Source organism: Pteronotus mesoamericanus, unplaced genomic scaffold (assembly GCF_021234165.1).
Source record: "Pteronotus mesoamericanus isolate MK-2021 breed Mesoamerican mustached bat unplaced genomic scaffold, CSHL_Meso_final contig_1205, whole genome shotgun sequence".
NCBI classification, from domain to species: Eukaryota; Metazoa; Chordata; class Mammalia; order Chiroptera; family Mormoopidae; genus Pteronotus; species Pteronotus mesoamericanus.
The window spans coordinates 176,537-247,472 of record NW_026555044.1 but is presented as its reverse complement, the minus strand read 5'-3'; the positions used below and the strand labels follow the sequence as shown (position 1 = coordinate 247,472).

The following is a 70,936-nucleotide window of genomic DNA, read 5'->3' as shown; positions in this document are numbered from 1 at the left end:
ATAAAAAAGAACAAGAGCCACTGATAAAGCTGGATCTGTGGGTGAGAAATACAGGTACCCTCCCCTGGGTAGGCATCAGCGCTGCAGGGGCCGCAACAGGTCCCCCTGGTCCTGAAGAAGCAGCCAAGCTCATTAATGCCTCTTGAAAGGAAGATGTTCAAGGCAGATTTTGACTTTCAGAAGAATTCCCCACTAAATCTGGTGTGAAATGGGATTTGGCCTCAAAGGCCCCAAGAGATGGGACCTGGCAGGGCTGTTCCTACCACCCAGGCTGCTCTCCAGCTATTTAAGGGTTGGGCTCTTTATCACTTTGTTTGCTTTTAATCTGCTCTTTTCTATGACGATCCGAAGAGACCTTCCACCTAACTGCCTGCTGTTATTAGGAGCAGTTTGCCAGGGCAGGGCTCAGTTTCAGCTCAGTTCCCAAGTAATCTTTCCCTCTTAATCTGTTTTTCAGTAGCAACCGTTACTTAACCCTCTCCTGTGCTAACTTCCCAGAAGCTCTTCCAAGAAAAGAGTGGAGGGGATGAAAGATGCCTCCCTAGAGGACAGGGAAAGAAAGGAAGCTAAAAGAATAAGTCTGTTCACAGCCCTTGACTTTCAGCCCCGATGTTTCTTTCTAAATTATGTCTATTTAAATCACCGAGAAAAAGCAAACTCTGGAGCTGTCCAAAACTCAAATAAATATCCGGTCCTGGCAGACAAGGGCATCAGATCCTGTTCTCACTGGCTCATCACCGGCACAACTGACAGGCTAGGTGCCTTACAGAGATGGCTTGGCCTTGCAGGACAAAAGGACGTCCCTGGTATTTCCTTCTGAAGGAAAAGCAGGGTGGCTGCTTTGAAACACCACACCTGACTCCCTCAACCTCAAAGGTCTGACAACTGGTGCCCTTTCCAGATCTTTCTGGCCCCCGTCTCGCTGAAAAAATGCCCCAATGACATCGTTCCCAAGGCTTTTTCATTCTCTCTCTCTCACAGCCAGCGTTGCTTCGCTGTCCTGGGGGCTGCAGTGCTAACGCGACGTGCAGCATTTGTAGAAATTAGAAGAGCGCGATCCGGAGAGTTAGAAATAAGAATGGTGAGGGCCCCTTCTCTGAGGGGCTCTCCCTACCTGATCTGCCCCAGGCTGGACGTCCAAACCCTTCAGTCCAGGTAGGTGACTGGAAAAATCTGGTGCAACTCCTGAGTTCTGGCCTTCAAGAAGACAACTGAAGAATCCATTGAAAACAATGAACCCACCCTGCAGAATGAAAAATGATATACCGCTTATTTTATAGTAAGTTTAAGCTACGGTGCATAGAACAGACTGTAAATAACACACAATGAGACTCTAATATGAACTTCTAATTTCTTCTCACTACAAAACTAGTGCACCCCTGTCCTTAGTGTCACTAGAAGCTTGCCTGCCATCTGATTCAGCCGGGTGTTGTGAAATTTCTTTGACTGTCTAGTTCGGCTACTTTATTTCCACGGAGTCTGCAACTCTATTTTTGTTCCGCTTCAGTCTGTGCTGGCTTCTGTGTACGAAGCCCCTACTCACTGCTATTTGTAGAAAACACTCAATCTCTGCTTATGCATTTGTTCAAAGTTCACTTTAAGTACAGAGTATTTATCAACTGTATTGCTCTGCAAAGCCCCTGTCGCCGGTTACTCATTACGGGGAATGGCTTTGCTTCCTATTCTGCATGGCCCTGTAGCTCTCTGTCGGGGTCTCTCCCATGTGAGCACTCTTTTTCCTTTGGCCAGTGCCTCTGTTCTCACCCCGCAACCTGATGATTGGTGGCATATTTCAAACTCCTCTGTTTGAGGGTACACAAGTACCTACCAGTGTGGGACCAAGACTGAAAGAACTCTCCTACTGCATGACAACATGTTTGCTGTGTTCAAGTCCTCTTTGTAGAAGCAGCCCCCTAGTGACAGGGTTCAACCAAAGCTTTGGGGATGGAGGTTAGAGATGGGGATCTCAGGGAGGTGTGGCTTCTGCCAGAGTGGGCTTCTCAGCCTCAAGTCCAAAGGACCAGCAATAGCACCGGAAGCCAGACTGCAAAGCCAAGAGTTCAAAGTGGGGCAGGAATGGAGCCCAGTGTTTAAAAAAAAAAAAAAAAAAAAAAAAGCCAACCAGTCAAGAGCCACAAGAATCCAGAGTGACCTCTGCAAGAGCCCACAGCTCAGCCTTGAGGGCCAAGGGGTCTGAGCCCCAGCCGGTCAGCTCGGCTTCACGTCTGATGCTGGGCCCATAGGGGCCTTGGCTTCCTGCTTAAGGCGTTTAGGCAGCATTCTGTCCGTGGCAGCTACGGGGTGAACCATTTCAGACCATTGCTGGACAAATTATGATGGCAAATACAATGGTCTAAAACCACAGAGTGTTCATGCTGGAGGGAATCATGCAGTCCAACCTCCTTAGTTACACCAGCTCAGAGCAGAGCCAGTTTCTCCTCCCCCAACCTCCGCTATACAGACTTAAAAGACTAAAGTCAGACGTTCTCAAAGGCAAGCAGGAATGGTTTAAAATTTTAGTAAGAATGTTTCAACTATCATCAACTGGGGTGGGGAAATAAGAGAGAATTCCGAAATTAGCCTTTCCAAAACTTCAGAGTGCTTGAAAAGTGTCCAAGGGGAAAGGGGGTGTTAAAAAAATGCAAAGTCCTGGGCCCCCTGCAGAGAGTCTGATTCAGTAGCTCAGGGTAGGGCCCAGATCGCTGCACTTTCAATACACGCGATGTCCAAGGGTTTCTGATGTGGGTTGTTCCAGAGCCAAATTTTAATAAATATCAGTTCAAGCAGTGATATCATCACCTGACTCCAGGGCAGAAAAGCAATTTCAAATTGGCAGTTTTCAACTCCGGCTGCATGTTAGAGTCACCTGGGCAGCATTTTAATAAATACTAATGCCAGGGCCTCAGCCCCAAGCCGCAGAATCGGAGTCTCTTAGGGCTGCAGCCCCGATTAGTTAGATTACTCTGCTGTAATGATGCTGGGCAGCAAACACGTGAAAACTCAGTGGCGTCAAACAACGAGCTTTCATTTCCCACTCACAGGCCTGCGGGCTGCAGCCCGGCGGGTGGAAGCTGGCACGGCGGGGCCGACGCCCCCGACGGCAGGCGGTGCTGGGTTCAGCTTCACGGACGTCTCCTTCTTCTTAGACCGCTGGCCACCCAAGGTGTGTTTTTCTTGCGATGGATCACTGGAGTACAAAAGACAAGCCATCCTAAGCACATTTAAAGCTATGGCTGGGGTCATGTGCACTGGCCACAGCAAGGCCCACACCCAAGCCCAGCATCAACAGGATGGGAAGAGATGCTCTGCTCACTGTCCCAAACTACCACAGGCTCCATCCCAGGCCACTTCAATGGAAACGTCTTGGGTGGGTCTTGCACAATGGCAGAGCCCCCTACAATGCTCAGCTTGGGTGGGGACTGTCCCTTGTAAAGGATGACTCATATCCCAAGCCAACGCTAGGTAGGCTGGGGCAGTTCACCCTGTGTGCAGGCGTTACTGTGCTGCCTCTTCGTAATAAAATAGGAGAAACAGCACCCGAGGCGCTAAGATTATTAATAAGAGAAAATAATAAAAATTAAGCAAAGTACATTATTTGTTCACGCCAGCCCTTCCTGTATTTGAACTCACTCATGCTCTGCACCACTGACCCCAGGCTCCTCTGAGCTTCACGCTGTCTGTTCCATGGGTCACTGTCCACAAGCCTTGCTTCCAGTTCCCCTCACCCTCTGGCCTCAGTCCTCTCTGACTGTAGTCTCTACATCTTGTGTCTCCCCCTCATAAATCTGGCCTATCCCCCAGTGCTCCGGCTGCGGTCTTGCCCTGAGGGGAATAAATCAGACAGCCTCTCCCCTCTTGTCCTTCAACCAGATTCCTGCAAGCTCAGTCCAAGTGAAACCACCAGGTAGGGTAAGTGCCCGCCCAGGGAGGTTAGGGCGGCCTCCCTGGCTCAGTGTCAAGAACCATCTCTCGGCCAGCTGCCTCCTTTGGGGGTCCACTCCCAGCCCTGCCCCTGCCTCCCTAAATTTCTTTGGACAAGCCACTCCCTCCTCGCTGGGTCCCAGTTTCCCCCCCTGGAGAAGGCAGCGTGCGGAGACAGCCGCGCCTGGCCTGCTCTGACCCAGACGTACGGCATTACGCAGGCCTGAGAGCAGCCCTCAGAGAAGCCCCCGTGCGGTCCGGGGGCCTGAAGGAAGCCCAGACACTCAGCTGAGGTTATTTCCCAACAGCACGCTTGTGGAAAGCTTGGGCAAAGGCTTGTGCAGCTCCAGAAAAATTAATTGTCTTGTTGCTGCTAATGGAACAACCAACCGCACTCTCCCCCGCGTGCACTGACCGGGCTCAGCCAGGGAGGCCGCGAAGGAGGAGCTTTAACACAGCCAGGCCCCGGAGTCCAGGCTGTGGCTGATGTGGCTCTGCGCCCCCCTGTTGCAGCACCGGGGAGCTCACAGGCCTTGCGTCCTTCCGCAGCAGAGCCCCGCCCGGCAGGACTGCTCCCGCCCCTCCCCATCTCTCTGCACCGGAACACCTGGAGGCCACCACCCAACGGCCCTCTCCCCAAGCACCGAGGGCTGCACGGCCTGGCCCTGCCTCCCCCCCAGCACACCTCCTCCCTGCCCCTGCTCTACCACAGGCCCGTCGCCAGGGCCTCCCGGACGTCCCCAAACGCTCCTGGCGCTGTCCCTCATGCCAGCCTTTGCACCTGCTCTTTCCTGTGCCTGCGACTCTCTTCCTGGGGTGACCAGCCACCCCAGTGTGCCTGAAACTGCCCTGAAAGTCCACTTCCCAGGAAACCCCTCAGACGTGGGCACACAGAAGTGGTGGCCCCCTACTGTCCTAAATCTTCGCTCGGCTGGCTCTTTCCTTACATCCGGCTCTGCTCAGAGAGGGGCCTTCCCAGGCACCTTTATACAATGGCTCGCCCCGACTTCTCGTCACTTTCATCGCTTGGTACATGCCAAACGTGGCTGAAATTTTTATTGACTGTCTCTTCCCTCTATAAAGATGTCTCATTCCTCATTTAGAGAAAGCTGGTCAGAAGAAAGCATTCTGTAAGCATCTTCTGCTGGGCTGAGTGTCGGTGAACTGAACTGGTGTCCTTGGCTCTCCAGCCACAGATCAGAGTCCAGAGGCACTGGTGCCAACAGCACGCTCTCCTGGCACGTTTTAGGAGGCCAACTGGTCCTTGATTCCCAAGGGCTGGATCTTTGCTCACACCATCACTTGTTTAACAAGAGCCCAAGCTGCTCAGAAATGCAATGGCCAAGGCAGCAAACAGAATTCCATTAGCTCTTGAAACCTGCAGCCGAGTCTCCTGGAGAAACACGGGGCCTGCTGGACGCCAGTGTAAAGGCGGGAGTTCGCACGCACCCGAGAACCGGAGGGGAGCTCAGGGTCCCGCATCCGCTCTTGCACCAGAACGAAAACGGCAGCTGAGTATGGCGTGCCAATGCCTGATGTACTTTTCCTCATTTAAACCTCATGCCTCTGTAAGGAGTACATGATATCACTTCATTTTAGAAATGAGAAAACGGAGGTACAGAGAGAACATGTAAATGGCATCAGTGGTAAGTGGCAGCAGATACTCGAAGACAAGCCTGTTGGCTCGAAAGCCTCTAGTCTTCTCTCCATAACGCGCTGCCTCCACATTTCACTAACTGTGCAGTAAGTGTAAGATAGGGTGTTATGCAGCCACAATAACTTGGAAAATTCCATGTTGTCATGTTTCGTGGAAAACCAGGATACAAACATGTATGCATACTTTCTTAGTATTTCTATTTTAAATTTTTACATAGGAAAGAGTACTAAGCTTAACCAAAATGATATATAGTGGCTGTGTTGGTGGTAGATTTTTAAGTACATTTTAAAATAATTTCCAAGTATGTATTAATTTTATACTTTTTAAGAAATCAGCACATCTATTCAAAGGATAGCTACTATTAAGCACCATCAATACTGTAAGTCTGCCATATGAGAAGGTGCTGGCCCATTCTCAAGAAAGCACACATGACCGGGTTCTTTTTCCCAACAGCAATGTGGGTTTCAGTCTGCGATGCCCCGGAGCCCAGCAGAGACCCCATGTACGTGAACCATACTAGATGTAGAGACAGGGAGCACTGGGCCCTGTTCAGAGCTGACAGGCTGTGGCCTTCACTCGGAACACTTCGCTGGCTCAAGAAAATATTTTGGGGGCTCAAATCAAACTTGGGCTCTGAGTTTTTAAGCCGTGATTTATACTAGAGAGACAGCTGGTGAAAAGTTGTTATTGCTGCTGAATACGGAAGAAAGCACTCCCCAAGCAAAGCCACCTGCCTCATACAGGTAACCTGAACGGAGGAAGCCTTTACCACAGAAAGAAGTCAGATGAAATGGGCCGGCAGAAACTCCACCGTGAAAAAAGTACACAAAAATTAATAAACTTTCTCTTCTGGAAAGCAAAGCCCGATGTGTAAAAAGCACAAATGAACGAACAAATGATGACAGCTTCTGGGTAGTGTTCACCTCCTTCCTGCTGCAGGAGCCGAGCTCTCTCGCTTTCGGAACCTGGGAGTAATGATAGATGCATTTATAAATACACCCACACTCACCATGAATCTCGGGCGCTTCAATGCCACATTCCTGGAGGACTGACTATAGGAATCCATTAAGTTAATGAGGGGCTGGATGCAGCTATAGCTGTGCGACATGCTCCACGCATCACCCCATAACTGAATCGGGATCTTCTGCAAAGCTCTTGCCTTCTGTTTCTTCAGTGTCGGAGTGTTGGGCCCCATCCTGGGCGCACGGGGGAAGATATTTGATATCTTACAAGAGCTGTGAGGACACAAATGCGGTACTAATGTCACCCTCATCCTCTCTGCCCAAGGAAGTGGACTTGCTATTTTATGTTCCGCCTTTGGGAGAGGGGGAGGACTGTTAACAGAAAGATTCATTCTTGGTCTCTACTACATGTCAGGATAACTGAGGACACTTCACATGTTTTAACTTGTCCATTTAAACAGCTGGAAACCTACTGTGTGCCCAGATCAGACAGTGCAAGGTGTCTATTACTGATTTTCACGAATAGTGCAAGCAGTCAATCTGTTACTGATCCCCATTATTAATTACCTGGAGATCCGCTCAAATTTAATTTCTTCACTGAGACTAGGAGGGGCATTAAGAAAAGGACCCTCTTCAGAGGTGACTTGGATTTTCCAACTAGGTATTGGTGACCCATGACCATCTGTCCTCGATTTGTTTGCCTTACATACTCATTTCCAGAGATACTGTGCCTACTTTCCACCTCAGCTCCAGTTATGTGGTGACTGAAACCGGATTCTGTGAATCTGCGCAGGCCAGCAAGCAAAATGCAAGAGTCCATCCTCTGGGCAGTGGTGTCGTCTCGGTGTTCTCCTTCTATCCGCTTCTGTTTGACCCTCCCAGACCCAGTACTTATCTGGCACTGGCTTAGCCCAGCAATTCCACTTCGTTTTCAGTCCTCTCTCTGGCACATTGCCGCCTGGTGGCTCCCCTCTGCTATTGCAGCAGGACAACAAAAGCATGGAGGAGCCTACATCCAAATCAGTGAAAACGAAAACATCTAGGACTGACCACATAAAAGAAATCAAATGACTCAGAGAGAGAAAAAAAATTTTCTCCTTTTGTGGAATGGCCCATAAATTCACAAGCTGTATGAAAGTAGAGTAAAAACTGTATTTCTATCCACGTCTTCTCTGAAAATACCTCTTCTATTGTATTTTGTCAGTGAACGAGGATGACTTTTGAGTGGTTAACCACTCCCTGCTGGCTTCTGAAAGCAAAACTGTATAATGGTTTGCTATTAGCTAACAAATTGTGATGAGCCATCAATAGTATTGATACTTAAGAGTTTATCTTTACAAATGGCTGGAGCGACCCCTGAATGGTAACTGTTGTTTCATACAAAGTGTCTGGCTCTCACAGCGGCGCGGCGCGCTGTGCACTGTAGCCCTGACTGCTGGCTGGTGTTTTTCCAGGTGAGGATGAAAAAATGAAAGAACAAAGTGGTGAGTATCAGTGTTAGCTGTTATCTGTATTTGAGCTGAAAATGTTGAAAATGACAAAAAAAAAAAAAAAAGTTTGTTGGATGTGATTTTTTGAAAATGGGGGCTGCTTAGCGATTTCCTCCCCGTCACTACTTGTGGTCAATTCCTTTCTGGAAATGGAGAAAAGGAAGTTTTTTCCTGCCAGCTTCATCTTTTGCACTGACTGCACTGCCCAGTGCATGCCCCTAACGGAGCCTAAAATGAAAGCAGCTTTGCCTTGGTTTTCGTCCTCTGTTGGCACTTCCCCGCCAGAGGCCAGCTGTGGCCTGAGCCCGGGACTCGCCCTGTGGGAAGGGCATCTCTCTCTCCCAGGGGCTGCCAAACACAAGGTAAGGAAGGGGAGGGGCGATGCGGTCCCTTTGGAACCATAAGAGAATATAGTCTTTTGAAACGAGCTGCCCTCCGGAAAATAAGTTTATAGAATACACAAGAGCCAGGAGGTTAGAGATCCAGGTGGAAAAGTCAAACAACAATGCTGGGCATGTGGGAGGTCCCTGCAAAGGTGAACTGAAGTCCCTTATACCTTAAACACGGCAAAATAAGTATTACAAAACTCGTCCCAAATGGTCCAAATGGGGATGACCGACAGAGAGCAAGGGGAAAGGCAGGCCACGGTGAAGAAGGCCTCCCGAGTCCTCCAGCCGTCCCTGGGTCTCCCTTCCTTCACAACCTTTCCCCCCAACTCAGGAACCGCAATCCACGCTCACAACTGAGACCATGGACTCGGGCCACTGGGTCCCTCCGGAAAGATACAGGGTTTGGCTGAGGATCTTATGGGCACTGACAGGCCTATAATAACCCACTATAGGGCCTTTCCAGATCTGAGGCTTTGGCTTTTTCCATTTGAAAGAAAACTGAAAAACCAAACTGGCCTCCCTGACCTCTCTGGGACCCGTGTGCAGTTAAACTGGGAAGATCGTGGGGCGTTTCTCTGACTCAGTCTGGGAGTGACTTCAGTGCTCACAGGTGCTGCCATCCCGTGCCCATCTGCCTCCCAGTGATGTCAGATGCCTGCAAGCCAACGCCGCTCCCAGCGCCGCTCAGGGGAGTCCGCTGAACTGCTTCCAGACCCAAGGAATGACCCAGCACTCATATGTCATCTCAGTGAATTTCCAGAAACCACAAAATGGACTATGTTTATTCCACTGGATCAAGGCAATAACTGGGGGCTCTGTTACTAGCCAAGGACTTGCAAGTTAACAAACCATAGCTATTACCAGTAATATGTTGACATAAAGTCAGGTACACAGCTACAAATCTCTATAATCATTTAGAATTATCTTCCTGTTGGTAAACATTTACTTGAAACTTCAGTTATACATGGGGTTTTAATGCACCATAGAGAATATTTGTAACACAAAAACATGCAATACTACTAGGGCATTAACACAGTCATTCCAAAAAATGCTAAGTCTAATGAATATTAAGTAGTAGGAATGCCCTCTTAGAGTTTGGAAGAGACTGAGACAATGTGAATTTTGTACATCTCTGTTTAAAAAACAAAACAAAACCCATCTGGGAAAACATTTATCTCAATAAATTTCCCCTTACAAAAGGAAGGAAGGAAGGGAGGACACGGACAGAGTTAAAGTCTGTAGTGGTCACATACCTGCATCCATGGGGAGGATTCGCCTTCCTCAAGAGAGCTGTGAACAGTGGGAGGCCTGGGAGGCCTGCCCGAGGCCCTCGCCTGCGAAGACCTGAAGAGAAAGGATGCCTTGATTACGACCCTCGGCTCTTTGCTCCTCGCTCCTCGCTCCTCCTCGCTTCAGTGTTGCCCTGCCCCCCCCCCTTCAGCTGCCCTGCCTCCTTGGGTCCTCAGGGGCGCTGCCGGTGCAGATCCACGCCCTGCCAGGTTTGAGCAACCGCGGGGCAGAGAGGGGAAGTGGCGGGTTTGGGCACCAGGTGAGTGGGAAACCACCACCTCCTCTCCCTGGACCTCTGATCTGCCCCTTTGCTCCAGAAACTGGGGCCTGGGTTGACCCTGAGCAATCGGGGGACCGGGTCAGGTGATGACCGGGCGACATCAGGCGAGAAGACCAGGGGAGGGAAGCATCTCCAAGGCTTCCAACTCCAGTGGGACAAGGTGGCGTTGACTGTTTTTCTTCATCAGAAATTGCAATATGAATATTAGGTAGATACTTATCAAAAGGAAGATAGGAAATTGCTTGCAAAACCAATTTTCTTTACTAAATATGTGTGTTTATATTGGGTTATTGAGAAAGAATATTAAACTATGGCAAAAAAAAAATTCAGTGCAGAGAAAATAGGCATAACAAATTTTAATGACTGTTTTCCCCTGATTACAGAGTAATTTATGATCATTGCAGAAAATTTATAAAATGAAGAAAAGTATGGAGGAAAATAAAGAACCACCCAATTTTACCATCCAAAGATAATAGCTGTTTGCATTTCATTTATACCTTTTCTACTTTTGCATATCCTAAATAATAAATAAAAGTCAATATGTAATGATCACTTACTTCATGCTCACATTCTACTAAGTACTGGAGATACAGTCATCCATTCTCACTGAAATTCGTGAGTTAAGTATGATTCTATTCGCCATTTAATATTAAGAAGACCTCGCTGAAGATCACGCAAGCTAGGTTCTGAACAGGGATCTCCACATCAGCTCTAAGTCAGAACCACTCAAGTGTGGCCCACGGTCCAGCGCCGGTGGGCAGACTGCGTGCTGCCGGCCCACGCGGAGGGAAGCACAGCCCTGAAGACAAGCACTGAGAAACTGGTGCTTTGCACCGTCCGTGTGTGTGACCAGTGACTCCTCTTGCTGAAAGGGTTTGGGGGTGCCTAACACAGGAGCGGCACGTGGGGTGGCCTGCAGTAAGCCGTGCAGTAACACATACTGGGCGGCGATCGGCAAAACATTCAAAAACAAACAAAAACCCTGGTCCGGCTCCACAAGGAGTTGGAGAAGCACTTTTCTAAACCATGTTTTTAAATACAGGCGTTACTAATATTCCAGTACGGTGAAGCTAATGGATCAGGAGCCAACTGCCATTGAAAGGACAGTTTGTTACTCCCAGTTCCCAAGAGCAGCAGGCGCCCCAGGCCCGCAGGGCCACAAGGGGAGGCGTCGGGGCTGTCAGGAGCAGAGGGAGCGGGAAGGAAGCCTGGGAAAGGGACTGTACTGTGGGTCCGTGGGAAGGAACAGCTGAGGCAGGGCGGGCAGCCTTAGGACTGGCCGGCGTGCGTAATTTCAGCGGCGCTGGGGCACCATGGCTGCCCCTAGCTGGCCGGGAGCTGGCAGTAGGGCGATTAGGGCCGGCGATCAGCGTCCTGAGGGTGAGAGCTCCTACAGGGAGGGTTGCGGGTGTGGGCTCTGAGTCGGTTGGTTTGTATATAAAAGACACATTCCCAGGCAGATCCTTTACTGTCTCTAGCCCTGAGAGGGGTGCTTCCCAGGACTGGCACAGCCCAGAGGTCAAAGCATCAGAGTAAGATCTGCTTAATACAAACTACTACACTGCCTTCCTAGGGTGATAACAACGAAATAAACACAGTAAAGGAGAATGCTAAGAAACATAAAGACTTAATAATCTGAAACTCAGCTCCAGAAACAGCTGTGTTGCCCATGAACTCAGAACCCTTATTAAAAATCAAAGTATATAAACTTACAATTAAATAGATTATACTAAAAGCAAAGGCAGTACACACTCATCACTCCCTAATTTTATTTTCTGCCTTTTGCTATTATCTATGCTCCTGGGGTTATCGCATGGATTGTGCATGTGCGGTGTAACACTCCGTCTTGGTGTGCCAGTGCGCACATCTCCCCAAGACTGCCTTCGGGGCGCGATGCCGGGGGCTCCACGCTGGCCATGGTGGGGACAGGTGCGGATTGGGTGTCTACCGGGGCCAGGAACAGGAAACCCCTTGGGAGTTTACAGTCCCGTTGAAATGTCATGAAAAGGTGTATGTGCAGGAGAACCGGACCTGAACTCAACTAGGAGACCTGAGCTGGACACTGTTAGCTCTGAAATTCCTGTGGGCCGGCCACTTGGTCCCCGGGGTCCCCATCTGTGAAATCTCACAGGAATCCACGCTCCCCGAGGACAGGGAGGGTGCCTGTGGCTCACGTGCCCTCAGTCCTCCAGCACAGTCCCAGACATGTGGGGGGCGGGGCAGCGCTTGCCACAAGAGGTGCAGACAGGCACGCACTCTCTCCACCCTTCCCTTCCAACTCCGAGAACGCGGAGACCCACAATCCAGAGAGTGAGAGTCAGAGACAACTGGCGTGGCCCAGCCTCCTCCGGCATCTCACGGCAGGGCAGGGCGTGTCACGCTGGACACTGGGCAGGGCTGGGCAAGCTGACTCAGAGAGATCTGATTCAGAGATCACAGTGACGAGTCCACTGCGGGGAATCGTGAAAGGACAGGCCTTTTTCTTTACCTCTCCCATTTGGTACCTGACTTTGTGCTTGGGTTCAAAACCACCTTTAATCCTGACCGAAGAGTCTGGAAAAATCCCAGCAACAAAAACTGAATCATCTGCCCTCTAGGCGGTCACTTCCAACTCCCGGGGGAGCTCACGGCCACCTCCCCATCCAAGCCCTCTTGCTGCTAATCCCAGAAACATTTACGGCGTTCATCTGGGTCCATGTCTTTTCTTCCTTTAGCTAATGTAAAATTTTGTTATTTACAAAGGCCACAAATGGAACGCAAATGCGCCCATTTACTTTTCTGTGTTGTTACTGCTAGGGTTCTGATTCTGAAGGGGAGAACCTTACAGTTGTGAGAACATTCAAATTTAGGATGACTTTCAAAAAAGAACACAGGTTCTCTCAGTTATTGGAGGTGCTGAAACTCAGCAGCTTATAACTCTATTCCAACTATGATATTCTATTTCTTAACAGCCCCCACACCCCTTGTAGCTATGCCCAGCTCCCCCTCCACAGAAAAAGCAAGGTCATTACTCTATCGTAGTTAACAGTCTAAACTGCTTTCTGAGTCAGTTCAAGAGTGTTAGGTACTAGGTCAGAATTTTAGATAAGAGAAGCATTATTTAAATATTGAACTTTTTTTTTTTCATTTTTAAGTTGGATTGACTGAAAAGACTAGTCTCCCCCATGTGGAAAGATAAAAATTGAGACTGATGATTCGGGTCTCACCAACACAGGAGGTGCAGCGAGAGGAGGTGCATTCACTTCCTGAACCCTGACTTACCGGAACTAAGGGGACACACATAGAACCAAAGGCAGTGCCGGGTCACAAACGGTTCACAAACGCGTTGAGAACGGCCCGAGGTGCTGGAGGGCACGGAGGCCACCCTGTGCTGCAGACGGTGCTGAGGCCCGGGGAGGACAACTGGTTTAAAGTTCCCTCTCTGCCAACTGTGTCCCCCGGGGCAACCCGGCCTCTTTTGAGCCTGTTTCCTCAGGTTTACGAACCAAGACAACAGGCCTCTGTGAAAGGAGGGGCAGGAGTTCCCTCATCACTCCCAGGAGCAGTTCAGGTGAAAACCCCACATATGTGGGGGGGCGGGGTTAGAGGTGCAGATACAGTTTTGGAGTTTCCAGGAGTTTCCAGGAGTTTCAGCTCTGGGAGCGGTCCTTCCCCAGGGTTGGCAGCTGGATGAAGGGGAAACGCAGCCTTAGCCAGTGTCAGAGCTAAGAAGGGCTGTCAGGCAGCTGGGCATGACCCCATGAAGCCCCTTCTGCCCTCTGTGGAGTTTCCTGCTCCTGTATCCCCCCTTTGTATGCACTTCCCACGGCCTTATTAGTTGCCTGAATAGCTAATATACTCTATTAAGTGAGTTGAAATGTTAATGGATGATAATGACTATTAATTGGCTGCCACTCCCATATAACTCCTCCATCTCAACCCAAATATTCAATGACTGAGCCTACAGAAGTGATTTCTGTGGGAAATTCCAGTTTCCTGGAAAAACCAAGGCCGAAAAAGGGGCGTGCTTAGACAGAGGGGTCAGAAGCAGGGGAGGGGCCAGGGCAGCTGAGCCAAGCGTGTCCACGTGGCCGTCTACCCAGCATCATCAGACATGACACTCACTGCCAATCTGATCGTGCTACCTCTTTCCAGACACCAGGTACAAACCGAGTTATCTGTAAAAGCAGCTAGTTCACGTGGATTCAGACCTTCAGTGCTTATAGAGAGTCTTTCGTGGTCAACTATCACAAGGATCCCCGAACACTCCCTGAGCAAAATCCCATGGGTTGCCTAACACAAAATGGAAATAGACTCCGTTGTAACAAGGCTTGTAGCAATGAGGTTTACCTGACCTGGGATGAATTTAGGATCACCACAATCTCCCCATGATATTCACCACAGTAGCTGGTAGAGAAACAGAGAGCAGAGAATGAGGCCAGCCAGCTTCTTCTTGCTCTCTTGGGAGATCTTATTAATCAATTATAAGCTACTCAGGAAACCAAAGCTGGATTGTAGCTCCCGTCCCGTACCATAATTACGTACTTACACATCTATCTTCCCCCTGAACTGGGAGCCACCAGAGAGCAGAAAATGTGTTTCTTTCTCTCCCTCTCCCTCTCCCTCGTCCTGAGCACAGAGCCTAACACAGGGTAGGTGCTCAATTAACGGTGCTGAGTGATGGAATGAATGAATGACTGGCTGGAATACTGAGCAGTACCTTCACCCTCTTCCTACCTTTCCATGTTCAGATATCCAAACTGGTCATCTCAGAAAAATAAGACAAAATGATAAATACAGACCCAGGATTCCTAAACTACCCATCAAGCAAGACAGAGGGAGAACTCCAGGTGCTCAGAAAACTCAGTCATGATGGTTAGAGCACGTGGCGTGGGGTGCTGCTGGGAAACCCTCTTTTGATGTTTGTTACCACCTGTAAGGGACAGGAAGAGTGATATCCAGCATGTGCTCAATGTCAGAGTCTCCCCCCAAGAAAAATAAATGGTAATTTAGAGGAGCTCACTGTCATAGTGCTTGAGTTTTGCAAGGGGCTGGGAAAGAAATGAAATGAGAACAAGGGAGCGGGTACACCCCTCCTCTAGAGAAAAGGCACCCGCTCCCCCGCTCGAAGCTCTCCCATTTCTCCGCTGCTCCCTCCTGCAGCTCAGGTGACCCACGCCTCCTACAGCTATGGAGCAGCCCCCTTGCTGGGAAGCCTCGCTCTGGCCTGTCCTTCCCACACGCGAAGAGGCAAAGGGACTCGGCACAGGCTTGGGTAGGAAAGGCTTCTGTGCCCCTCGCACCTTCCCAGGGTCCCCCTGAAGGGACAGCCACTGCCAGCCCCTCTGAGGCCTGGCTGCCTGTGGGCCCTGGGGTCACAGGCAATCTGCCCCTCCCATTCATTCGGGAGTCCCTCCTGCGCAGTCAGGGCTTTCAATACAGCTTCTCAAACCCGGGGGATCCTTTCATAGGAAACAGGATGATCATTCCCAAGGAGTTACATTTCCTGATTTCAGGATTGTTATAGTTCGTGCAAGAAACAAGTAATTATTAACTCCAGTAAAACTTAATGAGGTCCTTCCCACCCCAGGCTAAGGGTTGGTACAAAATGTAATTTGAGTTCAACTAAGGCTGGGGAAGCATAAAATACTCGGCACTGGGTTGGCGGTGATACGGCTTGCGGGAGCCCTATTTTCTAGGAGGCCTTCAGATCAAGATAGGACTGGGGTGGGAGGGGAGAAGCACCGATTTTGGAGAACAGGGCAAGAGGTGAAGAGATGAAGCCCAGGCAGAGTCAGAACCACAAGGGCTAATGAGGGGCAGCTGCTTGGTGGACCACTGTGAGCAGAGCAGCCACTCCACCAGCGTATGCCTTGGGTTCCAGCCCCGACCGTGCGCCCTCAGGAAAGTTAGGGCGCCTCTCAGAACCCAGTCTCGGTCTACCAGTGCAGACCGAGAGGGCAGACGAGCTGCAAGGGAGGGTCGGTGGTCCGTGCCCGATGCTCGGGGCCAGGCACCTCACCCATAAAGTGCAGTCAACACCTCCACCAAAGCTGGGCTGTCTTGGATATTTCTTCTTCCCTCCCCGCTCCCCACCTCCCCTTCTAATTCATCCACTGCTGAAACCTCCGGCTGGCTGAAGCCGCCTCCTTGCCGCGCGCTCGGAGCTGTCCCCAGGTATAGGTCTTTGTGTCGGGAAAACTTTCCGAGAAAGCGAAGGCGCCGGACAAAGAACGGGAGAGGGAGGGCGTTTGCCAGCGGGGTGGTGTGCGCTCTTCCCTGCGCTCGGCTCCGCACGGGCCGCACGCGGTGCCCTGAGCTCAGTCCCCCAAGCGGGAGTGGCAGGCTCTGGCCCGTCCCAGCGCCCTCGCGGACTGAAAGAAGGCCCACGGGAGAGGCAGAGGCGGGCGTCTGGACACCGGAGTGGACTGGGGTGGAGGAGGCGAAGAGAAGCACGGAGCAAAGCTGTCAAACTGCGCGCGGAGCCCCACGCAGGGCGGGGAAACGGAGGGGAGGGGGGGAGGGGGGAGGGAGGGAGGGGGGGAGGGAGGGGAGGGGAGGGAGGGAGGGGAGGGGAGGGAGGGAGGGGAGGGGCGGGCGCCGAGAGAGCGAGCGAGCGGGCTCGCCGCGCTGAGCAGCCCCCGTCTGCTGCTGTCGCCGCCGCCGGCCGGGACTCGCAGGGAGCGCAGGGTGTCTGCCCCGCCGCGCGCCGCGCACCGCGCGCGGAGGCTCCGGCGCTCGCCGCTGCGCCCTCCCGCCCGCTCCCCGCTCCAGCCGGCACGGTCCCGGTGGGCGCGAAGCCACCATGCAGCTGCAGTTCCGGAGCTGGATGCTGGCCGCGCTTACGCTGCTCGTGGTCTTCCTCATCTTCGCAGACATCTCGGAGATCGAAGAAGAAATCGGGTAAATAGCTGCGCCCGGCCCCTGCCCAGCCCGCGGGATCTCTCCCTCCGCGGTACTCTCCGCCCTCCCCACCGGCTTTGTGCTCGCCGCCGCGCCCCCCTGTCGCTCCGCTGGAGGCGGCGGTACGGTTTTGGTCGGTGGTGGCGGTGCCGTGGGCCGGGACTGTTTGATGAGCGGCGGGTGGGGGCGCGGCCGCCGTGGGGTGTCCCCGGGCCGGGAGCACGGGCAGCCTCCGGCTGGCCCGCATCAGGGAGCAGGCTCGCCCACCCTACCACCCTCCCCCCTTCCCCGGGGAGTCCACGCGCGACACCACCTGGGTCGAGGGAGGGCGCGGGGGAGTGTCTGGGGCGGGCGCAGGGGCCGAGAGTGGAGGAGGCAGGAGTTTCTTTGTCTCCGGCTCGGCCGCTTTCTCGCCTTGGCAAAGTGGGCAGCGGACACGCGGGAATCTCTATGCTGGGGGAGGGGATCCCCCGGCCCGAGCAGAGGGCGGGGGCTCTGCACAGGCTCCCGGGAAGGGGAGTGTCCCCAGTACCGACGGACACGCACACACGCACTTCTCCCCGACCGGGGAGCCCAGCGGTGGGGCGCGCTGGGATCGTTAAAGGTGGAGCGCGCGCGGGGCTGGGCTGAGACCTCCCCGCCCTCGCCCGGCTTTGGACCCTCAGCTAACCCCACGGCGCCCCCTGCACCCCCGAGTTCCCGTGCGCTCGCAGCGCGCAGAAGGAGACCTTTCTGGAAAGTCTATATCGCCGCCCGGTGGTCTTCGGAGCCCCCGGGCGCGCGGTCTCGCCCTGGCTTTGCTTGGGATCTCTCCTGAGGGAGGGCGGGGCTGCGAGCCCCGGCGCGGGACTGCCAGGAGCGCGCACTTGCAGCGTGGGGCGCACCCGCGGTGGGTCCCGGAGGCTGATGCTCGCGCCCCGCCAGGCAGCCTCCCGCACACGCACACGGCCCGGCCCCTCTTCGCCTCCGTGCCATACAAAGCCTCCAGCCCACAGTGGGCTGGTGGGGAGACAGCCAGGGTGCGGAGGGGCCAGGACGACGGCGTCCTGGTACTGGACGCCGATAAGGCGGGGCTTCGGAGCGGACAGAACGGCCCTTCCTCCGTGGGGCTAGGGCCACGCCAGGCGCCCCGTGGGAGTCCCGCGCGTTGTGCGCCCCTCCTTTGTCCCATTTGTTATTTCATTATTTCAGCGCGAGTTGGGAGCCCCTATGCTGACAGTTTCTTCGAAAGGGAAAGGGCCAGTCGCAGGCCCAGGTGCCCGGGCCCTAAGGACTCAAACCTGGGACCGGCGCCGCTCTCTGCTTTTCTCCTTTACATCTGTGCAACCCCAGAGTCCCTTCTGTGACCTCTACCGCACTTGTAGAATCCTTTTCTCTGCTTCTTTCTCCTCATAACCCTCGGTTTCCCCCAAGGACTCCCAAAACTTTCACAAATACTATTTAGTTAATACACAACGACGTGCCACCAGCTCCCACGCGGAGACAGAAAACAGCTTTCTGTAGCTGTTCAACTGAAAAACGTGGGTAGGACTGGAAAGGGGCTAGCCAAGTTTCCAATGATGGAGGTCCGGGGGAAGGGCCTTCCTCTAGGTTCCTCCCTTTTCTCCCAGATGCAAGTTCTGCCTGGCCCAGGCCACTTGCTGACTTTGACTTGTGACAGGGAGGGACCAGCAGCTGCCTGTTGTTCTGCTATAAAATCTTAAGGGCTGCGAGCTCATACAGTCACCCCTTGCTCCTCCGTTCCCTGAACTTCTACCAAATACCTTCTACGTGCCAAGGACGTCTCATTTTTAGAAGGCAGTCAGGAAATCACTTTGTACTCAATGCTGCGCTTTCCTGCCGAACGCACGGTGAAGCTCCCACTCCCCCACATTAGGTTGTCCCAGCAGGGTCTCTAGGTGCAAGCTCCAAGACCTTAGCTAAGAAGGGCACTTACATATTTAAAACCCAGGGCTCTTACACTATGGGTGTGCCCCTGGGGACTGACTTCATTGGGGGTCCCTGCCTGGGCTGAGCCTGGGAGAAACTGTCAAGCTAGTCAAATGTGCTCCCGGCTATGGCCTTGTCCTGAGGCTGACCCCTGGCTTGACCAGTCCTGACCTGAGACACCCACCTCCCCTAGGACCCCCAAGTCTGCCCCGCATGCGTTTAACTCAGAGGAATGGAGGCACACCCGGGAGTTGCCATGTCTAAGGGAGGAAGGACACAGGACAGAGGATGGGAACTCCAACAGCCCTGTATCTACTTATAAGCCAGATTTCAAGCTCAGCCACTTGTTTAAATCTTGTAACCACCCCAACTCCGACCAGCTGGAGGGGGCTCTGAGTGGTAAGTGTCCCGGCACAGTGACAGCAGGGGAGCCACCGTATGCCTTCCCAGGAAACCGTAGATCACACTGAAGACCACGGGCCATTGTGCCAGCCCTGCCCACCCTTCCCCAACTTGCTCTCAGCCCGTGCTGTGGAGGATTACAAATCACCTGCCTCCCTCCGTTCCTGCGAGACGGCGATGAGCCTATAAAAGGACAGCTGTTTCTGGAAGACAATGAGCAGTGGGACCCTGCGCTCGCTCGGTTAGAAAAGAAGGAAGGAACCTCTTTCTGGAGTAAATTTTTCAAGGATTAAGGCATGAGCAATGAAAGAGGAAAGAAGAATTACACCTGTATTGTCTGGAGGGACAAAGCTGAGATACACTTTCCTTAAGCTCGCGGTTCCCTTTCTTAGAAAATGAGGCTTGTGCTGTGGGGTCTCGGAGGTCCCATGCTGCCTTGCGAGGCATTGTGAGGGTCAGGGCTTTCTTCCAGAGGATTTTTCTGAGACACGCATCTCTTATCCTAAGTGATGGTTTTCAAGTTTCCATCTCTGCACAGACAACAGTGTGGTGATGACCAGAGGGAAAGCGGGGGGCGGGGAGGGGGGTGGAAGAGGGTAAAGGGGGATCAATGGTGAGGGAGGGAGACCTGACCTGGAGCAGTGACCACACAATACAAGAGACAGATGATGTGTGATAGAACTGGACCTCTGAGATCTACATACTTTTATTAACCACTGTCACCCCAATATATTTTTTTAAAAAAGAAATTTAAAATGTTACATTTCTAATTCACTTGCTTATGGAAATACCTCCCCGGGGCTGAATGCGAATGAGGAAATTTAGAAAGATGAGTTCTCTGCAAAGCACCCAAACAAATCAGGGGTTGGGTGCAGCTTTGGAAAAACAACCCCTGATTAACTAATGTGCAGCACTCCCAATTTTAGAGTCGATGGGGCCACGTTAGAAGCTAACAGCTTTTTCTGATTGTCCCTTGGGCTTTGGCTTTGAGAGTAACCACAAAGAGGGGGTGTGGGCATGACTGTCTTGCCCACCAGGGTGTCCCCAGAACCTGGCAGTCAGAAGGCACTCAGTAAACATCTGCTGGAGGAACACATTCCCCAGGTCTTGCCCAGTGATGGGCGCACACTATCCGTGGGCAAGGCTGAGACTCCCAGAGCCTAAGGATGGGAAAGGAAGACCGGGCTCCCTCTAAAAAAATCTCCTCTCCCCACAATTAGGGCATATTTGGCCCTGAGAAGCAATGCCTTCTGGTTAAGGACAGGACAGGCCTGCACAGGTCTCCTCTGTAACCCAACGTCCCAGTCCCCAGATGAGTTCCTCTAACCATATGAGAGTTACAGAACTCTGGTTAAAGAGGAGGTATCTAGTAATAGTAAAGTAACTGAGAAAATGGTGAAGATGAAGATGAAGATGGTTGTTATCAATTATTGCTATGACCCAAGAGCTATTTCAAATGCCTTATGGACATTAGCACATGTCAACCTCCTGGCCTCTTAATGGTCACCTACCCATGACGCTGAAAGCTACTCTTTTTTTGAGCTCTGTATGCCAGGCACTGTGCTAACTGCCTGAGTCTAGTTCACTCAGTCCTCACCCACCTCTCTAAGTGAAGTACTATAGTTATGTTAGGGTTACCCGTGAGGAAACTGAGGCTCAAAGAGGTTGTGCAAACTACTAGTGATAAAGCAAGTAACCTTCGTTGTACAAGAAGCCAAAGCCCCACTCTTGACCACCATGCTAGACTGTCCTGCCTCTGAACTCTTTCCCCCTGCAGTAATGTCACCAAGTAGATCTCAGAATTAGCCTTCCTCTCCCTCCAGGGCTCTCCCAAAGGCCCAGGGTTTCCTAAGAGCTTGCTCTGCCTCTGTAGCTTTTCCCACAGGAAGACGGAAGGTGAATAGAGGGGGCTGGCGAAGGACTCAGGCTCACTTCCCAAGGGTCCCTCTGGTCTAGTCAAGGCCGGTGTGGCAACACAGCACAAAACGGCACTATCTCCTGGCTTTCCAGACAACCTCGCCTGCCATGGGTATGAGCATCTAAGACTCACAGGTGTGCCCCTAGGCTGCGTGGGGAACGGGAAACCCCCATTCCGCTGCAAACCCGATGTCAACAGGAGGTGCCTCCCCACGGCAACACGCCATTTGACTAGGCACCTGGACCAAGGGTGGCAGTTAAGATATTTGACAACTGGTCCCTCTTGTGCATTGACCTGTTGAATGGAAATCAAACTGATCAGAACCCATGCTGCACAGGATACCGAGGCCAGGAGCCCTGGTGCCCCCAGCCAGACATCAAGCCCTACCTGGGAAGGTAATGAGGGGCTAGCTGTGATCATTGTCTGAGACTAGATCCCTGAGCCGGCAGCAACCACTGCCATCAGCCGAGAGCGAGGCGAGGTGCGCCTTTCAGCGGATGAGTCCAGGTGCATGTGAAAGAAAATGACCTTTTCTTTGAGCAGTTGCAGCCAGGCCCTCCCTAAGGAGCATACGTATTTGCTCGAGACGATGCAACTTTTTATTTTCTAAAGTCCATTCTTCTCTTCAGTCCTGAGTACTTCACTCGAGTATCAACATGATTGGAGAATAAAATAGGAAGGAAAAAGACTCTGGTTTTTACCTCACTTGTTCCAAGTCCTCGTTGCCAACGGTTCCTAGCATCAAATTTAAATTGTAAATAGATACTCATCTTAGAAGTCAATTCACCACTCAGGGTCTCTTTCCTGTTATAAAGCAGGGTTGCTAGGTTTTAAAATTGTTAGGGTTTTACAAACTAGGGCTATTGTAAATTGCAAATTATAAATACGTCTCAGAGAGAGTGGAATTTTTATAAAGGCTCCAATAGCTTTCAGCACGGCGAACAAGGTACTGTGTAACCTGCCCCAGCCTCCCTCTTCAACCTCCCTGGGCTTCAGCCATTCTGCGCTGCTCACAGCTCCCAGAGAAAACCGTGCCTTCAAGCCTCGGTGCCTTTGCACGTGCCTTCCTCCTTTCTGGAACAATCTCCTTGCACACGCCACTGTTCCTGACTCCCACTGCTCTCTGCCCTTCCCTCTGCGGACTCCTCCTGTCAGGCTAAGGACCGGTGTCACCCTCTTTGCCAAGCGTTCTCCAACCTCAGACCCTCCTCAGACAGCCGGGGGCAGCCACCCTCCCTGTGCATGCCCTTAGCTGCCGTCATGCCAATATCCTCTGGAGACGGACTCAACAGTTATGTTTTAATTTTTCCTTATCCCACGCCCCTGGTGATAAGAATATGGGTTATTAAATGAAGCCCATAAAATATTTTTTGAATGAACTCTAGCTTAGGACGCGACAAAAATAAGCATTCAGCTTCTGTCCCCAAAGGTCGAGACTATTCTAGCAATAATTAAATGCCCTGCGCTTGCTAGGAAAGCCCGCTGCTCTTCCGGCAAGGTGGGCACGGCCCAGTGAAGGGCATTGTTCACTGTCTTAGACTGCCGGGGAGCAGGCCGATGGGAATGGAGGCCCTTTCTGGTCTGGGAAAGAGGCGGCCCAGTGCTGCACGCCCCACTGCCGGCTCAGTCAATAGCAGATGTGGAACCCTGCCTCCAAGCCTCTGTCCGTCCCTTTATCCTCAAGAGCCCCTTCTAGCCCAGCCACCGATCGCAGCCACACCCTCTTTCTGCCTGGAGACAAAGTGCCATCTCTATCCCTCTTTATCGCCTGACTGGCTTCCTTACTGGCGTTAACAGCAGACTTAACCGGGGGCTCACTGTTTCCTTGGAAGGGCTGGGCCCCAGGAAGGATATCGTGTGCTTGAGACGTTGAAGGAAGAAGAAATGCCACAGGTCCATGTGTCATCTCAGAGGCTCTCTTCATTAAGCACGTGTGAGCAGTGCACTGACTTTCAGACACTGCTCAAGCCAGGGGGTGCGATGGGTCAGTCGAGGCCTGCGGCAGCTGCGTGGCCCCCACGTAAGCTGAGGAGCCTCATGCCTCTCAGCTGTCCCAGCACGAGTGAGTTAGACAGACAGATGGAGGACCAGGGAAGACAGCCGAGGGAGGGGCAAGAACAGGATCGGCACAGGGGGTGGCGGTGCATCAGGGGAAAGGCCCATCTCCCCGGCAGACGCCCCGGGCGAGACACTTAGGTGCCATCTGTGCCCAGGGAAGCCATCCCCTGAGTCTGAATGATGGCCGGTCAGGGGCTTGTCCTTAAGTGTTGGGATTAGTCACTCTCCTGGGTGGCAGCTGGGATGGTTTTAAATTCTCCCCAGTCGCCTGCAATTCGTCACTAGGCTAGGAAGCCGCCTAGTGTCCTGACGGGACCTGTTTGTCCCAGTGTTGTCTGGGTGTCAGCTGCCACAGACTTCAAGCAGCGAAAGGAACTGCTCCGGCTGCGGAGCGCGCAGCGGCCACTACCAGACATACATCTGTACTCCGGGTCCGCGGGAGCAGCTCCGCCCTGCGCGTCTGTACAGGGTCTCAGGGCTCCCCCACTGCTCTTAGGAGTTCAGCTCCCACCTTCTTGGGGGGGGTGTGAGTTCCAGGACTGCTCTGGGAGAGTGGAGCTCTTGCTGCCAGAGAGTTTCCCGAGCACTTTTTTTGTTATTATTGGAAGAATACGGAGGCCCTTGGCTCTGCCTCCTGGTCCCCTTTAAAGACTCAGGACCACAATTTCTCATCCTCTGCTAGCCTCTTAGAAATGACCTTTAGGTCAGTGGTTCCCAAGTGCTAATCTGCAGACAGAGGGTGATCCCAAAGGAAAACGAAAGAGAATTAAAAAGCACAATGCAGTCGGTGGCAATTATGTCAGTTTCAAGTTGCCAACTGTCATCTCCTGAGAACTACTCTATATTTTGAGACAATGTTCTTTTTTTCTTCTGGGTATTGATATTCTTTCTCTCTGAAAGAAGGTGAAGACAGATAATATTTGTGACGGTCTTCCTTAGCTGAAGAGGTTGGTTAACCTATGACTTCCCCAACCCCAATTTTCTGGAAATATCACTGACCCCTGATATCTAATTGGCTGGGTCTGCATTTCTCTGGAAGAGGACCTCACACATCTTTTCCTTGCCGAGGCTGATATTGGCAGAGAATTGCAATGGTCTTTTTTTTTCTTTTTCTTTTTCTTTGCATGCCTACCATGTGCCGAGTGATACCGTAAACCCATCATCTTCCCAACAACCCCATGGGGTCTGAATTATTATCTCCATTTTACAGATGACAAAGCGACGACCCAGAGCAGTTAAGTAACTCAGCCAAAGTTACACAGCTAGTAGTTGCAGAGCTGGCGTTTGAACCCAGGCTCCAGAGGACAAGAAGAACTATTCAAAAATGATGTCCTAAATGACAACCAGTGGGAAAAATATGCATGCTCCGATTTCCAAAGGATGAAGCTTAGAAGCATGAAGGTCTAGGGGAGAGAGAAACCTGGAGGCAGCAACAGTGAAAGTCGAGAGAGAGAGAGAGAGAGAGAGAGAGAGAGAGAGAGAGACACTCTCTCTCTCCCCCCTCCCCCGCCTTCTGTCTTTCCTTCTCCTCCAGCCACCTTCTTGCCCCACTGAGTCTCATCGGAAGGTGCTGGAGCTCATTGTTTGTCTGACCATCTCATTAGCAGAGAGGGGGAGAGAGAGATGCACTGAAGGAAGAGAAAGACCACACGAATGATTAAGGCCCAGAGGGATTTTCTTCTGGGGAAAGTGAAGGGCGAGGGCAGTCAGCTTCCTCAGGCCCGGCAGGGCCTGGCAAAGAAGGGAGGATGTGGTCAGGGAGGGGACAGGCTTCTCCAGGGAGACTGTTCAGGCGCAGTGAGCCCCATTTCCCAGGGTCGGTGCCCACCATTCTGCTGAGGGCCACCTGGGTCCCTTGCTTAACCCTCACTACCACCCTGTCTGCCCATTTGCAGGCGAGGAAACAGAGGTTCAGAGAGGTTCCAGGACTTGCTAAGATCACACAGCTAGGCAACAAGGAGCTCAGGCTTCACCTGGGCTTGCTTGACCCCACGGCTCACGCTACTCTTAGCTTCTTTGGTCCACTCAAGGCACTGGGCTGCCTGCTCCCATGCCTCCTGCTGCCCAGGCCCCCCCATTCGCAACCCGGTTTCTGTGCTCCACACAGGGCTTGTAAAGGGAAGCTGGAAACATTTGAGACTATGGGAAAGACTCGCGGCAGGTCAGAGGAGCCTCCCAAACACAATGTGGCCATCGCCCTCGGGAACAACATCTCTGTGGATGTTGAGGAAGGAGCGGCCTCACTTGGACTCGGCCCCGTGAGGTGTGGGTGCTTGTTAAAGGTCTCCCTGTCTCCAATTTCAAAACAAGAACCCTGGCTGTGCTCAGAGGAGAGATAACCAGGATTAATTCGCACCTTTCTCAGTAAATGCCAGCATGGCTTAAATAATGAAAGGAGGAGACATAAGATATCCAGAGAAAGTGAGCTGGTACATTGGTAGGGTGGGTCACTTTCATTTGCTCTTCTGTAAGCTGCAAAGCTCCTTCCACTGTACCTCTGAGGTTCCAGAACTTTGGGAATTGACTTTAGACTCTGCATAATGCCTAAACTGTACCCTAATCAATATGAAGAGTGCGTGGCTCAAGACACATTGATCTAAGAGTGTAATTTTGGTTTTAACAAAATAACATCTATTCAACAAATAGAATAGTAACAAAAGGCATGGTGCAGAGGGAGTGGAGGGAGAAAAGGAGGAAAGGACACAAATTAGAATTAGACAAATAGTAAACATTTTTTTTTGTTATGGGTATATTTGCACACACTTTCTGGAAGTGGCCCAAGTAGCCGACATCTGGAGTTACGACTGTGGAACGTGCTCACATGTACTTTTTGTGGGTACTCCGTAAATGGTGGTTGGCCTGCCTGCCTGTCCACATTCGGTGGAGGGGTCCGTAGGTCTCCTGAGAGCCTAAGCCGCCCAGATGGGAGGCACGGAGTGGTAGGGAGGCTGGAGGCCATGGGCACAGACAGCCCAGCGCACCCCTCCCTCCCAGACTCAGGTTCCTGGCCACCCCCTTCCTTACCACCTTTATGTCCTTACTTCTTTTACCGCCTCCTTTAGTGTTTGGTTCGAGGGTGATTCTAAAAAGAGAGTCCCAACGTGCTGATCCCAAGATTCAGCTCCTGCTCCGCTGGAAACCACGGAGCTACAGCTGTCTCTTCCCTTTTAGGCTCATGCCACTCAGCCCCCAAATGCTAATTTCCTATAGGAAAACAGGGAGGAATACATATAGATTCCAGGGCCGGGGCGTACCACAGCTGTGGCTCGGCACTGTCTGAGGTTGTAAAAACCATGCTGGCCCCACCCCGGGGGTTCTGACTGAGCAGGTCTGGGTAGGGGCTGAGCCTCTGCATCACCAATTTCTAGGTGATGCCGATGCCTTTGGTCCTTCCGAGGTCCACACTGGGAGAACCACTGGGCTAGAGCCTTGTTACACAAAGTGTTGTTCTTGGACCAGCAGCATGGATGGGCATCATCTGGAGTTTTTGGTAGAAATGCAACATCTTAGGCCTCATCCCAGGCCCAGACCTAAAGAAACTGAATCTGTATCATAGTAAGAGCCCAGGTAGTGTGTATGCGCCCTCCCAATACTGGTGGGCAAAACTGGTCTCCCAGCCTTGAGCAGCGCCCAGGCCCGAAGCAATGACCGTGGCCTATCAAACCAGAGGAGACCTGTCTGAAGATCCCTGTTGCTGATCACGGAGTCGGTCTACAATGACCCTCAAGTGGATGACGGAAAAATTAATAATTATTACTATACCCACTTGCTGAATGCCTACGTGTATACCAACAATTTTTCACGTATTATTTCACACCTTTTTATAAAACCCCTACAAAACCCATTTTATCGGCAAGTAAATTGAGAAGCAGGTAAAGTAAACACTAAATACAGAAAAAAGAATTGAGCTTTATAAAGGTCTAGCCACCATTTCCCAGGGCTGGGATTCAGCCCTGGGGACTACACGGCTTCTCCCCCAAATGAGGCCCAAGGCATGAGGTAAGGCAAGGAGAAAGCCTATCCAAGGGCTGACCTATTACAGAAGTTTCAGGAAGCTGCAGTGTGTACAAGAAACTACCTCGACTCAGGGCTTGAACACGTGATAGAAATTTCCAGAGAAGCTGGTCAGCAAAGCACTCCTTTGTGATCATTTATGAAGTAATGATCCCACTTCACAGTTGGCACACATACTAACAGTTCCCTAGAGTTCCTGGGGTTCCTGAGTGGTTTTAGTGGCGTGCCCAGCCTGCAGTCTAATTCCAAACTCCCCTCTCCGTTATAAAAAAAATGGAGGAATTGAGAGGGGAGGCCTCTAGGGGCGATCGAAGGTAAATGTAGGGACCTTTTAGAACCAATCTGCTCCTTCAGATAAAGACAGCTTCTGGGCAGGCTGGGAGCCAAGAATGTAATTATATTTATTTTTGCCATTACTTTCTATTTAGGGCAAGGGATAGTGGTATTCTATTTATGTTAGTGATATCGAGATTCCTTTTATGATAAATTCATTTCAGTTTTTAAGTGAGTCAATTTAAAGAAAAGTATTAAGTCAATAAAGGTATCCACACCCGTGAAGGTAGACCAGGAAAATGCCTGAAGTCTCTGCAGTGACGACAGGCTGGCCTGCCTCCTGCCCCGCGGCCCTTACCTGCCACCATGGTAGCAAAGCTGTGACAGCTCCTTGCAAAACTTCTGGAGAGAGTGAGTGAGTTAACCTTTTCCAGAAAAAGCACCAGATCTAATTTATCACTGTATCTGGGAAACTGCCCAGTGCACAAAGTGTCCTCCAATCGAACCACCCTGCGCACGACTTAAAAGGCAAGGGTGACGGCGGCCCAGAGGCGCCGCTCCCCAGCAGCAGCACTCGCGCAGCCCCCCGCCGTGCAGCCACCCGCACCCGCACTGCTCCTGCGCGCCCCTCACACTGCCCGCTCGCTCCCTCGTCGCCCTTCTCCCCTGCCGGGCTGGGGCCCGAAGAGGCCCAGGGCCACGGCAGGCCCGCGCTGCGCCGCGCCTCCAGCTCCTTGCCCGGCCCCTGGCAGAGAGTAAGTGCTGGCCTGCAGAACAAAGGCAGGGACGGAGGGAGGGCGGGAGGAGTGGAGATAACTTCTGGAGGCCCAGAGAGGCCCCTGCCACCCATGTTCTGCAGTTATTTCTACGCTACAGACCCCTGGACGACGCGGAGGTTCTGGGCACCAAGCACCTGCACAGTCGAGAATCAACATATGACTTTTGACTCCCCAGAGCCTGACTACGGATAGCCTACAGTTGACATAAACAGTTGGTTAACGTATTTTTTATGTTGTATTATATACTGTATTCTTACAGTAAAGTAAGCAAGAGAAAAGATGTCATTAAGAAAATCATAAGGAAAATACATTTACAGTAATGAAACATATCTGCATATAAGTGCAGGACCAAACAGTTCAAAACTGTGTTGCTCAAGGGTCAACTATTTCTCTGCATGGCCAAAGGGGAGAACATGTGGTGGGTTGTGTGAACACCCACATAATTGTATGGTTTGAAATCCATTGAGCTCCATCTTTTTCATAGATGAAGCCATTCTCCTTTCCCGTTCCACACAAAGAGACCAGCCCGCAGATAAAGTATTGTTAGCAGGGTGACTCATGGCTCTGTGCAGGCTCCGTGGCCGGGCACACAGAAGCCAGAGGCCTGGGGGGGATGCGGATGGACGGGGACTCAGCTGGGCCGGCCCCTGGCAGGCGGAGATCTGGCTGATGACAAGGAAATTAATAAGGGCCTGCAAGCCCCTCCATCCTGTGGCGTCAAGGAGGGTTTTTAAATCAGTGCTGGTCTGGCTGGCTTAATGGCACTTCATCTCACCTTGTGAAGCTGGGATGTTTGGGAGTTGAGATCAACTGAGATAAAATAAAGTGAAATACATTGACTTTTGGACTTGGGGTCTTCGGCAGAACCCCACTGTGTAGTGCTGTGTTTGTTTCCTGCCTTGGAACTGGGCGGAGGGGAGCCACTGGAGAGGGTGCTCCAGCCTGGACTCAGTGCTGGTGTATTTACTTTTCTAGTTTCTTGCATCTTACACGAGATGGTCTTTCATCAGGGAAGGACCCACTCCTGTCCTGTTTATCACTGTATACCCAGTGCCTGGCACCTGGCAAGTGCTTGATACCTGGTTTGCAAGTGCAGCGTTTCATCATAACCAGCACGTGCTGTCTGCCAGGGGCCAGCCTGCTGGAAAAGTCCACCTGTGTCCAGTCAGGTGGAGCCTTACAAGGCACTCACAGTGGCCCTGAAGAAAAGCCTCAGGAGGGCTCCCTGGTACCTGGCTTCTGTAACAGTTACCGGGAGTGTCTGTGGTCACTGCAGAGCTGCGTGAGTGAATGCATCTGCTTCGCCAGAGGCAGGTGCTCACAAGCCTGTGCTAGACGCTGGCAACAGGCAAACATGAAGGCAGCACAGAGACAGTGCCCGAGGAGCTTGTGGTCTGGTGGGGGAGACAGGTCCAGTGTGACGATGAGAAGCACATCTGGAGTCCGCGTTCAGAGCTCAGGGCTTGTCATGTGGATCTGCCAGCAGCAGGTCCATGACCTAAGGACAAGCTCCAGCTCTCTGGGCCCCCGCTGCCCCACCTTTGAAATGAGGGTTCGATGACAGCCAGTCCTCCTCCAGTTCTCATCTGGGCACCACCCTCAATGAGTTTCCCTGTTCAGAGGAGTCCAGATTCACTGGAAATAGCTAATGCTTTTGCTTTGCCTCTAAGTCCTTGCTCTGAAATTTTAGAGCAGGGCAGTAAATAGGTGCTGATCTATTTTCATCCACCACCTGCTCTACATTGAAAAGAAAAAAAAGAAAGGCCATTTACAAGAAGAGGAAGGCAAACTAATAAACCTGGTGTCTGCTCCATGCCAGGCACTGCAATAGGCATTTTCACAACTCACGAAGCCCCCGATACACTTGCAAGACAGGCCCGGCAGCACTGCCATTCCTGCCTCCCGGCGCCGGCCGGAGAAGCGCTGTGCTGCAGCAGGGTTGGTGCCGCGCTCAGTACACCATGTTTTAGAAAAACGCAGGGGGGTGTGTGCTAATAGGGGTCAGTGCTATCATCAAATGCAGCTAAGGTGGGGGATTTGGGAAGCCTTCCTCCTTTGGTTGTCAGAAAGATTCCTTATCTCCAGCAAACGTCTGGTGTGTGCAGTGTATCCGCCCAGTGGCAGGCCCTGTCCTCAGTGTGAGCCCTGCCATGCAAGAAGAACAAAAATGACAATGTTGTGCTCATGATACTGGTAACTTGTACTCTAGGAGCTCCAAAGAGGGAGTCCTTGCAAAGAACAGGGGACCAGAGAGACATTTTCTGGAAGGGGTGGGATCAGGGTGGGGCCGGTAGGAAGGGTCCAAGGACTTAGCCAGAAAAGCGGGGAGAGATTATATGATAAAACCATAATCCTGGGTGAAAGTGGGACCAATAACAAGAGTCTATGCCCCTCCCTGCTGGCCCGTGCGTTGCCTGCCCGCTGCTGGGCAGGGAGAGTGGACATTCATCCAGGGCCAGGCAGGGCAGGGAAGGGGGCACGTCAAACACGCAGAAGGGAAGCAGCTTCAAAGGCTTCCCTGTCCTGGGCAGCCTCTGGGGGTTTTCTCAGGAAAAGGCTACATTAATGGGGACTCTCCATCTGAATGCAGTCCCTCAAGAAATGCACGAGAGAGAAGAAAGGCCGGCTTGAGGCAGAGGCCTTCCAAGTCCTGTGGGGCAGGCTCAAGAGCTAAGCATGGCGTCAGGGCTGCTGAGCCCGGGGTTAAGGGTTTGCAGTAGTACATTGCTAATACAGTGAAAAGGTAAAACCAGGTGGAGATACTGAGTTTGGTCACAGGACAGGTGGCTCCTCTGTTGCAACAAAGGAAAGGAGGAAGCAGAGTCCTTCTACTGAGAAACATTCACTGATGCCTGATGATGCCCAGACACTGTGCTCAACCCCGGGGGCACAGCGGGCAACAGGACAGACACGATGTTTCCACCATCAGGAAGCTCAATTCCGGTGGCTGAATCGGGCGGTGCACTTAATACATGAGAGTGGTGATCTGAAGGTCCGAGGAGGTGGGGTGGGGAAGAGAAGGCCGCTCTAGGAGGGTGACATCTGAGCCAAGACTTGAAGGAGGGGGCAGTGAGCTGTGGAGGTGTCTGTAGGAAGAATGTTCTAGGGAGGCAACAGCCAGTGGGCCGGGGGCATGCCTGACGGGTGAGGCAGGGTGGGCGGTGGTAATGGCGCTGCGGCTGCTGCTCCCCTCCACTCACCCCGGGCCATGCTCCCGGAAGGGGGCCTCCTCTGCTCCGCAGAGGGCGGCCCTTCAGCTTGCCTGACTGATCTAGCCACTCCCAGTCCTCTCTTGGCAAGTCTGGTGTGCAGGAGACCCCTCCCTCCCCACGGCAACACGGCGAGGAACAGGGCCTTGTCCTGTGCTTGGCCCCTGTCTCGGGGTGGCGGGGACTGGTGGTGAGGCCATGTGTTAGGTGAGGCTGCCCCCTGCTGTGGGTTTGGCCAGGACACTGAGGCAGAGCCTTCCGAATGGGGTGGGAGACTCAGAAAGGGCTGTGGCCATGAACAGCTCACAGAAGAACTCTACCGACAGCTTCCGCCATTTCCAGCTCCAACACCACAAGTATCTATTGTCTCTGGGTTTGAACTGCTTTGGTTTCTAGGGTTTTGAGTGCTTGGGACATGGGGATGCAGCATTCTTACAAGTCTCTGGATCATAAAGTGTGTCTCCTCTGCAAGACAGGCATGGGATGAAAGATGCCCCACATCTTCCCAGACGTCCCAGTTTGGTGCGCTCTGCTCGGCGCTTCCATTTACTCGGAAAGTGTTCTGGTTTGGATGATAAATTGTTCGGTTCCCCCTGGTTACAGGTGACAGCTTCATGGAGAAAGGATCAGGAATGAGTGTGGTAGGAAAAGCTTAGCATCCAAGTGACTTATTTACTTGCATTTTGATGTGCAAAGGCCTGTAAGTACTTTTATAGAAAGACTAGAAAAATTGGCTAGAACCTAATCAAAGCCCTGCATCCTCATGGACATGTTCTGAAGTCCGTGGGGAGAACCCAGGGTGAACTGGCACCTTTTTGTATTCTGATGGAAGCTGATTAATAAGCACAAGTTTGCTGAAATCAAAGCACATAGTTAACATGAAGGAAGAGAGGATGGCAGAGAAAGGAGCTGAGCAGTCAATAAGGGGAACTCAGGGCCAGAAGAGAGACGCCCATGAGCTTGCTGACTTAACCCTCCTTGTCAGCACCTACAGCACCCACGGAAGCCCAGTTGCCATGGAAACACCACTGTCAAGGCTGAAACCTACAATGGTCTCTTCAGAGCTCTGTGCCCAGCATTGTTTCAGTATCTATGTGGTTCAAGAGCTTTGGTACCATGGTAAGACTTGCTGTGCAAGAAAAGGTGTCTCAGAGACTGTTGAGCACAAGGATAAAGCTATTAGGCCTGACCTGGTGAGCAAGAAGTTAGCTGAGTGGGTGGAACTGGAGAAGATAAACAAACTGGTAATAGGCAGGGGTGGCACTGGGAATAAATCTAACTCTGATGCAAGCGCCATACTGGAAGTATCACTCACTGTCTGAAAAGCCGATGCTGCTGTGACGTTTACGGTATGCTGAGTGGCCGTGGGCAATGTGCAGGCGACTGCACAGTGCCAGCTTTCAGTGTGAGCCACGGTGGCTCTCACACCAGTAACAAGCTGGCAGGCAGGAGCCCATAGTCCTCCCTGTTGGAGCTCTGACTTCAGAAAAGCTGTGCTCCTGGGAACAGAAGCCCACATCAACCAGAAGGAGGTCTTCAAGGAAAAATATGGCAAAAGTGCCCCTTATATGAAGGATGACGGGTATTTGCTCCCAACATTCTAGGCCAGGGGGCTGGCAAAGTATGGCTCACTGGCCAGATTCGGCCAGCTCCCTGCTGTCATGTGGCCCTCAAGCCAAGATAAGTTTACATTTTCAAACAGTTGGAAAAAAATCAAAAGAACCTTAATGTTAATTATCGAGTGTTTTACAGTACGTGATGCACTGTTCTAAATCTCTACATTCATGAGCTCATGCAATCTTTACAACAACCCAATAAAGTAAACACTGTTACTCATTTTATCGATGAGGAATCGAAGCGGGAGCTTGTACATAGGTTAAGTGGTCGGGAACGGTCACGTAGGTGACAGTGAGTGCAGCTGGCATTCAGACCCAGGGGGCCGTACCTCAGAACACAGGCTCCGTGCAGGCTTCCCCCACGCACAGAGCTCCCAGCATTAAGGGCAGGCAGAGCGCAGGTCCGAGAGAGAGATTTGGTAACACATTCTGGTGAATTCACACGCAGGAAGGTAACAGTTTCAGAGAAGTGAGGGAAGGCTTATAGAAGAATGAATGTCACCTTTCTCTCATGGGCACAAGAACACTAACTTTGACCCTGAATTAAGCAGAATCGTTTCCCCCAAAGAATTATAGTCTTCTCATTAACATACCTATTACTAAAAAATACATTTGATTATTATATTTTTAATTTCCTCAATACTAATTTTGCAGAAATTCACTTTCTCTCTTCTTGCTTAACTATCTTCAAGCTTTCCCCCCTGAGCCCGCAGAGCCTACACCACTTGCTGTCTGGCCACCTGCAGGAAACGTGCGCCGACTCACATCCTAGAGGACGCAGAGCCTTGGGGTTGTTGTGGGTTGTGGCTGGAAACGCTGTCTATGCTTATCAGGTGGTGAATGGCACTGATGCAGTAGCCTCTAGTTTTCAGTCTGGAAAGAATGACCTTGAACTTGGAGTCCCCTGATGCCTACTGTTACATCCCTAAGCAGGGGCTGAATGGGTGTAAGTCCTTTCCTAAGGATGACCCAGTGGTGTCTTAGGCAAATTCGTGGACAGAAAGGAGAATAGAGGGCTGGGGTGGGGAGGGATCAGGGGCTAGCGTTTAATCGGTACAGAGTTTCCATTTGGGGTGACAAAAATCTTCTGGGGATAAATAGTGGCGATGGCTACACCACATTGTGAATATACTCACATCACTGAACTGTACACTTAAAAGGGGTTAAAATGGAAATTCTACGTTATATATATTTTATCTCAATAAAAAACCCCACCCTGAACCCTGTTCATATGAGTGACCCCAAATAAATCATCTCTTTTTCTTGCTTTTCTCTCCATCCTGTGTCTGTGGAGCCATGTGACTATAATGTGTCCCTCGGGGTCAACAGGCAAGAACCCTAGCAGTTTACACACAAATTGAATAAAAGCATTCCATATTCTCCCAAAACTATGAAAGAAGAACCATCTGCAAATTCATGAATTGTGCTTTAATCTACTCTCAAGACTAATCAACTGTTGAAGTTGGGTCCAGACTCTTCACTAAAGCTGTCCGTGCCTGAGGGGCACTCACTGAGCCTGGCTTTCCTGTGAGAAACTGAGAAGGTGGGCGATTCCGACAGAGCTATGAAACCCCAGGCTTGGATGAAGAGTCCAAAGGGAAACACAGTTTTCAGGTTTACTAACTGCTTTTTCATCAAAAAACAGACCCGGGTGTGCACGGTGTGGTTTAACATACGGCTTTTAGTATTGCCTTAGTTTCCTGTGTATGTTCCACTTGGAGGGGATATCGTGTCGGTGGAAGGACACTGACACCCTAAAACGTAGGGCTTGAAAGCAGCTAGGCTCTGCCCTCATTCTGGCCAAATCCTTGGCAGGTCAAGTGGACACTGGTTATTACTACTATTATACCATGTTTTATACAGTTCTCTATAATGGGCCAAGTGCTTTCCCACGTATTTTCTCATTTGGATAATCTAGGCATCTGTGTTTCTGTGGCTTCAGCATGCTATGAATTATCTTTAGCCAATTTTTCTCACTTAATCATCTTCCTCTGTCACTCAACCAAGCAGGTATCAGCATTCCCCCATCACAAGGGCCGAATGCTTATTTTAATAACATTGGAGGCAAAAGCTAATTAGGAAAAAAATCCCTCGCCATTTCAAGTGATTCATTTTGAGCCAAGCATCTGCAGCCCGAGCATCTCTGAATGACAGCCTGCTCCATTCTATGGATATCTAAGAGGTAGAACTTTGTCTAGTTCAGGTATAAATAATATGCAGGAACATGGCATGCAATCTGCAGGGAAGACTTGGGAAGAAAAGTTCCATGTAATTTGGAAGTTAGATCGGATTGACTGAACCCCAGTTCGGCAACGTACTCTGCAAGGCTAAGAAGATGAACAAGACCGCTTGTTTTAATATAGGTTTTATTACTATTTAGGTATGGTCAGACCAACAGATTAGGAGACTACTGCCTTTGGAAAGACAGTTTGTTGTATCCCTCGATCATAAGAGAAGGGGGCACACCACGCCCTGCAGGGCTGCCTGGAGAAGCGCCAGGTCACTCAGGAGGCTGAGAGGGAGCGGAACTACGGTCCGGAGCCTTTACTGTGCTTTCCGTGGGAAGGGAGGTAAAGCAGGATAAGAAGCCTTAGGGCTGGCCAGTTTGAGTAATTTCAGTGGGCTCTGAGGCATGGGGCTGCCCCTAGTTGTCTAGCACCTGGCCTCGGGGAGAGGAAGGAAGGGTATGAGCCCCCAGTCAAAGAGATGGCCGGGGTATGGGCTCTGGGAGGGTTGGCTTGCCTTTGAAAGGTGCACTCCGAGGCCTGCTGTTTGCCATCTTCAGGGACCGGCTGGCCCTGGTTCCATGACACCAGACAGAAGCATCCACACAGTGCCCTCCTCACCTGGGCCTCTCCGATTCCATGAAAGACACTGACTGGGGTTTGCTGAGGTTTGCTTTTTGTATCAGCAGAGGTTTTAATTTTTATTAAGTCAAATTTGTCCCTTACAATTTCTTCTTATACTTCTGAATTTAAAAAGTCTTCACATACATTCTTCATACCTCATCAAAGATTTGATAAGTTCTCTCTTCTATTTTCTTATCAGTTTCTTATCAGTTGCCTTCTTTAAATTTTTTTAATTTATAATTTTCTATGATTTAAATAAATTTTTATTTATAAATTTTATATTGTTAATGTATATTAATAGTTAATAGGTATTTATACAATATATAATACATTATATAAATAATTTTATTTAAAAATTTTTACTTATAATTTAAATATTGTTTCATTCACTCTTTCCCAGACGGTGCTATAAATACTCTTGGTAATAATGTAAGATAATCTGGGTATTCCATTTACACAAATATTTTTGCATTAATGGTTTTTTTTCCCCAAATGAGTATATATAACCATGGTACCAAATCTGTATTTTCACAGATGGCATTGCTTAGTTTAAGTTTTTAAAGATGAGTCCATTTTAAAATTTAAGTAGATAATAATGTGGGTGACTAGCAAATACAGCAAACGGGCGACAGGGATATGAAAATTACTGAAACTTGGGAAAGAATTAAGTCCACCTAAAATTTATTTTGCTGCCTAGAGTGGGGTAACACTCAACTGATCCCCCAAAACTCACCTCCAGATTGTAAACCAGCCCCTCCGAAGCCTTTACTGGATTTCTCATTGATAATGATTTCTGAAAGTCATATACCCATTCTCCTACGCAGCACTTCTGGAAAGCCTTCTTTGTTCCCTTTGCCTTTCATTAGTCTTGAGCTATCATCACGCTTTTAATCCCCGTGCTCGACTCCACGTCTGGCCCAGCAGGTCTTCCCTCCCTGCAGGGGGTGCCGGTTCTGAGGGCCGGGGTCAGGACAGGGGCCGCTGAAGGTCCGGGACGTGCGGACGGCAGCACGCCCAGCGAAGCCCCTGGCCTCTGACCCGCGTGGATTATGGCCGCGGAGCCAGAGCTGGCCAGGCATTCCCAGACCCAGAGTTCGAAGGCAAGAGCTCCGCTGTCCCAAGAATAAACGGGAGGGACAAAAAAGGAAGTAGTAGAGATTGATGTAAAGTGTGAAGAACCAGTGATACTCTGTGTCATTAAGAACTAGACTGGCAGTGATGGAATTTGAGACACCGGGCACGTCGGACCACCCTCCCTGTTGTCTGCCCATCTGGCTGTGAAATGGGAGAGTATGTTGTCAGATAGTTTAAAAAGACATGCAAGTCTATCAGGAAAAGACATGTATATGTGTTTACACACACGCACGCGTACACACACATATTATATCTACACGTATGCCAAGACTAAAGAAAGCTGATAGAAATATCCAGACTTAAAACCAGTGTGGAAACAGGCATTAACTTCCCCCAGAGAGTTCTCATTAAATCACATTATTCCTTAAAACACACAGCTTTCCCAGTGATTTTAACTGTTTCTTTGGAGTATACTAACACTCTGACTGAAAGGCTAGGTGGAACTTAAAAAAAAACAAACAAACAAGAAAAGTATGAACAAATATGTCCTTAAACCACACATCCTGTAGTTAGTAGGGGAAAATGATTTAACTTAAAAATAATTAGTCTCACACACCACTTTTTAAAACCAGAACACAGGGCACAAAGTGGACGAGGTACCAGGGTAAGATGGAGTCATCCACCGCTGGCCCAGTGGGGAGACCTCGGGGCCTGGCAGCCTGGGCCCGAATGGACTCTGACAGAACTGAATGGGTGATGGAGCTGGAAGAGCCTTAGAATGCTTCCACTGCGAAAGCTCACCCTCCAGAGGAACCCAATTAGTTGCCCATCTCCTGCTCTTCACCACTTAATATTAACTTCTCTTTCTCCCCAAAACAAATTATTATCACATTTTGTTGGAGGCACTGTTGAGTTGTCTTGCTGCCTCCGATGAACCTCTGGTGTCTCAAGCTTGGAGAAAATGTGATGGACAGCGTCTTAATACATGTGAATGGATGCCAGAGAACGCAGGGAGCAGATGCGGGGACATGCTAAGGAACAGTATCCTACAGGTTTAACCAGGGGAAATTAATCCCAAAGGACTTTGTCTCAGGACTCAAATGGAAGTCTCAAGTGGAAACCTTGGTGTGAATTAAAACAATATCCACGTGGGAGGCAGGAGAGGATCCGGGAGGCCTACTTCCCTGTACAGTGCTTGGGTTCTGAGATCTCACCCACCCTGGCCAGTTCTCCAGGGCCAGCTGCGGGATCTCCAGATGATTGAGGAGGGCTCTGAAAAGAAGACCTGGGTTTATAAATAATGCATTTCCTTTGTCTTGCAGGAATTCTGGAGGCAGAGGTACAATCAGATCGGCTGTGAACAGCTTACATAGCAAATCTAATAGGTTTGTAAATTAGATTTTGTGTTCATTTGTTTTTGCTGTAAGGCAGCTATTAATCTGCTTCCCCTCTTTGCTGGATGGTGCCCTTCGTATTTAGCAAAGAGACCTGTTTTGTTTCGCTTTGGCTTTGCATTTCCCTAATCTACTTGATTTCGGGGGGGTGGGGGGGGGACTGTCCTTAAACAAGTCCATGATATGGCTCAAGGTCTAGAGGCCACAGAGGTGGAAAACTCAGATGCTAAGAGTCACTTTCTAAAAAAGAGTCCTCCCACTTTGAATTACTTGGGCCACCAAAGAGTATATTCATAACTTGCATTTTTGCTGAGCAATGGAAACAGAATCAGGACGTTCACCCAGTTTCATTGTAGATCGCCTGTCCTGGACATTAAGATGGAAAATAGAGCATTCAGAAACTTTGCCGAGACCTCTTAAAAACATTAGGGAGTCAATTCAGCAATGTTAGCCTGATCACTGAATGCACATTCTGAATTCTGAGAATGTTTCCTCTCATGACAGTCCTTGTCCAGCGGGATGCAGGGGAGTGAGCAAATGCCTTGCATGAGATCCAGGAGCCAACAGACCCAGGCTTGCCACTGGCTATGCTTGGACCATGCCTCTGAGTCCCCATTCTCTACCAGTGACAAATGCCCCAGAGCTCTGACTTAGAGTTTTATAAACCCAAGTTTAAGGAGCAAAGAAGGAAAAAGAGAACGCCAAGTTATTTGACATAAACAGAGGCCACTACTCAACATGGAGACCTTGCTTCACTTTCTCAATATCCTCTTTTGGTCAGTCTGGGAATGAGAGGTCCCCTTATTCAGAATGAGGTCTGTTATTTGCCCTTCCAATTTTCTTTAGGTCTCTTGACCATATGACACCTGTCCAGAGTGTCCATTCCTGACCCTAGAGGACTGACTCAGGGAACTGTCCTCTGTGTTCCTGACACCACTGCTTCTCAGAATGACCTCTTAACCACCTGGGAGGTACAAGTGAAGCTTATGATATGCCTGGTGAAATGTAGACATACCATGTGACCCTCTGCCACTGTAGAAAGGTGCCCCCTTTCTGAGGAGGAAGATCCTGCCCCTGGAGCAGGACCCCTCATGCTCTGTGGTTACTCAGGGTGGGGGATGGGGTCTGCAGTCTTCTTGGGAGTCAGGCAGACCTAGATTCGGTCCCAGGCTGTGTTAGCTGGGACCTTGGACAAGTTATTTCACCCCTCTAAGCCTCAGTTTCCCCATTCAGGTAGAATGATAATGCATCTTTTTCATGGGGTGTTTCAAGGATGAGAACCTCTGACTATAAGGATCTAGCCCAGCCTGATGTACTTGAGGCACTTGGCTTGGCTGATGCTTATTCCTACCACTGTGGATGTACTCACGGCACCGAAAGATGGGCAGAGAGATGTTAAGTCTGGTATGAGACTCTCGAGTCATTGGGGTGGACGGGGTGCTAGGGACAGGAGGGTGCACTCACTGAGAAGCATGGCCTCAGTTCACTATTGCAGCTGTGCTGCTGCAACGCAGAGCGTGAACAGCCCGTGAGCGGAGGTGGCCTCTGGGGTTATCTACCAGGGGTGTCCCGCCTGCAGCTCACCGGCCGCATGTAGCCCAGGGTGGCTATGAATGAGGCCCAATGCAAAATCATCAATTTACTTAAAACATCCAGAGATTTTTTCCTGATTATGTGTCTCAATGTATTTAATGTGTAGCCCAAGACAATTCTTCTTCCAGTGTGGCCCAGAGATGCCAAAAGATTGGACCTCCCAAACCTATCCTTTGATTTTACAGATAAGAAGACAGAGACCCAAAGAGACTTTCCCAAGAACCACAGCGAGACAGCGACAGAACCAGGGTTCAAGTTCAGTAAAACCATGGGTGGTTACATAGGATCCCGTCCAAGTTTTCGCTAGGAAGTAGAGAGATGGAATTTCACTGCTCCCTGTGCCAATGTTTCTCTTTCTTTTCCTGCCTTCATCACCTGTGTCACAGAGAAGGCTGGTAACCCCTTCTGCAAGCTTCTGAGTAGGTCTCCTCTGCAAGCATCCGTGTTAGAATACCTCTACACATCCCTCTTCCTGAGGGCGCCTGGGGGCACCCAATGTGCTCATTTCTGAGGAGCATCACCCAAGACTGAATCAAAATTAAGCCATAAGAGGCTCCATCACTGGTTTCTGATGAGAATATCAGCTAACCTCTTAGAAAGACATCTCTTCACCACAAATAATACAGCGTTTCTATCACACGTGCCCACTGACATGGCTACAGTGAAGCATGGGGTCTTGGGTGTGGCAGCTAAGTCAGTGTTCCCGAGAGTCACCGCTCCTACTAGTGGCCTTAGGCAAAAGTGGCACTGCCACAGAAATGGAGCCACAAGCAGCTCCCACTGGAGCCTGTGAGATCGCAGCCAGTGATAGGTATGGGCCCTTGGGGGTCTGTATGGAACTCCCGAATCTTAGCATTGGGTATCTTCTGCTTCTGAACCCTCTTCCTATAAATGGGAACACTGAGGCTCAGAGCAGTAAAGTGATTTGCCCCAGTCACACAGCCTGTGAAATCTTACCACGATGCCTTCAGCCTCTTTTCATGAAAGCAGCAAAAATTCACAAGGGTCAAGTCTTCTGTACCTCCCAGAGACTTGCCTTAGCCTGCATGCTAGAGATGTGCCTTCGTCAAAAACTTTTTATCCTCTGCAAAAGCTACTCTATTTGAACCCAAGACAAGTGGTACCATCCAGAGGAGTCAAGAATACTGAGGAATGGGGAGAAAGTGCACCATGTGTACTCCCAAATGAATTTCTTCTCTACCTACAAAAAGCAAAATAGAGCACTGGGTTTAGACCCCATTAAAAAGCTTTCATCTTTTAAAAATTGGCTGTTCCAAGGTAAATGCAAAGGACATAAATGTTTGGTTTGGATTCTATAAAGCTCCAGAATTAGGCATCACCAATCCAGTTCTCACTGGAATTGGGAGAACCTGCTGTGGGCACAAAGGAGCTTCTCATGTGACCCACATGCATCTGCCTGCGGCCAGCACAGGCAGACTGGTTTCTGCCTTTAGAGATGGAATTGTAACCTAGTTTCTTAGAAACCCACTAGCATAGATTTCGAGCCTCTGAACTGAGGCGGGCCTGGAATGCCTGGGCTTCCTGAGTTGGGTGGAAAGGTGATGCGCACCCAGAATTGTGATTTGCCCCAGGCATACAGCGCCAGCCAGCTCCTTCATCCATCCAGGCTCCCCTAGGACAAAATGCAAATTTGAATGCAGCAAACACTTATTTATTGAGCACCTGCTATGTGAGGAGCTCCCCTGCTTACAGTCTAGTGGGAGAGACACAGCATTGATCACTCGAACAAGGTGGATGTTTGAAGTGGCATCTCAGTTAGTTATAAAGGAGGGAGCAGCAGGACCAGGGGAGGACATGAGTTTCTGTTTTCCTCTTTATGAGGTTTGTTAACCATCATGATACCTGGCTGCCAGGGCAACTGCTACTTGGAGTTTTCTGAAAGTAACCTGGAGAGGTGCTACTATTCTGACCATGACTGGGAGGCTGCACTGGGAGGGAGCACTGGGGGTGGGGTGGCGGAAAGAGTTTATCACCCCTTCCTGCTTCCGGGGACCTATGCAGGTTACCCCTTAGGGAGAAAGTTTGCACGTTCTAGAAGATAAATACACTTCCTTCCCTTCTCAAGTAATAACTGGAATTTTGCTCTTCTGAAGAAGTTTACATTCAAGCCCCAGCAAAAACAAAACTATTAGACTTGTCATTGGCATGCTAACAGATCATGTTTACCCTCTTCCTTTTTTTTTTTTTCCTTCCAGAGCTGAAGTTGTGATAAATGGCTCCTCATCACCAGCTGTTGTTGACAGAAGTAATGAGAGCATTAAACACAACATCCAGCCGGCCTCAGCCAAGTGGAGGCACAACCAGACGCTCTCTCTGAGGATCAGGTAGTGGTAATTACCTCTAGGACGAGAGACAGGCTTGGCCTTCCTCAGCACAAGCCAACAAATTGCCACTCTCTATCATCCAAAGAAGTCAGGCTAGAAATAAAATGCCTGCCTCCCACTGAGGCAGGCTTCATCTGTAAACGGTCAACTGGAAATGAAAACCCTAGGCAGGCCCCCCGCCCGGGACGTGCGTGCAGCCACTCGGCCGGGGAGGTTGGCAGGGGCTGAGGTCCCAGGGTTGAAGGAGTGTGGCTTTCAGGTCAGCAGCAGCGAGAGCCTGGGGGGCAGAGGCCACAGGTGGCTTCGCCCAGGGGACCAGGGAAGCAGTCCTTCCCTGGGTAAGAGCACATTCCTTGCTTAGGACTGCCTGGCATCTGTGTCCCTTTCTGAGGTGACAGTCCTCCCACCTGGGGAGTGTTGGGAGAGCTTCCCCCCCCCCACACGCACACACAGTCCGGTGGCTTGAGCAGGCTGCCTTCCCGACAACATGAAAATGAAAGGCCATCTCTGGGCGGCTTGGCCCAGGCGCTGGCACCCCTGACTGCAAAGGCGGAGCTCTGCCGTGTTGGGTGGTGGGAATGGGAAGCTGTAACGTAGGAATTTCAACTTCGGCACTTTGGCTACTTGCCTTTGCTATAGCTGTTATTGCCCCAGCAAAGACTAGTCCGTATAATCCAGCCACTCACTTCCAGGCACCCATCCCACTGGGGACCCAGAGTGCCGACACGAATCAGGCATGATAGTGGGGAGACGATGTAAGCAAAGGCAGGACAGTGTGGCGCGATGTACACCGTGGGCGGTATTGCACCTTATAAACAGGTGGAGGCAACACGCGCATCCACGGAGAGTACCTCATTTTGTGAGAGAACCGGAGGGCTGGCCAGGAAAGGAGCGGTGGGTTTTGAAGGACGTGGAGGAGTGTGCCAAGCTCTCCAAGCTGCGTATCACTTGTGCACAGTCTGAAGTCTGGTGTTTGTGCTCGGTGCTGCCGGAAGGCAGAGCGGGAGGGAGAGCGTGCGGCGATGAGCTGGTGGGGTGGCCAGGACCAGAAAGGGAAGGCCTTCACTGCGACCTTCCCCGGCCACAGCCATCGGGAGGGAGCAGGGAACAGGGCGCTGGGGCGCCGCGGTCAACCTTGCCCAAAGCTACCAAAAGTGTCACCACACAGCAGGGAGGTGCCCTCTCCGGGTACGCACAATGTCCAACGGAAATGCTCCCACGCCCTCACTCGCAAGGCTTCGCTGTGGGAGATGAGGGGTGTCGGGGATAAAGAGGGAGAGCTGGGACCTGGCAGTGGAGACCACCTGAAGGGGCTGACTCCCGTCACCGCCGTCGCCACCCCTCCCTGAGCACCTCTTCCGGGCCCCCTGGAGGGACCTCCCACGTGTCGCACTGCCCTAATGGCCGCAGGCCCGTGTCACTGACCCTTGGATCAGCGGCACCACGGAATCAGTGAAGACGCCTACGGGTCTCCCAGGGCTGCCATGACCGGTGCCCACCGACCTGCAGGCCTCAAACAACAGGCGCTCATTCTCTCTCAGTCCTGGGGGTCAGCACCTGAAGGCTGCACGAGAGTCGTCCTTGCTCCTTCCTGCCGCAGGCGGCTGCAGTCTGTCTGCATCTCGCGGCCACCTCACTCCAACCTCGGCCTCCGTGGTCCCATGCTTTCCCTCTGCTTCTGCGTGTTCTGCTGCCCTGTCTCTTACAAGGACACTTATCACTGGATTTAGGGCCCACCCAGGTAATTCAGGATGGCCTCGTCCCAAGAACCTTAATTTTAATAACATCTGCAAAGATGTTTTTTCCAAATCAACCACACCACAGGTTCCAGGGGTTAGGAGGTGGACATGTATCTGGGAGGCACTGTTTACCCCACTACACCACCTGTGAGTGACTGGCTCTTTCTCCTGCTATTCGGGTAGACAAATAAATCCCCACCCTGTTTGGAGAAGACCAGGCTGTGGCCTTCGCGGGGATCTGCCTTGGCAGGAACAGCACGCTTTCACCCAGGATGGGGAAAAGAATTCCCTTCAACTTCAATTAATCACCAAAATTATCCGTAATAAAAGATTCAGTGAGTTATTTGGAATGATGTTTAATAATTGATAGTACTTCCTTCTAATTATTTAGAAATTAATCTACTCAGAGAGGTGTTTATTGATGGGTTTTCTGGGGGCTCCCCTGCTTTTAAATACATTGGGATAAATCACTATAAAGGTTTTTAGCTTTTTCCAACTAGTTTGTGAAGTTGCGCAATGCTTAGTAAAGCACAGTAAGCTAGAGTAGTGCCTCTGTTTCCTATCGAGAGATAGAAATCACTCAGTGAGACGGCTTCCCCAGCACGACAGCAAGAGATGCAGGTCAGTGATGAGGGGGGACGAGTGGGAGAAGAGCGTGGTGCCTGCCACGCAACCTGGCGGCCCCTTGGCTGCGGCAGAGGCGCCCGAGCCTGGACACCCGGAGAATCTCCTCGGGGCTTTGGAAAGCATGCGGAGACCTGTGCCACGCTCAGAATCAGGGTTTCTCACGTGTCAGCCTGGGACTTTGAATTCTTCATAGTCCCCCAAGTGATTGAATCTACTTCTGACTGGGATGCACCACAGGTTGTGAACATCTCAAATCTCATGGCAGCCGGGAACCATCTGTACAATGGGGCGACCATCTTGCAAATTCTCTCATTTGCAAAGTGTGTGAAGACTTTGTCCCTCTGGGGCTCTGAGGAAAAGCAGACTTTGTATCTGAAAAGGCACCATTGTATCACTTCTAGATGGGGGCTCACTGCAGGAAATGGAACTCATTTCAACTGATCTGGGTGCCAAATTTCTTTCTCTCTCTGACTTGAATCATTTCTAATGATATTTTGGGTGATTTAGAAAGTTCCTTAAGAAAAACCTCAGGTTCCTGGGGGCCAGGCCTGCATGGTTAGAGTAAAACTCTCTGGTGACTCCTGAGGACACCCGTCCTTTTTATGACTGCACTCTATGCTAGGTGAGTCTAGAGCTTTCCTCCTAAATCAAAGTCACTGTAGAGCCTAGAAAGCTGTCTTGTGACCACCTTTGCTTTGAAACAACACAAAGCAACCATGCTCTACAGGAGTGGAGAAGCATCGCTATTTACAAACCTTCAACTAGACAGCAATTAGGGGGCAGGGAAATCACACCCCACAAAACAGACCGGCTCACAGGACTCAGTCACTCAAAGGGAGCGTGACCGACACACCTCATGGCACCCACATTCCCATTCACCCCCTGGAAGGCCCCTGTGCCCACAGGAGGCTTCCATGGAAGAAAACAGGCCATTGAGGAACGAGGAACATTTGTCATTCTGAATTCTGCTCCTAGTTCAAGGCTCATTGCCAGATGATGGCCCTGAATCCTGCTAAAGAAAGGGAGTAGTGTGACCACTGCTGGGTTCCCCAAGACGGGGGAGTGCTGACACCAGGCGGTCCTGGGAAAACCGGAACGTGTGGGCTGCCCTCCCTTCCAGGGCCCTCTGTGACGAGCTCACTTGCGTCCGAACAGAGTCATTTCCCACGGCAGTTTGCACTCCCCATGGGAGGTGGGCGTGACCAGGGCGGCCACGCTGGCCACCACCATAATCACCTGTAGGCCGTTTCTACAGTCCCTGCCAGGGTGTCCGAATGCTCAGCTCTGCCTGTGCGCTGGGCTCCAGCTGCCCTGCAAGGCACGCGGGACAGGAAAACCTGGGCTGGCACAGGGCCGCTTGCTCCAGGGCAATTTATCCTCGTGTGTGTTTGGTTTTTTCAGGAAACAAATCTTAAAGTTCCTGGATGCTGAAAAGGACATTTCTGTCCTCAAGGGGACGCTGAAGCCTGGGGACATCATTCATTACATCTTCGACCGAGACAGCACGATGAACGTGTCCCAGAACCTCTACGAGCTCCTCCCCAGAACATCCCCGCTGAAGAACAAACACTTCCGGACCTGTGCCATCGTGGGCAACTCGGGGGTCTTGCTGAACAGCGGCTGTGGGCAGGAGATTGACACACACAGCTTCGTCATAAGGTAACCACAGCAGAGACTCTGGGTCCAGTGCAGCAGGCATATTTAAGTTGAGTGTCGCCAGGGGTCCCAAGAGGTTGAAACAAGATACCCTGGTTGGGTAAGTCTCAACCTTGTAGGTTGTATAACAGTTGTGCAGTGTGAAGAGAATGAAATAAATGCATGTAAAACAGAAAAAAAAAAATCTTGAGGCCTCTGGTCCGAACCTTGACTGTACATTACAATCACTTGGGGGACTTTTTTAAAAAAAGTCCCGATGTCCAGAAAGCACCCAGACCAATTAAATCAATCTGGAGGGTAGGGGCATGTGGCACAGGGAGCCAGGTAATTCTATTATACAGGTAAGGTAGGTGACTGCTGGTCTAGGGTAGAGGTAGGCAGTCTATGGCCCACGGCCCGTTTGTATCAATAAAGTTTTATTGGCACATAGCCACACTCCCACTCATTTTCATATCCTCAATGGCTACTGTGTTACTACAATGCAGTATTGTGTAGTTGGGAAGGGTTGAGCTGTTACAGTAGAGAGTGCATATAGTCTGCAAAGCCTAAAATATTATCTGACCCTTTACAGAAAAAGTTTACTGGTCCCTGAATAGAACCTGCTACAAAAGATTAGTAAGAAAATCTCCTGGTTGCTCCAAGCAAAACTCTTTTTAAGTGTTGGAGAAGGTTATACTCCACTAGTAACTATATCCTGGAGTCAAAATCTGGGAAGCAAGTGAGCAACAGAGACCCTTGGGTTTTGTACTTGAGCATTATTCTCGCTGAAACATCACCTCTCACTTTTCAGTCGCCTGGGACACACCTGGAAATAGTTACCCAGGGCCCTGGCACCTCACCCCCAATTCAGAAAGACTTGGAAACAAGGTCCTGCTGTCCCCTGGTCAAAAGTAGGGCACACGGGGCCTCGAGTTTCACCCCAAACAGTGCCCCAGCCCTGGCAGAACTGGATACCATGTCTCGTGTTTCTGTTGGGACTGTCCCTGTGCAAAGAGAGCCTTGTCCTGGGGCTTTGGGAAGCGGTCTTATCCTAGAGCTCCTTGAACCTCACAACACGGGACTGCACAGTGTGTTTACTCTGCATCCACTGGGACGGAAAAGCCACGGCAGCCTGGCAGCCAAACCTGTTTCAGTTTCTTATCTTTTGCCAGGTTCTGCCCGTTCCTGGCCTTTATAATCGCTCAGCCCCCACTTCTCAAAGCCCTCCAGTATAAAGGTTGGAGGAGGAAGGGGACAAAGGAAAGAAAATGTGGCAGGTTTGTCTGGTCAGGAGCCAGAGAAGGGGTGAGGGTGGGGTGGGGTGGGCAACAGAGAGGAAAGGTGGAGGTAGAGAGACCAGAATGAGGAAAGACAGCTTCATGGGTCAGGGGGGTCACTGCTGGACCACACACAGGTTGCAGAAGGTGCTGCTGGGAGAGCTGGCACCCCCAGGGTCCCCACCAGCCTGGAATGCCTGATAGAGGAGAGAGCCTATCTTAGGATCATACGTGTGCAGTCAATTCCCAGGTGTTTGGGGAGTAAAACTTCACTGTGCACATGCATACGCGTGTCCACACACACATACGCCCTTCCACAGGGAGAGTCCTATAAACAAATGCCCTCCCACCGGGCATTCACTAACTTAGTTCTCCCAACCACCCTGTCAGGAACGTTCTATCATGTCCTGGCCTTTGCAATGAGGAAACTGAGGTGCAGAAAGTCAGAGGTTGTCACATGGCTAGTCTGGGCCAGCGTCAGACCTTGGGCATGAGCTGCCTCTCTCCCCTGCAGACTTTCCTTTTGATAGGCAATTCCATCCTTTCCAATAAATATTATAACTTCTCCTTATTGTTGTCTAACTGTTGCATAAAATGTAAATCTGTCCATATCACTCTCCTGGCCAAGAGCCTTTGATTGAAGCTCCCTATTGCCCTGGGAACCAGGTCACTGACGCACAGGCCCTATATCTTGCCCTTCTTGCCTCTCCTGCCCCATCTCCACCCTGCAATATGCTCCAGTAACATCAAGTCACTTGCCTTCCCCTAAGCACCCACAGTTTCCTGCCTCTGTGCCTTTAGACACATTTCTTGCACTTAAAATGCCATATATTTTAGTTTTTGCTAAACTGCCTAGCTCTAAGACTTACCTAAAGAGCTTGTGAAAATAAATACCAATCCCTAGGCTCACCTGTCAAATCTGGATCTCTAGGTGCTGGAACTGGGGAATCTGTATTTTTAACAAGCCACTGAGGTGAGCCTTCTGACCCAGCAGGGTGGAGAAGCACTGTCCTAATGTGCCTTTCCCACTGCTGACTGCCGCTCATCCATCCTTCTAGACCTCCCTCAACGGTCCCCACCTCCAGGGAGACTGCCTGATGCTCCTCCCCCCATAATTATCATGACAGTAGCAACAGTTCCTGGATCCTTCCTGTGGCCCAGCAGTGTCTAAGGACTGGTGTGTAGCGACCCCTTTGGGACCTGGGAGGGTGCTGCTGTGATCACCATCATAGCTGAAGAAACTGTTGTTCTTTGCCACGATGGGGCTCTCAGGAAGCACAGAGAGGTTGAGCAGGCTGCCCAGAATCACACGGACAGAAAGAACCAGAGCTGAATTCTGAGCCTAGGCGTGTCCCTTCAGAGCCTTTCCTCTGGCACCCCATGTGGCTAGACCACACTTGCCAGCAACATAGTCGCCAGGTGGACTGAGGGATGGCTTCGTGCTTCTTTCCTTCTCTACTGGATACTGAACTCCAGAAGAAGCTATTCGACATCCTCAGGACACAGTCAAGTTCTGAGCACACACTAAGAGTCGCGCAAACATGTGTGGCAGGAAAAGGGATGGCGGCAGAGCCAGTGAGGCAGGAGGATGCCGTGGGCCTTTGCTCTAGCAAGCAAAGGATGGGTACAGTAAAATATAAGCAGAGGTGTCTCGGCTTGCCCAGAAGAACCATGTGGCTTCTTCCTCCGGCAGGTGCAACCTGGCGCCAGTGCAGGAGTACGCCCGGGATGTGGGGCTCAAGACAGACCTGGTGACCATGAACCCGTCCGTCATCCAGCGTGCCTTCGAGGACTTAGTCAATGCCACGTGGCGGGAGAAGCTGCTCCAGAGGCTGCACAGTCTCAATGGCAGCATCCTGTGGATCCCTGCCTTCATGGCCAGGGGCGGCAAGGAGCGTGTTGAGTGGGTCAACGAGCTCATCCTGAAGCACCGCGTCAACGTGCGTACTGCATACCCCTCTCTACGTCTGCTGCACGCCGTCCGCGGGTGAGCGACCCCTCCCAGGGGATGGGGACTGTCACTGAGGGGGGGCGCAGTGCCTGGTAGGCAATACTCCTTTCCCAGATTAATGCCCATCTCAGCTCCCCCACTTGCCAGCTGTATGACCTCTGCAAGTGACCTGGCCTTTCTGAGCCTCCTTCCTGAGAAATGAGGGGGTTGGCATGTGGGTTTCATCTGCCACAGCAATTATGACCAACCGGTAGTGCCTGCCTGGAGGGCAGTGTTGAGAATAAACCGTAAGGGGGCAAGACTGGAAGCAGGAATATTTGTTGGGAAGCTGTTGCAATAGTTCAGGCAGGAAATACATTTGACTAAGACAAGGACAATGGTAGTCGATATGCAACAGACTTGCTATAAAATTTGGAGTAGAGGCAGCAGAACTAGCTGATGGAGTCTATTTAAGGGCCTCATGGAGCGAGAGAGAGAGAACAATCCAGGGTGACTGTTAGGATGAGGCTTGAGTGAATGGGCGGATGGTGGCGCCATCCTCTGTGATAAGAGAGCCTGGGGAAGCCCATGCATGTTTGGGGGTGTTGAGGAGGAGAGATCTTTCTTGGGCATGTTAAGTACGAGACGCCTGTTACAAATACACCCTTCCCGCTCCTGACCTCTTGGCTTGGGGCCAGGCCGTGCATCCAACTGCCCACCAAACCACACGGCAATTCACAGCCCTGCTCCAGGGACATAAGAAAGGCCATCATACCGTCTCCTCACTGACCAAATGACATTGTAACGCCCTTTGCTGGGGCCTTAGCATAACTCAGCGTGACCCTGGGAAGCCCTCTGAGCCAGCCACAAAGGACTCGTCCTCATACAGGTGACACCCACGCGTATGACCAGCAATGGTCTCACTGGGGCGGGTATGCGCATCGAAATCGACTGCCACCAACAAAGACTTCGAGATACATTCAATGAAAGGCAGCCACACTTGTGGCTGACGGAGCAGACTGAGAGCTGTATGGACACAGGCCTCAGAGGGACCACATCCCTCTTCCTGGAGGCTGACCTGCCAGGGGTCCCTTCAACATCCTTTATTTCACCACTGTCGCAGAGTGGGGTTGCCACATAACCCTTACCTCATGGATTCGGGATCTATTCCCTATGTGTCGTTTCTTCCTAGAAGGAGGAAGCCACATAGTCTGGGAGCCAGAGGAGTAAGAGAAAGAAAAGGACTGCTCTTTGGTAAAGAGGGGAAAGGTCCCTTGATGAGGGATGGGCCGACACCCTGAGAAGAAACAAGTGCAGTCAGAACTATTTCCAGCTATAATTGACTCACTTTTACATGTCAAAATAGCACTAAGCACCAGTAATATGCCCTTTAAACAAGCAGGCTGTTAGTCCTAAGATCCAGCATCAAGATCATCTGCAACAAGCACGACAGTCTCTCAGTTAGCAGTGAACGCAGCCTCCCTGGGGATGTCCAGGTGGCAGTGAATGTCCCTTACTGGGCCATGGAGCAGGAAATCCACACCATGCAGAACTGCTGCATGAGTTTGCTCCGGCTGCTGTGACCAAGTACCACAGGCTGGGTGGCCTAAACAATAGAAATCTATTGTCTCACAGTTCCGGAGGCTAGGAGGCCGAAATCAAGGGCTGGTTCCTTCTGAGGGCTCTGAGGGAAGAATCTTTTCTGGCCTCTGCCTGTGGCTTGACAATGGCCACTCCTCACGTTCACATGGCATTCTCCCTGTGTGCCTGTTTTCCCCAAATTTCCCCTGATTTTAAGGACGTGAGTCATATTGGATTAGGGGCCACGTTCATGACCTCGTTTTAACTTGACTGCCTCTGTGAAGAACCCTGATGTCCAAATAAGGTCACACTATGAGGTATTGGAGGTTGTGAATTTAACCTAACATTTAGCCTAGCTGGCCACCCTTCCCATCAGAGTCTTTGATTCAGTGCACCCGTGCTGGAAGGGTCTCTAAGCACCATGCACTCTCAAGATTCTTGCCCATCTTAGACAGTCCTTGGGCCAAGGCATTGCGGAGAGTGGGCAGCATGGTCCAGAGACCCTGAGCAGAAGGCTTGCGCTTCAACTCTTACCACCCCCCCGCCCCAGCCTGAGCAGCTCTTCCAAGGGCCTTCAGGTCTGCCCGCCTGCAAACGGGCACAGTGCCTGGCTGGCTGTTGGCAAGGGAGGTGAGCAACTGAGGGGGAGGGCGCCAGGCAATTGAGTATGGCCCCGGGGAGTGGGAAACCGGTCAGCAGCTGGTGGTGAATGGCTCCAATTCAATTGCAGTAACAGGGAAGGCTGTGACCCACAAAGAGGGCAGGGAAGCAGACCCATTCGTCTGCCCAGCCCACAGGCCCAGTGCAGAGGAAGCCTGTGGATTGGTGCTTAATTAGGCACCAGGAGTGCTGAGCCGAGGCCCCAGGATGGCACTGATCCAGCGGGCATCCCCGCCAGGGCTGAGCAGCCTGTCAGCAAAGCAGGCCCTGCTGCGTGCCAGTGGGGAGCAGAAGCGGAGGACCCGAGGGCGGGCCCAGCGGTCAGAGACTAAGCGTGGTGTGGGGACTACAGGCAGACCAGCGAGGGTCGGCGGTGTCCCCTCCCAGACATGCCCATCGCAGTAAAAAGTGCACGCCCCGTGGGCCAGCTGAAGGAGCTGGGGCCCAGTCTCCTCTGCAGACACGGAGTGTGGAAGTGTGTTCCACGCAGAAGAACCGGAGTGAGGTCTGTGGGACTGAGGCACAGATGGCTACTGGCACTTGGTCATTTTTAATGGATTATCTCTATTTTTTTAAATAGCAATGCACATAGTACAAAGAAAAATCCAAATAGTATAAGAGGATTTAAAGTGAAAAGCCCTCCTCCACAAGAGGCAGCCTTGTTAAACTGGTTTCTGTGTCTCCTTCCAGAAAAGTCTCCTTTTACACATAAGGAAGCATGTTTTAAGCACTACCCACATCTGCTAAGTCCTGGACACTATCCCGTATTGACAGGTACCACCTTGGTTCCCTTCTTAGCTTCCTAGTCTTCCACCGAGTCTGGGCCATAGTTAACATAAGCAGAAGCCATGGGTGGTGGGGACATAGCGGTGTTTCAATCTTTTGGTAATATAGCCAGTACTACAGTGACCATCTCTTACCAACTTCTGCACACATATCTCTGTGTATAAGCTTGCTTTTTAGAAGTATCATTGCTAAAAAGAGAGATGGATGTATGCATTATTAATATTTATAGACATTGCCAAGTTACACCCATGATTATTAAAAATGCTTGTTTTTCTGTAACCTCGCCAACATGGTGTATTATCAACATTTGTTATCTTTGCCAATCCAGTGGAAAATGGCACTGGATTCCTTTAATTACAGGTGAGGTTGAACATAACTCTTCAGTTGGGAGTGGCGTCAGTTTCAATTCCAGAATCCAGCCAGAAGGTTCAAGACCCCCCTCCCCCAAAGAAATGGTCTGGCTGGGCCTGTGCAAGAGCAGCAGTCTCTTGACTCTCTGGGAGCCCACCCTGTAGCAGGGGGAACCCCTCAGATAACCACATCAGGTTTCCCTTTCTCCTTTCGGCAGCACGCCGTTAGCCACCTCACACGTGTGCAGACCGGGTGGCGGCCTAGAAGGGTTTGGAGTGAGGCCCGTGCGGTGAGGGCTGGCCTCCCACGCGAAGCGGCTGCGATCCCCCCCTCACTCTGCCTGTGCCCTCACAGGGGCCCCTGACCTCTGCTTGCTCATCTTCGTTCCCTGTTTCATTAGGGTACGGGAAGCTGCGTGGACTTTGTGCATGTACTGTGTTAGGATCTGAGGTTCATGTAAAAGCCAACCTACTTGTTCCCAGAATTTTAAATTATAAAGGGAGAGAAAGACAAGTAAACAAGTAATCATGGCGTAGCATGGCAAGTGCTGTCACAGGGAAAGAACAACACAGAGAGCAGAAAACCCTCCAGGGAGGGCCAGGAAGAATTCCTGCGGGAAGCGGCACTGAGGCGGAGACCGTAAGAAGGGGCTGCCAGCTAGGAGTCGCAGGTGGGGACGGTGTCCTGGGAAAAACCGAAGAGTTCCTCGTGGTGATGTGACGGGGCTCCCCAGGGGACGGGAGGGTCCCAGGCCCAGAGCTGCAGGGCCGCACGAGCCTGGCCGAGGCCGCTGGCAGTCATCCTGTGGACGCCAGCAGTCCCAGGGAGGTTTCGGGGGCATGGTCAGACTGGAGGTTCGCTCCTGACTTACCTGGATAAGCATGGGAGCCTAGGAGCCATGAATCAGCCTCAAACGCCCCCTGGCTTGACCAGCTCTGCACTCTAGCCCCAAATTCTGAGACAAAATGCCCAGCTCCCCATCTCTGCAAAGCTGGACAACCTTGTCCAGACATGCCCCCCAAGAGTAGTCTTAAACAGTGCTTCTACGGAAAGGGCAGCAGTAGGCTATGGGGCCCCAAATCGGGGTCAGGGCTGATGATATGGGCAATGGGAGACCGGGAACAAAAGAGTTCTGTTCCTGGCTTTGCTGCCACATCTGCACGAAAAGGCACCAAGTATCCCTTGGCAGCCACCTGGGAGGCATTCCTGCTCCTTACGGATGAAATGAGCTACAACCCATGAAGTGCGTTTAGCTTCTTGGAGAAAGCCCTTGCGGTCTCTCTGTCCAACATGGGTAGCCCCTGTTCTTGCCACGTATCAAGCCCAGCATCCAGGGAGAAGGACATATGTGCGTTCGAGATGATGTTGTCGAGCCTCATTTATTGTTGTCCATGCTCATAAAATACAGTGCTTAATAGTGTTGGCAATTGGGGTAACCAGTTTGAAAAATAATTACTGCCTTCTTTGAGATTACTTCACCTCCTAATTAAAATCTCAAGACTGGGCCATTAAAGGTGTACTGTCAATATGATGTCCCAGATGTACCCAGCTAACCTCATTTGGGAAGGCAAAATTAATTAGTTAGTTTTAACACCCAGCTGCCATTCTAAGGAAAGAAACAGTCTACAAGTCGGCCAAGCACACAGTCGTTAAATTGGCCAGAGCAACTGAGAAGATATAAAGGAAATGGAGTGTTTTGTTCCTGCAGAACTCAGCTAGCCTCTCTTACAAGCTGCTCATTAAACAGTGCCCTGTGTCCCCGTCAGACACCTCTCAGGAGCTCTTGTTTACCTGTGGATGCAGAACAGGAAATAAGAGAGTCCCTCCACACCGCTGAGCTCTCAATTCATCCCGGAGCCTCATTTGCTGTTAACACCTTTCCCAGCAAGTGATTCCCGATGAAAAGCCTGGCACAGATCTGAGAGGCTGGGCGTTTCCATCCCTGTCCCAGCCAGCCAGTTACAAAGCAGCGCGAATGGCTCACTCCCTCCTTTCTCCTTTTCTACTTCTTCCCATTTTTCAATTCTACTGGAATCAAACATTTGCTGACTGCAAGAGAAGTCAGGATAATCAAGTTGAGGCTATGCTGCAATGACAAACCCTGGAACCCTCACAGTTCAGTGAGGCAGAAGTTCATTTCTCATTCTTGCAAAGTACCATATGTTGGCAGGGGCTCTCTTCCTACCAGTGGTTCAGGGATCCAAGATTCGTCCATCTTAAACTGACACCATCTTTACTGAAGACTTGGAAGTTCTCCAAGACAGGAGAAGAGAAAGTGAGGGCCTGCTCTTGAGCAACATCAGCCCAGAAGGAATGTATTTGTAGTCAAAGCCTATTGGCCAGAAATGGTCACATGACCCCAGCCCAATGACAAGAAATTCTGAGAGAGATAGGAGAGCACATGGAGTATTTGCTGAGCACCACTCTCTCTGCCGCAGAGCCTTGGCTACAGCAGGTACTGAGCCAGATGCCTTTGAACCCCCTATATAGGGGCACATAGCATGGCCCCTGCTCTTGAGGAGATCACACTACAGTTTTGTGTGGGAGACCAACCCACATAGTAATGGACTGTTATAAGCACATTGGGAGAAGTAGAAACAAAACTCTTAATAATATGGAAGTGATTAAGTCAGGTTGAGCTGGAGAGAAGAGGGTAGAGCATAGGGAACATTTCCAGGAAGATGTGATGTATGTGCTTAGTTCTGGGGGGTGGGGGGAGAGAAAGAAAGTTCACCGAAGGGACACATGAGGGAAAGGCATATCTATGGGGAAGGCACATCATGTGTCTGTGTAACCTCAGACCCACCTATGAGCTCCTTGTATGTTTCACCATGGATTAAATTTTTCCCTTCCCATCTCTGGGCATAGCATTGATAGCCTGCAAAGAAATTTATTTCTGAAAGCCTTCCCCTGCTAAGTCCTTACTATCAGAAAAATAAACAAACCACAAATCCCTAATATAGCACGTGGGCAGTGCTAGGGCTTGAATTGGTTCAGGGAGTGAGCAGTCAGTGAGATGCAATCACATGGGGACACTGCCAGGGGGTTGCATGTCCCTGGATAGTGTCCACAGCATCTGTAGCCAGCTGATTCCCAGCCCCAAGTCTCCCAGAATCCCCACGGGGTGAAAAAGATCCAGGAGACAGGCTTGGAGAAGCTGCACATCATCTGAGCTCTACATAACAAGCTGCATGAGAAGTCTGAGTCTTCTCAGGCAACTCGCCCTGGACTCAAATGTCTTCTTCCGTTATCTGAAAGAGGACACACTCAATCCTGGAGACCCACAGGTAACCCACAGACATGGTCTGTTTCACTCACGCAACAGGGCCACACATGTTGTTTTTAGAATTTTTAAAAATTAGTTGCCAACATTTAAAAATTTGGAGCATTTACATTTAAAAACCCAGATTTTTGATACTCTTGATAAAAAGCAGAAAATCGGGTACCACCACACTGGACAAAAATAAAACTGGCTCTCCTGTCAGATGCCACAGTCTGCACCACTCCATACTGTCTTAGCAACACCGAGGCCACGTGTCAGTTCTCCTTACACGTGTCTCAACTCCCAGCTCATTCAGTGACAGCCCCTGCCAGGCCACTGGGCTGGAGGGCCTCTCCAGGCCCAATCATCCTCCAAACTCTATGACTGTTCCATGTGCTTACTATTTTTTCCTTCCTTTTGTTTAAGTATGTGTCATTCCTGGGTTCTTCTGGCAAAGCAGCCTACCAGTTAGAGCAAGGGTTCACAGCCTTGGCTGAATATTTGAATCACTACAGGAGGTTTTAAAAATCGGTGTTCAGGCTACACCTGGAGGCTGGACCCAGGCATTAGTTTTCTTAAAGCTGCAGGTGATTCCAGTGTGCAGCCCAGGTTGATAAGCACTAAGTTGGAGCTGAAAATGCAGTGGACCGGCTCAGGGGGTGCTGAACTCCCGTTACTGGAGACGGCTGAGCCCAGGGAAATGTGCACCTGGCCAGGGTGTGTGGATGGAAGAATCCTAAGTGCAACTGCTGCTCTTCTGGCATCTCCCTCCTCTGTGTACTCACCTTGCCTTCACCCCTCCCAGAATCCGCCCAAGCTCAGCTTAGCCTCGCTGAGTACAGAGAGTACTGAGGTGGCCTAAGGAAGGGCTCCTTCTCTAGGAAATCCCCAACCTCAGCCTCCAGCATCCTGCCCCCCACAGCCCGGCCGGCACCTTCTGCGTATTAGCAGGTGATGCCGTGGGGTCATCCTGGACGGTCCGTTAGACCAGCCACACTTCCCCCAGCTGCCCCATGTCTGTTTGGGCCTTGTTATGAAGGGGCAACAACATGGACTTGGAATGTGAAAGCCTGGAGGGGAGTCCTGGTTCTATATACATTGCCAGCTGGGGGTCACCTAAGTGACCTTGGGCAAGCCGCTCTTTCGTCTCTGAACCTCATTTCAGCGTCCGTATCTACTAAGAGGCTCGTCTTGCTTCCGTGAAATCTTGTCTGTGAGAGTGTAAGGCCATGGCTCCATCATTAAATCAGCAGCGGCTGTCATTCCTCTTGAAGGGAACCGGGAAACGGTTGCTCGACTGGTCTCTACAGCTGCTGAAGGAGCAGGATGAAATGTTCCCCTTCCTGGAAAGGATAGTTCATAAACTCACGTTTCCTTTTTTTGTTTCTTTTGTCACTTTTTCCTTTTCTCAGATACTGGCTGACCAACAAAGTACACATCAAAAGACCCACCACTGGCCTCCTGATGTACACCCTGGCCACGCGTTTCTGCAACCAGATCTACCTCTACGGCTTCTGGCCCTTTCCACTAGATCAGAACCAGAACCCTGTCAAGTACCACTATTACGACAGCCTCAAGTATGGTTACACCTCCCAGGCCAGCCCCCACACCATGCCCTTGGAGTTCAAGGCCCTCAAGAGCCTGCATGAGCAGGGGGCTTTGAAACTGACTGTTGGCCAGTGTGACGGGGCCACGTAAGTGTGTCCCCTGTGGGACTCAGTGGCTCACATTTCCTGCCAGCTATACCACAGGCAGATGGGAGTCGGGGTGGCACAAACTATAGAACAAGCAGGCTAGTGGTTTTCTTTGTTAAAGTGTAAAACAGTGACCAGAATATATATATCTATATCTGCATATATATATTGACCTGAGTATTTATAACTGTGTGGTGTTCATCTAGCATTAGGCAGACAAGCCACAGGAAGAAGGTGTGGAGAACCCACCAGAATTGAGACTCGGTCCATCTTTGGGGGCAGAAGGACTCAACATGAAAAGAAGCCAGTCCCATGATTTTGGATGACAAACTGCCCCCTGGATTGGAGGGATCTCTGGGCTCCTGGATGGATGGAGAGCCACCTGTTGGCAGCTGCCTCGAGCCTCTGAGAAACATGGATTCTGGGCGAGCCAAGACCCAGAGGAGACAATTGGACCCAAGTCTTAAATGGCGCTGTGCACAGAGGAGAGGGAGGCTGGAGCATTCAGCTGGGCAAAGGAGCACAAAGACACCAAGCAGCAGAGGCCACACTGAGTTGGAAGGCCTTCCCACGCACGTAGAGTTTAAATGCTCAGGGGACGGACCGCGGGTGACCCACCTGTTCCAGGCAGGCCTCCACCACTACGGAGTGAAAGCTAGAGAAGACACAGTGGGAAGTTCCTACTCTGGCTTAGCAAGAACCACCAAGAACCTGGGACGGAGCAGGCAGATGACACTAAAGAGTCGGGGTGTTGCAAATTGTGTTTTTGAAAAACTGACCTTCCACTAAGATTCGGCACTCCACTTCCAGAATAAGACAGAAGAGGACCCAAACTATGGTTGTCATGGATGTTCTGTAAAACAACTTGAGTCCCACCAAGGAGGAAGGGACCCTGGGATGGTATCCTCAGAGTTAGCCTCCTTCCTGCCCTGTTAGAATATGACATGAGGAACGGTACTGTCCCCTTCTGCCACCAGGGAAGCCACAGCGAGAGCTTGAAAGAGCGCTGCAAAGATAAATGCCATCCTTTCAAAAATATGTATGACTGCCTTTCTGGGTGCCTTCAGAGCCCCAGAGTGTGAGACCTTAAAGAGTGTGAAGCGTGTGGCTCCGCTCATCTGCAAGCACTCTCTCTGCTTGCTTTCCGCACTGTGCGCGCCACGGGGCCTCTGCAGCCGGACTGCCGTGTCGGCGTCACTTCTCGCCACTCTCCTGTCCTGATGGTCACACCAGCCAGCACTGAGCTCCAACACTGAGGTTTTCAACGCTGCAGGGAGAAGTTCCAGTGTCCACCTCCCACCCCCTTTCCTGCCAGAAACAATGATTTTAGAATTTTGCAAAATCTATTTTCCCTTTATTAAGAAAAATAGTTAAGACTTTCTTTAAACCCAAAGCCAAATGCAGTATCCAAATACTGGACATAGTCTCCCCAGGGGAAACCTGGGCTTGATGCCAATAACTTCGGGGCTTGAATCACAGGTCATGTATAGACAAGCCTTAGCCAGCTTGATTTGTTAGATGTATTTTCTTGCCTGATAAATAACGGTGTTTTAAAACATATTTGAAAGATAAGTAAAAAACCATTATCTTGAAGGTGAAGGGAGTTAAGGAAAATAATCAAGATCTGCTCCCCAGCATATGAGACCAGACATAATTAATCAATGGCAATTTGGCACAGAACAATTGCTCCTAATTAATGGCTGACAGGAAGCCAGTGGAGGATACTCAGAGTCCTCAACCCCACACACGGACGCTCCGGCTCCAAACCATGATTATGATTCTACATCTCTGTTTCTTTCCTTGTTGTTCCTGTGGATGCTCGAAGTCTGAGACTCGGGATTTGCAATATAAAATGAATATTTAAGAAAGCACCAGCCCTAACAGCCTCTGTGGGAACTGAGTGGTTTGGACTCGTCACAAGAAGTGGAGATAATTAGCATCATATTTTACACTTCTTCAGGGCCTTTCATTTTGAGGATTACAGAGGCCCTGGGAGACATTTAATTTCTGAAGCTTGCAGAGCTGTGGGGAATGGGCAGGACTGCCAGCAGGGCCTCCATGGATGAGCCAAGGTCTTGGATTCTAGAACATTCCAATGGTGAGCTCTGATGTCAGGGCTTGGAGTTGGTGCTGAGCTCCCCCTACCTATCAGCATACCCCACCCCCCACCTTGGGAGTTTAAAGGTCGGAGCTCTTTGGAAAGCATGGTTTTCTTTCTGGTCCCTCCTGGTTCCTTAAACTGACACTGGCAAGAGTTGAAGCGGAAAAGCCCTTACAACCTGCCTCTGAGCTCTCTCAGAAGAAAGAAAGGCCAAGGGCCCCAGACGACCTGTACTTCACCATCCTCCAACTCAGGCAGCCTGCACTGCCACAAGGCTTTGGCCGTGGGATGGCGGGAGCACCAGGGACCTTGGCTTCCCCTCACTCCTTGACCTTCTGCATCTGGGCACATACAGTCAGGAGGCGGCCCTTCCTTCTCTGCCTCTTTAGAGCTCAGTTTGAGCGAGATTCCACTGCAGCCACCAGCGAAAGCCAGCTAGCCTGGTGGGGTGGGGTGGCGGGGCAAGAAGTCCTGGCATGTCCCCTGTACCTCACACCCTGATCCGCTGTCTTCTAATGACAGTGGACACGACCACCCTGGGCTGTGGACCCTCAGTCAATACCCAGTTGCCCTGATATCATCCACCCTGAAGCCCCTCAGACATTCTCCTCAAGCCCCCAAATGACCCTCACTCTCCGCTTCTTCCTTCGCTAAAGAAATGGAGCCTGCTGAAATAAGGTCTCCTCAAAATCTCTTTATCTCCCCCACTTTCATCTACTTCCTCCCATTTAGGAAGAAGCAACTTCTACCCTCAGGCCAGTGGCATTTTCCCTGACGCCGTCAGCCGCTGCTCTGTGGCCCCCATCTTCCCCGCCCACTAACACATGCTCAATCTAGCCATCCTGGCTCCCGTGGCCCCTCCCCTGGGAAGGGGTCTCCAGGCTTACACTGCCTTCCCTGCTGGCCCCCACTCGGCCTCCTGCCCCTGGCACCCTCCATGATGCCACCTCCAAAGGCCCCTTCTCATTCCCAAGCTCTCTGCATCGCTTGGCTCTACGGCAGCCCCTCCTGGACACTCCCTGTCCCCTTGGTTTCCAGGATGCCATGTTCTTGTAGCTTTTCTCCTCCCTTCCCAATGCTGCTTCATTGTTTATTTATGTATGTATTTATTTATTTATGTATTTATGATTTATTTATTGATGCCCTTACCTTAACCTAAAAAGGAGCCAAGGTAGATCTGAGAGTGACTGCCCTCTCTCCTCCTTGCCCGCAACACAGACATTCCCCACTCCATTCCCTCCCTGGGTCCACACTTCCCTGCAGCCTGGCCCCTCCCCGCCGCCAGGGTCCAGGCTCGGACCGCACATTCCTTGTTGGACACTCGCCCCACCTACCCTGGCAGTGCCATAAGCTCAATACATCTGAAGCCAGGTTGATCATCTCTGCCTCCCCTTCCTCCGCAATCCCTCCGTTTTCTGTTAGAAGACATGTGATCCTCCCAGCCACCCAGTTCTGTGACCCTAAAAGCATCTTCGACTCTTCTCCATGTAGTTCCTTGCTGCTCCTCCCCACCAGCACTGGCCTGGCCTCCTTGCCACGTGGGCCACTTCAGCAGCAGTCTCCTCTCCGAGGTTCCCTCTGGGCACGCTTGCACCTTCTCCAGTCCGTCCTGAACCCGCATAGTGATTTTTATCTCCAGCCATTCACAAACTTTTAAAAGCTCCCCTGACCCACAAAATTCTGTGCAAGTCTTCATCGTGACATTACAGACTGCCCAGTCAGGCCCCGTTCTTCCTTTGCACCCCGCACCTGTTGTCAGTCATGGAAGGGGTGCCGCTTTTCCTGTCTCCGTGCCTTTGGTCTTGCTGTTCTCATCTCCTGGAATGTTCTTACCACCTGGAATGCTCTCTTCTGTTTCCTTAAAGGCCCATGCAGAAACCACATCTTCCATGAAGCCCTTCCCGACCTACCAACCACTGGGAGCTCTCCCCCCGCTGAACCACCGTAGCACTTTATTTGTACCTTTCTCATGGCACTTATCATACTCTGCCTTGTATTATAGTTACTGTGCACTTGTCCTATGACTGTTCTTAGACTGTAAGCTCGCCAAGGGCAGGGACTGTGTTTTATTCATCTGTGTCCAACACAGCACCAGGAATGGTGCATAGCACACAGCAGTTGCTCAATAAATGTTTGTTGGATTAAATCCTTAATGCCTGTCTAGGGCTGTAATAATTAATGAAATCGTTTTGCATCTATAATATCGCAAGGACCTCCAAAAATATCTGTGAGTTGGGCAGGTACATATATCATTATCTTTGTTGTACAGGTCATAAAACCGAGGCAAAAAATGATGCGAAGGCACATAACTCACCGACAGAATTTGCATCCAGCTCTCTTTATCCCCCACTCCAGGGGATCATCCTTTTTCTGTTAATCCTTGTGGGTTGGTCACTGTAAACTGAACACTGACCCTAATTAAGCACAGTTCTGGCTGCCACAGGTCTGGGCATCGCCTTCAGAGCCAGGCGAGCCTCAGTGTGAACCCCAGTTCTTGTGCCCATCAACATAGGCAAAATCTCACTCCTTCTGGGGGAGGACAAAAGCCATTCAGGTTTCAAAAGGCCCATGGGGTGGAGCTGTGGGACTTCATAAATCATTCCTGCTGCCGCTGTCACAGGGTAGGGAACCATCTGTCCAGATGGCACAGAGACCAACAGCTCCAAGGGTTGCTGTTTGATGAATCTCTTCATGCCTAATTAAGGCTCCCCATCCGGAATGGATGGACAGGAACAGGAGTGAAGGATGCCAGTCGGATGGGACTCGGACATGCGTGCTGCCTCCTCAATGCCCTTTATAGCATCCCAATGACACCGACAGCCTGCCCCGCCTTCCTGTCTCTCACCAGCGCTGCTGGATCACATCACCTTCCCATCCTCATCCTATCTTTCTGCTTTCCCCCATCAGGCTCTTCCCTTGGCATCCACCAAGGAGAGGGTAATCCCAGAGAATTGCAGCTCCTCTTGGGTACCCAAGCTCTGACCTGGGCAATGCAGTGAGATAGTGAGGCGGGAGGAGGATAGGGAGCACTCTATGCCACCAAGGCACCAAAGTGCACCAAAGGGAGCACGTTATGCCTCCAAGAAGCATAAAACTAGGGGCTCTGTTCTGACAGCAGACCATCCACAACAATGGGAGGTTGCCATGGCTACTGCCTAGAAGCAGTTGTTTTTTGTTTGTTTATTTGTTTTGCCTTTCGGGCTTCAGGATAAAGGTAGGAGTGTTCCTTCCATCCTTAAGGTCCAGGTGCTGGGGGACGTTTCCAGGTGCAATGAATGGAGCCATTCAGCCCCAGATCATCCAGTTTGTCTAGAATTGCCCCAGTTGTCTTTGACCAAAACCCATGGAATCAACCAATAAGGACACTAAAGGTCCCTTGTGGTGTTTCTCGGCCTTCCTCACCAGTTCTTCTGGCTATGCCACCTCCCCCTAGAAACAGGGGTGGGAAGTAGGACTCCCTAAATGTTCTAAGAACTGTGTCAGGAAAGACACAAATGCTCCAGACATGACATGTTCAAACAGTGAGACAGCTTCTCCAGAACTGACCAGTACTAGCTCTGAGCAACCAATCCTTGGCAACATCATAGAAAATGAGGAGGTGACAGCCAAGCATTGGGCAATCTTCCCTGTGGCCCCCAAGGACCCAAGCAGGGAAGCCCCAGACTCCAGTGCCAAACACTGCGTTGAGCCGTGGCGAGGGGGTGGATCTGCAGAACACCCCTTCAATTTAGTTCACAGCGCCTTCATTTCTAAAATGAGGTTGTCACAGCGGAGCTGCTGGACAGTGTCTGAAGGGATGACTGGCTCATCAGAGTAAGTAGAGCTTAATGGGAGTTAGATGTCGCAAAGACAACCACTGGGGTCAGCTGCTGTGCTCAAGGAAAGCCAAGTTTGTGGTTTCCCATTTCATGTCCAGGGCTGGCAAGAATGCAACTCCTGTAGCAACAATTGTGGCTGCTTCTCGTCCTCAGGAGCATCTCTGGGCAAGAGCTCTCGGATGGGTACCAGATGACACAGAGCCTGCCACTCAAAGCCCAGGACACATCTGTGTGGCAATGCCAATCGTTAAAATACCTCCTTGCCAGTTGGTCAAGAGCTCCTGCCCTGAGGCCCCCAGGTGCCCCGCGCCCCAGTTCTGTACGTAGCCAGGGTCCGTTCTGATTCCTCGGCGTCCCTCTGAGTTGTTAACCATTTTAGATACTGCACCTGCTCCCAGACCTACCAGGTAAGAGCCTGGGGACAGGAAGGCTTCTGGGGCCCTTGGACCACTGGGCAGGACGCCGGACTCCTCTCATGGATGTTTCAGTGGTAGCCAAGCCTGGCAAGCAGGCTGGCTTTCCTCTTTCTTGCTTTGCATCCTGGACCCAGAGCAGATGTTCTGGGAGGCTCATCTGATACTGGTTGCAAATTCAATGGTGGAAGCATCGAGAGGCGCAAGGAGGAGGAGAGGCATCTCAGGACAGTCAGCCAGGGCTGGCAATGGGAAAGGATCACCTTGAATAGCGGCAGGTGAAGAGGAGGAGGGAGATCGGGAACGGAGGGCACGGCAGAGGACCAGAAAAGAGCAGATAACATTTCCTGAGTACTAAGTGCTTTACACAGGCAAACTCATTTAATCCTTACAGCCACCCCACTGAGGCAGAGGCTATTATTATTCCCACTTCACAGACGTGGAAATCGAGGGAAAGAGGTTGATTAACTTGCCAAACACTTAAGAACTAGGTAGTGAATGAGCTAGAATTTGAACCCTTGTCCTCAGGTCCCAAAGTGGCACAAGAAGGTCCAACCTTCAGCTTGATCAGCAGATCCCAAGGCCCTGGGGACTGCATTAGCCTTGCCAGTGAGTGATCCAGCCGGGTCCCACGGGTGTTGTCCTCACAGCAGTCTTGGCCGACAGTCCCTCCCCACCCACAACTGCAGGGCCACTGAGTGGAAGTGCTCATTACCGTAGTGACAGTGACAGGCTGTGGCTTCACAGCCTCAGGCCCTGTGGACGTAGCTGCTGCCTTTTGAACTTGGTGAGAAGCTGGGACTAGACATTTCCCTCTGCACATGCCAGGCCACTTGGCCCAGTGTCTGGGGATCACATGGGGACAGCCAAACCACAGGCTGCTAGAAAACTGTAATTGCCCTCTGGCAGAGGCCGCTCTGGAAACGAGCAGTGAAACCAACAGAGCAGAGAACAAGGGGCATTTGCATTCCTACCATAAATTCCTTCCTCTGCAATTTGTCCATTCTCTCTCTGACAACCTCTACTGCTGAGGGGAGCAGAGCTGTGGAACGAGCCCGAGCGACTGAGTCCGTGTGCTGGGAAGACAGCTGTCCTCTCCTCTGCGGACACATGGACCGCAAGGACGAGCGAGGGCTGCGACACTCTGGCCCCTACCCTCCCACACTCCCAAAGTTTGGTGACCATCCAGCTCCTGGGCCATGGGATGGAGCTCACTCGCAAGGGACACAACCCCCACCCAGGAGTCACCCCATAGAGCTCAGCGTCAGGAGTGGACTCCCTATGCACGTCTGCCTCCGGTCATTCATTCAGCGTCACAGACACACTGAGAGCCAGCAATTCCCCAAGCACTATGTTAGTAGCTTTATCTATATTACTCACATTTTCTACACGAATACCTGGCATTCAGACTTATTAGGTAATTTGTCCAAGGACATAAAACCAACAAGTGATAATTAATCTCATTTCTGAGCCCATGTTCTTTCCATAACACTCTCCTGATTCGTACAATGTTTGGGACATAACTTTTACAACCTTCACCGTCCCTCCTGTGGTGTATCTCCAGAAACTTGCCAGGAACAAATTTTTCCCCAGTTCAGGGGCAGCCAGTTTGGGTGTCCTTATTTTATAACACTTCCCTGCAGCTTTGTCTCCCCTTCTCCGGTGGTATTCTACCCCACATGGCCCCGATACTGGCTGCCCATGTCTGCTCTACCAGTCTCAACTGATGCCCACTTGTCTGGGGATTGCCCACTTTCAAGCTGGTATGCCGAGAAGGAGCCCCAGCAGGCCCCTACTCCAACTTCCCAGGTGCTTCTCCAAAAGGTCTGGGTGGCTTCTTACTCTGTCCACAGGCATAAAGCATGTGTGACGAGATCCTAAATCAGAGCACTCAGCCTTCCCTGCCATGTACAAGAGGAAAAGATGAATGGCAGGAATAAATGCACTATGGTAAATAGTGGGGTGCTTCACAATCTCCTTCCTCAGTTAAAAAGGAAGGGGAAAAGAACTAGCAACCAGATCTACCCTGAATCATATCTGGAGGTGGAGGTAGAGGACAGAGGAGAAGCCCGTTCTACAAAGTGGCGCCTTTTCAAAAATACGTAAGGTAATAAGTTGACACAACAATCATTAAGACTGATGAAAAGATGTGAGAAGAAGCAAGGTGGAACCAGACGTAGTTAAGCGGTGGTGTTTTACTGGTGCTTATAACCTCACCCCAGACATATAGATGCCAACAGAGTTTCTGCCTGAGTCGTTCCCGAATGGAGACACAAGCTACACTTCTGCCTAAGCCAGATGGTGACTTTGAACTCAGTCTATTTAAAAACAGCATGCACAATGTGGAGTCCAGGGTTTCTCAAGGGCTGAGCACAAAGAGGAGCCCGGCCTGCTTTTGATTCAGGCATTGTTCTTGCCAATCCTGGGAGAGAATTTTAAGAACAATGTGACTTCCATTATAGAATTGCAATGAGGTTTTCCAAGGAAACACTAAATCAGAGGCTAGATTCAAACCAACTGTTTCCTCCTGCATGTGCTACAGGCAGGAAGCTGGCCTAGATGTCATGGAGGAGGTTGTCTGGCTCTGTACCTCTAGCCCTCAACTCCTGTGCATGACACCAGGCAGCTGCCACCAGAGCTTAACTCAGACGGGCCTTAGCTCTATACCAGGGGATTAAATAATGTCAGATGTTCACATATAAATCTGTATATGACAACTTACATGAACCCCGAATAAATTTATCAGCAGTGTTGATTAACTGAGCCCCAATAATCTTATAAACACTATAGCAGGGATCAGAAGCCAAGCCCTAAGGACAAAGCATTTGTTTGTCCTCCCTCTGGAAGGTATAAACAACAGCTCATTTCTACAGGAAACAACATAAGCCTTGTCCAAGCCTATTACAAGCTGCAACTTTGACAAACTGTCCTAGTGTCCCCCATACACCCCAAGTCTCCCTTTTTTCTGCCATATTCTCCAAGGGAAAAAAGAAACAGTTACATTACAATCTGTTTCTGTATATCAGATCTTTTCTAATTCCCAATAAAAAGAACAAAGTACACTCTCATCAAGCTTTAAACAAGGCATTAAATAAACCCTCAAAATATTAAAAGACATTATTCCTCTCCTAAGTTAAACAAAAAAAGAGCCCACGATAAAGCCCCATCATACTGCTACTTTCACTCAGAAGGTCCATGGTACCAGAGTCACAGCACAACACTTTCAGGTCTTGAGGACACCGTTAGTAGACGGATCTGTGTTCTGGATGATAAGAAAGGAAAGTCCCTTCCTTTATTCAATGGTCCTACTCTACCAAACGTCTTCAAACTAAGCATGATCTGTCATCTATAAAAATGCTCTGAAGCTAAGAAATGTACTTATCACCCTTTTAAGGAATCCCCCGGTCAAATCTACTTGCATCCACTTGACTCATGGGAAATTCATAACATGGCCTCCCAGCAGCCTGGTCTTCTCAGCTCTGGTGCCTTAATTTCTAACTCAAACATATTTAAGGTCACAGTCCACTGCGTCCCCTGATTCCAGGAAAGAGCAGCTTTCCAAGTGGTCCTCCAGATGGCTTCTCTTGCCTCTTCTGCCTCCTCTCCCCTATAGTGTGTGGACTGGTTATGGAGCAGGTTATATCACCTGCCAAGAACTCTCCACCAAAATATTTACTCTACCCAATTGCCAGTTTCAATGATTTTATACCCCTGAGGCAGGTGATGGACTAAGGGTCAGGACACTTAGGTTTTTAGGTCCACCCCCTTGCAAAGTCATGCATGGATGTCTTGCTCCTGGCTTTGGAATGTGAGGTTGCTTGTCTCCTTTTGTTTTGTTCTTGGCCTTCAACATCTCAGCTTAAAAAAGAGGCAGAAAGTCCTGTCTTAATATGCTATTACAGGTCATGGTCCAGGCGACTTGCTTGCAGCTCCCCCTGCAGGATCAAGCAATTCAGAGCCATAGATTTCTTAGAGCTCAATCTCTAAGGACCTAGAAAATAGACATCTGGTAACACCAGGGTCATGATTATGACTAACTGAAACTTAAAGGACTGCAAGAAGATGGGCTATCCGAAACAAGATGAAATTCCATTATCTGCCCCTTGCTTCTGGTTTACAATCTCATTAAAATCAGAATTCCAGATTAGCTCTATCTCTGTTTCCATGACATCAAATGGCCTGTTGCTGGGAACTGTCCCCTAGGCAGGAAGTAAAACTTCAACTTCACAGCAATGGGCAGATGGACAAAGGAGTCTGTACTGAGCCTCTCCTGGTGTTAGAGAATGGTTTGGAAGCTGAAATGCCCTTCTTCAGGTACGACGAAGTTTCCAAGTGGTGCTTAGGCTTCTTAAAGCTAATTACTGAACACACTGAATCATAGTTACACAATGTTATTGCTGGAAGAAACCTCAAGACGTTGAAGTCTGAATCAAATAAGCGTGAGCACAGTCTCACTCAGATCCTGGACTCACATGTAATTTATTTCACTGCCCTACCCACTAAGCCCAGCCTCAGCCAATACTCATCAATGCAAGATGGCACGAGAGATGAAATCCATTTGCCATCCCAGTTCTATGTAATTCCCTTATTTTATAGGTGAGGAACACTGTCCTAGCATCTGCTAAGGTCAGATAGCTAGTCAATGGCAGAGAAAAGACCACACTCCCTGCTCAACCTGGAAGAGTGAACTGTTCCCTCTTATTTATCTTTGGTTAATCCTTCCCATCAAGTCTCTCTAAACACTCAAAGCTTATTCTAGTTGTAGAAGTGATCCAGATGCCATGTTTATTAATCTCTTCTGAGCCACAGTACTTCTGCTTTTCCATTCTGAGGTTCCCCCTAAGAAGCATCAAATTCAATTTAAATAGTTTTGAATGGAGTAGAATCACTTAACTCATTATTTGTAAAGCCTGCTGACCTTAACAAAAAAGTCAATGTCATGTTTTCAAGTTAAAGGGCCTAATGTATTCCTTTGTATTCCTGGGAAAAGTGAAAATGGAATACTTCCAAGTGCCATGTTATGGATGCACTGAACTCTTGGAATGGATTGCACTTGAGGTCTTGAGTCTGGAAGGGGCCAGAGGAACCAAACACCATTTCTTTCAGAATCTCAGGACCTTTTCTGAACCTCTTCCAGATGAATCTGTCTACCTCTGTCCAGGACTAAAAATGCTGTGGGCTAGAGGTGACTGAAAATGCAGATGTAGAGAAATGGTGCGTCCTATTCTTGGACTGCACATTGCTGTTCCATATGGAGTAGCAGGCCAAAACATATGGTGTTCCATCTGCAAGATGGGGCTGCCTGGGCCCCATGAATGGTTTTTAATGCAAGGAGATTTAGCCTGATTTGGTCTGCCTCCAAAGGACGAGAAAAGCCAGTGATTCAAATATTGTGAAAAACCGTTGAAATTAATGGCACAAAACAAGACTCATTTGTATTCCACCTAATTGAAAGGATGTCTGGTAGGTGAAAAGTAATGAATTAGTTACAGGGGTGTTTCGACATTCTTCTTGAAAGAACATAATGCCTTTCCTTCTTTCAAGCCACTCTCTGTTAAGTTATTTTGTGCCATTTTCCCCTAAGGAAATCCGCTAAGCATTTGGCTTTTAGAATGGGGCAGATTTCACAAGGTCCACAGCACTAGGCAGAGCTGATCCTACTTCAATTCCCCAAGACCAGGCTGTGAGGGAGAATTCAAGACAATGATCTTCTAAAAGCTGCCTAATGGAGTCATCTTGTTCATGACCCACCAGTAAAATCTCCAAGGACCACTTGTCATCAGAACACCCAGTGGGAGAGAACCTGGAGCTCATGCTTAAATGTCTCAAAGAGCTCACACGCAGCTCCAACACTGCTCTGTCCCTGACCTATACTGTCCCTCTGCTTCCAGGCTGATGAGGACGACAATGACAGCGATGATGCAGTGAGGTCCTGCTTTCTACCAGGCATCGTGCTACACATTACATGTGAGTTTTATGATTCCATTGTCACAATAACTTCATGAGGTAGGTTCTGTCCTCCCCACTTTTCAGAGGAAGAGGACAAAGTTAAAAAAGTAAGTTGCCAAGGTCACGGAGCTAGTGAATGGCAGACCAAGAACACAGGTGTCCCTGCCCCAAAGCCTGCACTGAGCTCAAACGGAAACGGCAGCATGGTGACCCAACCATGAACACCCACCTAAGCTGCTGCCTCTTTCAGTGGGACAACCAAGCCTGCAGAAAGCTCTAGTTAACTCAAACTAGGGCCAGCAAGAAAAGCCACTACTTTGTAGCCATGACCCTTAGTCAAAGCAGTAGGGACAGAAGGTTGCACAACACCTCGACGGCACCACTTCCACTCAGATGGGACTCGGTTCCTCAACATGTTACATGACTTAAGTCAAGACACCCAACCCCCGGGTCAAAAGCCAAAGTTCACTAACAATCCCACATGGCCTATCTTTCCATACGAAGTGAGATTTGTGCTTTATGATCCATTCTGAGCTGTCTTAGTCACATGGTTTTCCATCCAATTTCAGCAAGATTCACCTTTTCTCCCCCAAGTGAAATTGGCGAACAGAACCCCTCCATCTGAAGGGAGGCTGGGAGGCTTTTTTCCAAGGCTTATGTCCTTCTAAAGGACACATGCTGAATACTCAAAGGAATTTAAAGGATCCACGCACCACCATTGGAAAGCCGCCGTCTTAGACTCGTTTTTTTACCTTCTACCTGTAAGAGTCCCGGTTGACCCAGCGTCGC

The 70,936-nt window shown here is 50.6% G+C and overlaps 1 protein-coding gene across 2 annotated transcripts; it reads left to right on the top strand.

The window, feature by feature from the left end:
- Positions 1 to 16,773: 16,773 nt before the first annotated feature.
- Positions 16,774 to 57,870, top strand: ST8SIA2 (ST8 alpha-N-acetyl-neuraminide alpha-2,8-sialyltransferase 2). 2 transcript variants are annotated; one of them, XM_054585143.1, is made up of 6 exons: positions 16,774 to 16,871; positions 38,315 to 38,377; positions 42,196 to 42,324; positions 46,092 to 46,349; positions 49,296 to 49,589; positions 57,585 to 57,870. In XM_054585143.1, exons 1-6 carry the CDS (start codon positions 16,774 to 16,776, stop codon positions 57,868 to 57,870), a joined length of 1,128 nt encoding a protein of 375 aa, XP_054441118.1. The 2 variants fall into 2 exon arrangements, with proteins under 2 accessions (XP_054441118.1, XP_054441125.1); XM_054585150.1 differs by lacking the exon at positions 38,315 to 38,377.
- The last annotated feature ends 13,066 nt before the right edge of the window (positions 57,871 to 70,936 follow it).

Bases quoted from the DNA above. Each gene is read 5' to 3' on its own strand.
- ST8SIA2 (XM_054585143.1), top strand. From the start codon at position 16,774: ATGCAGCTGCAGTTCCGGAGCTGGATGCTGGCCGCGCTTACGCTGCTC. The intron at 38,378-42,195 runs GTTTGTAAATTA...TTTTCCTTCCAG, and splicing joins TTACATAGCAAATCTAATAG to AGCTGAAGTTGTGATAAATG. The intron at 42,325-46,091 runs GTAGTGGTAATT...TGGTTTTTTCAG, and splicing joins ACGCTCTCTCTGAGGATCAG to GAAACAAATCTTAAAGTTCC.